Source organism: Poromitra crassiceps (genome assembly GCF_964638095.1).
Source record: "Poromitra crassiceps genome assembly, chromosome: 8".
NCBI lineage: Eukaryota > Metazoa > Chordata > Actinopteri > Beryciformes > Melamphaidae > Poromitra > Poromitra crassiceps.
Window position 1 is genome coordinate 3,070,848 of NC_139629.1, and position 72,089 is coordinate 3,142,936.

General features: G+C 43.7%; 3 protein-coding genes across 5 annotated transcripts; 2 read left to right on the plus strand and 1 right to left on the minus strand.

Moving 5' to 3' along the window:
* Positions 1–15,870: 15,870 nt before the first annotated feature.
* On the plus strand, positions 15,871–42,119 carry acvr1c (activin A receptor type 1C; the record flags this gene model as incomplete). The annotated part of the gene is made up of 9 exons (XM_083642239.1): positions 15,871–15,940; positions 26,533–26,796; positions 29,062–29,304; positions 31,913–32,143; positions 33,137–33,304; positions 34,390–34,546; positions 38,577–38,701; positions 39,914–40,044; positions 41,994–42,119. The coding sequence occupies 9 exons, from the start codon at positions 15,871–15,873 to the stop codon at positions 42,117–42,119; spliced, it is 1,515 nt and encodes a 504-aa protein (XP_083498365.1).
* A 5,464-nt stretch (positions 42,120–47,583) lies between these two features.
* cytip (cytohesin 1 interacting protein) lies at positions 47,584–53,174 on the plus strand. Of its 2 annotated transcripts, XM_083641357.1 has the most exons (9): positions 47,584–47,693; positions 47,785–48,035; positions 48,430–48,479; positions 48,618–48,672; positions 48,858–48,960; positions 49,380–49,473; positions 49,597–49,663; positions 50,437–50,503; positions 51,612–53,174. In XM_083641357.1, the coding sequence occupies exons 2-9, from the start codon at positions 47,877–47,879 to the stop codon at positions 52,127–52,129; spliced, it is 1,113 nt and encodes a 370-aa protein (XP_083497483.1). In that variant the 5' UTR covers positions 47,584–47,693; positions 47,785–47,876; the 3' UTR covers positions 52,130–53,174. The 2 variants fall into 2 exon arrangements, with proteins under 2 accessions (XP_083497483.1, XP_083497484.1); XM_083641358.1 differs by lacking the exon at positions 47,584–47,693 and having other exon boundaries at positions 47,771–48,035.
* A 3,313-nt stretch (positions 53,175–56,487) lies between these two features.
* Positions 56,488–67,126, minus strand: galnt5 (polypeptide N-acetylgalactosaminyltransferase 5). Of its 2 annotated transcripts, XM_083641770.1 has the most exons (11): positions 66,911–67,126; positions 65,548–66,768; positions 64,793–64,959; positions 64,070–64,189; positions 63,171–63,306; positions 62,918–63,037; positions 62,368–62,485; positions 61,872–62,201; positions 61,103–61,183; positions 57,695–57,847; positions 56,488–57,435 (listed from the first exon to the last, which is right to left on the minus strand). In XM_083641770.1, the coding sequence occupies exons 2-11, from the start codon at positions 66,726–66,728 to the stop codon at positions 57,295–57,297; spliced, it is 2,547 nt and encodes an 848-aa protein (XP_083497896.1). In that variant the 5' UTR covers positions 66,729–66,768; positions 66,911–67,126; the 3' UTR covers positions 56,488–57,294. The 2 variants fall into 2 exon arrangements, with proteins under 2 accessions (XP_083497896.1, XP_083497895.1); XM_083641769.1 differs by having other exon boundaries at positions 65,548–67,126.
* Positions 67,127–72,089: the final 4,963 nt, after the last annotated feature.

A 72,089-nucleotide genomic window follows, 5' to 3' on the forward strand; every position in this document is an offset into this window, starting at 1 on the left:
TGCTTGCCATTGAAAAAAGAAAAAAAAGTTTGTTATATATATCATATTTCCAATTAAAAATGTGTTACGGTAATGAATTTATTCCCTCAGTGTCTGGAAATACATCAAAAATGTGCATAATCTATCTGGGAGCTAGGGCTCTGTTTGTTTGTCTGTCCGTCTGTCGCACTGATGACATCATCAGTGATGTCATGAATCCACTCACTCTCACACACACACACACACACACACACACACACACACACAAAGTCTCAGTGATGATGTCATCAGTGATGTCATACAGTGTGACATCAGTGATGTCAGAGGCATTGTGATATCATCAGTGATGTCATAAGAGGTTGTGATGTCATCAGTGATGTCATAAAAGCAGTTTTGACATAATCAGTGATGTCATAAGGGCAAAATCAAGTCCCAGGGGCAGACACTGAAAGAAGTGGAAGTCTGGCTTCAGTCTTCAGCCATGGACAGCTGTATGTTACCAGCTCCAGGACAGGTGATCCAACATCCCTGAAGTATGCCATCAAGGAGCAGCCAGGGCGAGGCCACGTAGCGTCCGAGCTGTGTATGCGAGATGCAGGGCCAGCTCGGCGAGCTGCAAGGCAGGCAGGCGAGCCCGCGTAGCAAGCGAGAGGCCTGGCCCTAGTGGATTATAATTTCAAATTGAATGGTGAAATTAGTTCCTTGATATAAATGGGGGGGGGGGGGGGATTGTATGTCTGATCTTTGAGTTTTGCTATGAGTTGTACCATGTTCATGAGAATCACCCACCTGTGGTATTCTCAATCCTCCCATAGGACATGGATGAAAGGTCAAGGGTCTCTGATTTCCCCATGTGGATATTGATGTGTCCAACTGCTGCTATGATGTCACAGCTATCAGAGGTACTGGTTTGGCTCTCTGGTGTAACTCCAGCTATAAGGCCCATACCATGTAATGTGTTGTGGCCATCAATGGTTCTGATGTTATGGTCAACATTATCAGAATCAGAATCAGAATCACTTTTATTGCCACAGTATGCAAATTACATACGAGGAATTTGTCTTAGTGTCTGTATGCAGCGTAGCGGTCACATCAATATACAGAGATAAGAAGTAGGAAGATAACTAAAGACAATCACAAAGTTGCAAGTGCAATCAAATCAAGTAAATATATACAATATGTACATGAGTGGTGAAGTGTTCTGTGGATGATGAATATAAATTTACGTTGAATTTACATGATAGATAGATAGATATGCTTTATTCCAGACTCAAGGTCCATACAAGAATACAATCAAATACACACAATACAAAAAAGATTAAAATAAAAACACAAAATAAAAAATAGTCTAGTGACTCATTTTAAAAGACACCTATACCAGTGCTCCCAAAGCTGAGACGTGCAGTGTGTGGCACTGTACGCGCAATGTTCACCAGCACCACAACAAGTTGATTTTCAGAATCATTTAACCGACAGATAAACCTGTACATTACATTTCTCAAGACAGCTTGCAGTGTGTTCACTCCAGCACTCACAAACATCTCACTCGCACTAGTCCATCTGGGCCTTTTTAGCAGTATTCTCAGAGCATCATTATATGCCACTTGCAGTCTCTGAAGGCTGTCTTTTTTATAGTTCAACCACAGATGTGCAGTGTACAAAGGTGAACAGTACGCTGTAAACAGAGTCAGCTTCACTCCATCAGTGCAACAACCAAATTTACGTGACAATACATTTGCTCGCACATACAACATACGACACTGACGATAAATGTCCTCGTCATCTGTCAGTTGGTCTGTGATCACGTGACCAAGATATTTCACTTCACTGCAGACATTCAGAACATTACCAGACAGTTTAAAGTCAAGAAAGGTCATACGTCTATCTTCCACGGTTCTGCAAATCATAATAGCACTTTTTGAATCGTTATATTTTACATCCTGTTGTTCCCCAAACACAGAGCACACATTAAGGAGCTGCTGCAGACCGGCTGAGCTCGGGCTAAAAATGACTCAATCATCCTCGTACATAAGATGGTTCATCACTGTACTGCCGACCATACAGCCAGTTTTACATAGGCTTCATTTACATGATAGATCGTTCATGTAGAAATTGAATAAAACAGGAGACAAAATGCTCCCCTGTCTCACCCCATTACTGACATGAAGAGGAGCAGACATACAGTTGTCCCATTTAACCTGCATGGTCTGTTGGGCATACCAATAGGACAGGATGCTGACTATATATTTAGGGACACCAGCTGCACTCAATTTTTTAAATAATTTCCCATGATTCACCCGATCAAATGCCTTAGACGCATCTAAAAAACACATAAAAACAGATGAATTTTTTCTCTTATAGTTACTCAGCAATTATATGCACATATCCGTACCATGTCTCGGTTTAAACCCAAATTGATTATCTGTAGAAATCATCAATTCTTCGATCCTGTCCAGGAGAATTCGTTCAACCACTTTCGATAATATATTCGCAAGAGCGATAGGTCTATAGTGATCTGAGCAACCCACTTTTCCTGCTTTATCCTTAACCACAGGAACCAGCAGCACAGTCATCATAGAAGTGGAGCTAACCTTGGGCTTGCAAATTTAAGATGTTCAGCGGAGACAGAATCCATACCTGTTGTTTTATTAACTGATAGGTTTTTAATAGCTTGAAAAACCTCATGAGTCTTGATAGTATCTACACTTTCGACATTAGCTACTTGAGAGCCTTTAGTCTGGACACAGTTAAACAATTTACTATAATGCTGTCGCCAGAGCTCAGCAATAGCATTTGCTCCAGAAACTCCATCTACATGGTAAGGAAGGTTTGCAGTTATTAATGTTTCACCTCTTTCCAGAAAACTTTACTATCATTATTTAAAAGTTTCTTGGCCATAGAGTTAGCTCTCAAACATTGCTCGTTTTTACTAATGAAACGTATTGCATATTTATATTTTGCGTTTGTACTCTTCTTATATTCAAAAATGGGCCCCTGTCTAGGTTTACCAGCCATTGCGCAGGATTTAGTAGCTTCACGAGCTTCAGCATAGAATTCAGCCACATAAGTATTCCAACCAGGCCGGACTTTACCTCTCTTTTTACACTTAAGGTGAGGCTTACTGGCTTCAAGTAAAGCTGAGACAATATCTGTATACATTGCAGAAATATCTGCTCTATGTTTGGTGTTAGTACAATTACTGTTTTTACACATGAGTGCCTCTCTAGACAGATACAGTATATATTGCTCAATAATTGATCAATGTATTCACAATAAGAAACAATGTCTTCACATGAGAGGACCAGTCCAATTGATCAAGATTAGAATTGTTTGCACATGTTGCAGTTGCAGGTATGTACTCAAATCTAATAACCATCTTTACAGGAATGGATACATCACATAACATTTCCATGTGTGCCACAGATGTGTGAGCATCAGCTGTAGAGAGGCAATGGTCTAACCAACATGTGGTATGCCAGGCCTCACTCATACTGTATGTGTGTAGCTTTCGGCTGACAATAACTCTCTGCTAGAGAGTATTCAATTACTATCTCTACAGAGATTTACAGACTGAGTTAAATAGACGTTAAATAGGCAGTGGATTTACATGAATTTACAGTCGGAGTTAAATAAGAGTTTACATTGAATGTACATGAAATGTACAGGCTAAGTTAAATAGGCATTAAATGTGCAGGGAATTTACATGAATTTACAGTCCCAGTTAAACAGGCATTACATTAGATATGAGTTACAGTTTTATGGAGGGGGGGAAGTGCAGTTGAATTTAAGAGGAGGTAGTGAGTTTGTGTGTGTGTGTGTGGGGGGTGGGGGGGGGGGGGGGGGTTGTTGGTGAGGTCCTTGGCGGAAGGGGTTTCCGGGCCTTGTTGGTGAGGCTGATGGCGGTTGGGAAGAAGCTGGTCTTGTGGCGGGTGGTTCTGGTCTTGGCAGACCTCAGTCTCTTGCCGTGGGGGAGTGTCTTAAAGAGTTTGTGGCCAGGGTGGGAGGGGTCAGCCATGATCTTGCGAGACCGCTTCAGTGTCCTGGCTGCATGCAGGTCCTGGAGGGATGGCAGGTTGCAGGTTATCAGCAAATGTACTGAATGAAGTGGCCTTGAACATGGCCAGGGAGGTATGTTCCTTGAGAAACAGCTGCACTTGACTCAGCTGGGGGGGGATTGTATGTCTGATCTTTGAGTTTTGCTATGAGTTGTACCATGTTCATGAGAATCACCCACCTGTGGCATTCTCAATGCCACAGGTGGAACATAGGACATGGTGCAACATAGGTGCAACATAGGACATGGATGAAAGGTCAGGGGTCTCTGATTTCCCCATGTGAATATTGATGTGTCCAACTGCTGCTATGATGTCACAGCTATCAGAGGTACTGGTTTGGCTCTCTGGTGTAACTCCAGCTATAAGGCCCATACCATGTAATGTGTTGTGGCCATCAATGATTCTGATGTTATGGTCAACATTATCAGCAATGTACTGAATGAAGTGGCCTTGAACATTGCCAAGGAGGTATGTTCCTTGAGAAACAGTTGCACTTGACTCAAACCTTTTCACCTCCTGATATGAGGAACAGAATCCAAGGTTACCAAGTGTTTCCACCAAAAATCTAGATCCAAATTGGTGATGCATTTGTCAGTCCTATCTGTAATGGCGTGATGAGAACCCTTGCTGCCCGCATGGCCTGTCCTATTGCAGATATGTTTAACTCACAGTTCTTGCCAGCAAACAGTTCTTTGAGGAGAAGCTGAAGGGTTTCCACGTTTCCTTTGGCAGATGATATATTTTCACATGAGGGATATGCATCTCTGGGATTTTTTATGTTGGTCTTTACCAGTCTGGCAGCAGTTTTCACAAGACACACTTTTTCTTCATCAACATCACTATTGTCCTTCCTAGATGCATGCAAAAATGCACTCAAAATATTTGAGGCCTCCGGCTTGAATGTAACCATTTCTGGTTTGCCATTGATTTCTGGTAAATGGTAAATGGTGACTGCATTTATATAGCGCTTTTATCCAAAGCGCTTTACAATGTGCCTACATTCACCCATTCACAGACACCGAGGGCAGCCAGCTGCCACGCAGGGTGCTGGCACAGCCATCAGGAGCAATTTGGGGTTCAGTGTCTTGCCCAAGGACACTACGACATGCCATGACATGGAGGAGCTGGGGATCGAACCACCGACCTTCTGATTAGTGGACGACCTGCTCTACCTCCTGAGCCACAGCCGCCCGATACATTTCTGTACCCATCACCCATTACATTTCTGTAATGATTATTTGATCACCACTTCAAGGTATTGTTCAATTTTCACAGTTAGGTCTCCAAGTGGAATTTGCTCATCATCATTCTGTTCTAAATCGCTGTCTGCTCTTTTTCTTTGGACAACCATGTTCTTCATCAAAGGTCTGAGGTATTTGTCTTTTGGTACAGATAGATGGCATCTGCAGCATGAAGATCTTGGGCAAATGAATCCTGAAGGTCTTCTTCCTCTGTGGAGTTTTATGGCAGTTGGCATCCTTTATGTTGCATTACCACCTCCTTCTGAATTTATCCATCCAATGTTTCCCTACATTCTGTAAAACCCGATCCCCTCTCCTCTTCTCTTGGTCTTTCCTGAAAGTTCTTCTTCTAATGGCTTTCCGGCAGACTGATTTGCGGTGGTCCTAACAGGAAACATAAGTGGGCAGGCGGCGTGTGTGCCACGATTGTGATGTCACGATTGTCATGTATCAGTGATGTCACTTGAGCAATTGTGATGTCATCAGTGATGTCACTTGAGCAATTGTGATGTCATCAGTGATAAATCCTTCTGTGGTGTTTTATGGCAGTTGGCATCCTTTATGTTGCATTACCGCCTGGCTGAGGCTTTATAAGTGGTGGGAGTATAAGTAGGGAGAAGAGGAGAACTGGTGCATCATCTCCAGTCTCCATCTTAGGAATCGAGCATGTGAGATTCCTAGTATCATAAAACATTTTTAGTGCTTAGTTGCTAATAAGTATTAGTAAGTGCTAGGAATTAGCTAGTAAGCTATTATTAAGCTATACCTATTGGTAAGCTATAAGCTAACTAGTAAGTGCTTATTAAGCTAGCCACTTTGAATGGTAACAGACAATGACTGTCATTGGTAACAGACGATAAATGGCGGTCAACTTATGCATAACCTTCGGATATGGAGAATACTTAGCCTACCTGTCCACTCGCCTGCATGTTTGAGCTACACTTGCCCTGTGCCTTGCTTGTGAATGACATGACTATGAAGTTATGGTTTGCGATGGCTGTCTGAGGGAACAAGATGTGCATGAAAACTCACCCTTTTCCACTAACTGTAACATTAGGACATATTAGCCACACTTACATTTTTTATGTTTGTTTTGTTGGTTATGTTACAGTATGTTTGGTAGGGCTTTTCCCTAGCCCCGCCCCTTTCCTGACCACACCCCCTCCCACCTCCCACATACACTCCCCCCGATACACCTGTCCATGCCCCCTACCCACCTCTCGAATCCAGACTCTCTACGACCTTCCTATCCCTAGCAACAGACTCTTTTCCCTAGCCCCGCCCCCTCCATTAACCCGCTCCAAAATGTAATGGGTTCTTCCTTGGCCCATGCTACACCCTTCCACCAAGTTTCATGAAAATCGGCCCAGTAGTTTTGCCGTAATCCTCCTGCTAACAGACAAACGGCACCGAAAACATCACCTCCTTTGTGGAGACAATGCCAATTTTGACAATGTTCCACTACTGGGATTTTCTGGGATTTTTAGTATGTTAAATCGGAAGGTTTCAAGAGCTGAATTCAACAAAAATCATTTCTGTTGCAATTCGTTTAAGCTTGGGTCATTGTTTCTCACAGAACGACACTAGACTAATAGAGCCTTTCCCTTATGAACACACTTCCTCTGGATCTTCAAAACATTCCTGGGGAAGATAGAATTTAAGAGACGAGTAAAATCACTTTTTTAGTCTGCACCTCTTTTACCAACATTACTATTTGGTTATCTAAGGTTTCGTTCACACAGGGCACCTACGCCTCGCCTTGCCTCAACCCACGCCTACGCCTACATACCTTGAGCTGGGCGTGAACCTATCACATGCTTTTGCGATCACACTGCACGCCTATTCCACGTTCACCTGAGCCGAGTCACAAGCGCCTCTCCTCTCTCCCGAGTGTTTTTTTTTCACGTGTGGTCCCGAATTATCATGGGTAGGTAAAATAAATCTGATATATTTAATGTGCTATTGATGCTGGATATGTATAACTGTAGTACTAAGTGGATTAACTTTTCATTGTCCATCTTGCTTCTTCGGTCGCTATTCTCTCTCCTGAAGATTTGTTTACCGACGGGGAGAAAGCCCCATGTGATAGCCACCCGTCAATCACTCTCTCTCTCTCTCTCTGCTCAACACTGTTGTAGTAACACCATTTTATTTTGAAATTCAGTTGACTTTGCCATTTCCCACGGATATTGTCACGTTTTTCCTTCATGGCTTGACAGAAGAAGTCTGCCTTCACGCGCCTAGTCGGCTTGAAAATAGAACTCACGCCTAAATGATAAAATCGGCGCAGCTCAGGCGAGGCGTCTGTACACGCAACATTCACTTTGAGGCGCCCTGTGTACAGAGCCTCATTGACTAAAAAGGACGCCTATTTAAAAGCGTGGGTAAAGGTCCTTACACATCAAGAGCGATGCGAATATAGGCACGAAATTGTGATGCAAGTTTTTACCCACCTGTCAATCACAGCCACAGATGTGTACACGTCGGAAGCGAATTTCTGAAAAATCGACCATGGTTCGAAAAAATAAACACCGCAATAACGCTCAGCGAAACTTCGCCATTGGTATGCACGGTTGCATTGACTGATATAGGTTCGGAAAATATTATTGACGTGCGAATTAATCGCACGAAAAAAACGCTCCCGATGTGTAAGGACCTTTAAGGCAAGGCGTAGGCAAGGCTTGGGTGCCCTGTGTGAACGTAGCCCTAAGCAGCCGCTTAGTTTGCTTATAGGGAGGGCCGGCTCTGTGTACACAGCACGATTGCTGCAGCAAGTAACGCAACAAATTAATTTGTATTCCTCTGGAAATGTCAGAGGCTCCTGTGTGTGCCCTGTGTGTGCCCTGTGTGTGCCCTGTGTGTGCCCTGTCAGCTGTAAACTGAAACTGCCTGATTGAGCTGAGACAAGCCACTTTCATGCATCAACAGCTGTCAGACTCACTCTACTGAGTGACTTCATATTCAGTGATATTCTATCCATCCTCCACCTCCACACACACCATACAGATTTAACTCCAACCATTTTAAACTCCCTTCTTGTTTCCTCGTGGCTGGTGTACACGTATAACTGAGAATTGAAGAACTGGCAAGCTGTTTTTCCCTTCTAAAAATAGTTATCCATAATCAATAAATTATATGAAGATGATACATAAGGATGAGAGCCCAACTCCAGTGCATGACTGTATATTATTGGCTGATACTGGCCTTTTGATTCTGCGTCAGCATCTATAGCAGTGAGTAAAATGCGTTAACTTATGGTAATTAATACACATTTACATAAGAAAAAGAACATCAGTCAGTAATGTGCCCTAAAATCCTGACTGATTAAGCTTCAGCGAGGTTTTAGTTCTGAGAAAGTGACTCAATTAAATGAGAGAGGAGCTATGTGAGGGAGGAGCTATGAGAGAGGAGCTATGTGAGGGAGGAGCTATGTGAGGGAGGAGCTATGAGAGAGGAGCTATGTGAGAGAGGAGCTATGTGAGAGAGGAGCTATGTGAGGGAGGAGCTATGTGAGGGAGGAGCTATGTGAGGGAGGAGCTATGAGAGAGAGGAGCTATGTGAGGGAGGAGCTATGAGAGAAAGGAGCTATGTGAGGGAGGAGCTATGAGAGAGAGGAGCTATGTGTGAGAGGAGCTATGTGAGGGAGGAGCTATGAGAGAGGAGCTATGTGAGGGAGGAGCTATGAGAGAAAGGAGCTATGTGAGGGAGGAGCTATGAGAGAGAGGAGCTATGAGAGAGGAGCTATGTGAGGGAGGAGCTATGTGAGAGAGGAGCTATGTGAGAGAAGAGCTATGTGAGAGAGGAGCTATGTGAGGGAGGAGCTATGTGAGGGAGGAGCTATGTGAGAGAGGAGCTATGTGAGAGAGGAGCTATGTGAGGGAGGAGCTATGTGAGGGAGGAGCTATGTGAGGGAGGAGCTATGTGAGAGAGGAGCTATGTGAGAGAGGAGCTATGTGAGAGAGGAGCTATGTGAGGGAGGAGCTATGTGAGGGAGGAGCTATGTGAGGGAGGAGCTATGTGAGAGAGCAGCTATGTGAGAGGAGCTATGTGAGGGAGGAGCTATGTGAGAGAGGAGCTATGTGAGAGAAGAGCTATGTGAGAGAGGAGCTATGTGAGGGAGGAGCTATGTGAGGGAGGAGCTATGTGAGAGAGCAGCTATGTGAGGGAGGAGCTATGTGAGAGAGGAGCTATGTGAGGGAGGAGCTATGTGAGGGAGGAGCTATGTGAGGGAGGAGCTATGTGAAGGAGGAGCTATGTGAGGGAGGAGCTATGTGAGAGAGGAGCTATGTGTGAGAGGAGCTATGTGAGGGAGGAGCTATGTGAGGGAGGAGCTATGTGAGGGAGGAGCTATGTGAGGGAGGAGCTATGTGAAGGAGGAGCTATGTGAGGGAGGAGCTATGTGAGAGAGGAGCTATGTGTGAGAGGAGCTATGTGAGGGAGGAGCTATGTGAGGGAGGAGCTATGTGAGGGAGGAGCTATGTGAGGGAGGAGCTATGTGAGGGAGGAGCTATGTGAGAGAGGAGCTATGTGAGGGAGGAGCTATGTGAGAGAGGAGCTATGTGAGGGAGGAGCTATGTGAGAGAAGAGCTATGTGAGAGAGGAGCTATGTGAGGGAGGAGCTATGTGAGGGAGGAGCTATGTGAGAGAGGAGCTATGTGAGGGAGGAGCTATGTGAGGGAGGAGCTATGAGAGAGGAGCTATGTGAGGGAGGAGCTATGTGAGGGAGGAGCTATGTGAGGGAGGAGCTATGTGAGGGAGGAGCTATGTGAGGGAGGAGCTATGTGAGGGAGGAGCTATGTGAAGGAGGAGCTATGTGAGGGAGGAGCTATGTGAGAGAGGAGCTATGTGAGGGAGGAGCTATGTGAGGGAGGAGCTATGTGAGGGAGGAGCTATGTGAGAGAGGAGCTATGTGAGAGAGGAGCTATGTGAGGGAGGAGCTATGTGAGGGAGGAGCTATGTGAGGGAGGAGCTATGTGAGAGAGCAGCTATGTGAGAGGAGCTATGTGAGGGAGGAGCTATGTGAGAGAGGAGCTATGTGAGAGAAGAGCTATGTGAGAGAAGAGCTATGTGTGAGAGGAGCTATGTGAGGGAGGAGCTATGTGAGGGAGGAGCTATGTGAGAGAGCAGCTATGTGAGGGAGGAGCTATGTGAGAGAGGAGCTATGTGAGGGAGGAGCTATGTGAGGGAGGAGCTATGTGAGGGAGGAGCTATGTGAAGGAGGAGCTATGTGAGGGAGGAGCTATGTGAGAGAGGAGCTATGTGTGAGAGGAGCTATGTGAGGGAGGAGCTATGTGAGGGAGGAGCTATGTGAGGGAGGAGCTATGTGAAGGAGGAGCTATGTGAGGGAGGAGCTATGTGAGAGAGGAGCTATGTGAGGGAGGAGCTATGTGAGGGAGGAGCTATGTGAGGGAGGAGCTATGTGAGGGAGGAGCTATGTGAGAGAGGAGCTATGTGAGGGAGGAGCTATGTGAGGGAGGAGCTATGTGAGGGAGGAGCTATGTGAGGGAGGAGCTATGTGAGAGAGGAGCTATGTGAGGGAGGAGCTATGTGAGAGAAGAGCTATGTGAGAGAGGAGCTATGTGAGGGAGGAGCTATGTGAGGGAGGAGCTATGTGAGGGAGGAGCTATGTGAGGGAGGAGCTATGTGAGAGAGGAGCTATGTGAGGGAGGAGCTATGTGAGAGAGGAGCTATGTGAGGGAGGAGCTATGTGAGAGAGGAGCTATGTGAGGGAGGAGCTATGTGAGAGAAGAGCTATATGAGAGAGGAGCTATGTGAGGGAGGAGCTATGTGAGGGAGGAGCTATGTGAGGGAGGAGCTATGTGAGGGAGGAGCTATGTGAGGGAGGAGCTATGTGAGGGAGGAGCTATGTGAGGGAGGAGCTATGTGAGGGAGGAGCTATGTGAGGGAGGAGCTATGTGAGGGAGGAGCTAGGGAAAATGGGCTATTCATAGCTTTCAAGGGGCGTTACGTGCTGCCGGGAACGTCCACCTGGCGGTCAAAAAAAACTTGTTCATTCCACTGCCGCCGAGTCACTAGTTTCTCACGCTGTGTTTGTTCAGCCAAAATGCCGATTACCTGTTGTGCTATCGGTTGCACTAACCGACGAGGAGACACGCCTGGCTTGTGCTTTTACAGAATGCCGTCGGAGAAAGAAAACTCAGACAGGAGGAGGTTGTGGATTTGTGCGATTAGACGTGGTTCAGTCGCTGGGGAGGGCAAATGGCTACCATCAAAGTACACACGTCTTTGCGGCCAACATTTCCTCAAAGGTAAGCTCAAGTAACGTTAACGGGGTATTTTAATCATTATTGTAACGTTACTTGAGCTTACCTTTGAGGAAATGTTGGCCGCAAAGACGTGTGTACAAACGGCTGAACAAACACTGCGTGAGAAACTAGTCGACTTGGCTGGCAGCGAATGAACAAGTTTGTTTTTTGACCGCCAGGTGGGCGTTCCCGGCAGCACGTAACGCCCCTTGAAAGCTATGAATAGCTCAGGAGAGAAAGGTTGTAAAGAGTCAGTATTCGAGGCGTGGGGGCATGTAGGGGGAATGGCTAAGGGGTGTGGGTGGTGGGAAGAGGTGTGGTGAGGGAAAGGGGCGGGGCTAGGGAAAAGGGACCACAGCTAGGGATAAGAAGGTCTTAGAGGGTCAGGGTTCGTGGGGTGGCTAGAGAGAGTGGCTAGGGGGATGTGGTCGGAGGGTGTGTGGGCGTCAAGGAAGGAGGCGGGGCTTGGGAAAAGGTGATGTAGCTATAGACCCCTTATACGCCTACGTCACAATGACAACAAAGCAAGCTGCGCGCGCAACGTGTAGGCAGAAAGCAGTAAGCTTTGCATAGACAGACAGCGAAAACTCTGTCAAAGCCCCGCTGTCAGGACTGCTCTATGCCCATCTGCAACACACAGTTATATTTTAGTTTTAAAATGCAGTTCTCGGCTTACTACCACAGCTTATCGCCTGGTGATAAACAATGTTATGCATCGAAATTAACGTTGTTTAATGGGACATGTCTTACAGACCCATACGCACTGGCGCTGTCAATTGGCCAAGCCTAGTGGCCGGCAATACATATCGTGCATTCCTTTATAACTGGGGATAGCGTAGATACTTATTCTGTAACTTGCAAAGATATATTGTTATGTTGATAATGCACACAATTCAATGACATTATGTAACGTTACTTGGTCGTTAACTAACCGAGCGATGTGGCTGAGCAGCCAGCTACAGGCAGCTTACCTGATTATGAGAGCACAAAGTCGGGCATTTTTAATGATGTCCTCGTTCCAATCAGTTCAACTTAATAATGACATTATTTAACGTTACTTGGTCGTTAACTAACCTAGCGATGTGGCTGAGCAGCCTAGTTTCAGTTTGGGCAGCTTACCTGATTATGAAGAGCACTGCAAAGTCGGGCATTTTTAACGATTTCCTCTTTCGGCTTGCAACCAAAGACACCTACGGTTAGCCTCGCACACACGCAATAGAACACAACACAACACAGTCTGTTACACTATCAACAAAGCAAGGAGTAAAGTTTTACCGAATCCCGTCAACTCATACTGCTTTTAATGCTAACCGTAGGTGTCTTTGGTTGCAAGCCGAAAGAGGAAATCGTTAAAAATGCCCGACTTTGCAGTGCTCTTCATAATCAGGTAAGCTGCCTGAACTGAAACTGTAGGCTGCTCAGCCACATCGCTAGGTTAGTTAACGACCAAGTAACGTTAAATAATGTCATTATTAAGTTGAACTGATTGGAACGAGGACATCATTAAAAATGCCCGACTTTGTAGTGCTCTTCATAATCAGGTAAGCTGCCTGTAGCTGTAGGCTGCTCAGCCACATCGCTCGGTTAGTTAACGACCAAGTAACGTTACATAATGTCATTGAATTGTGTGCATTATCAACATAACAATATATCTTTGCAAGTTACAGAATAATTATCTACGCTATCCCCAGTTATAAAGGAATGCACGATATGTATTGCCGGCCACTAGGCTTGGCCAATTGACAGCGCCAGTGCGTATGGGTCTGTAAGACATGTCCCATTAAACAACGTTAATTTCGATGCATAACATTGCTTATCACCAGGCGATAAGCTGTGGTAGTAAGCCGAGAACTGCATTTTAAAACTAAAATATAACTGTGTGTTGCAGATGGGCATAGAGCAGTCCTGACAGCGGGGCTTTGACAGAGTTTTCGCTGTCTGTCTATGCAAAGCTTACTGCTTTCTGCCTACACGTTGCGCGCGCAGCTCAATGTTGACAAGCTGTATAAGGGGTCTATAGGGATATGAAGGTTGTAGAGAGTCTGGATTCGAGGGGTGGGTTGGGGGAATGTCTAGGGTGGAATGTCTAGGCCCTAGACATTCCGCCCTAGACTCTAGGGCAGGGATACTCAACTTGCTTTGTCCGGGGGCCACTTTTGTATAATGATAGGAGGCCAGGGGCCAGTTAACAAACAAACATTAATATATTTTTTTCTAGTATCAAATTGTAGGTTTTTGGGGTGTCAGCCGGAGTTTAGTCTGACAATTTTGTGCACACAGAATAGTTAGTTAGGTTAAGTTAGTTAGGCTAAGTTAGTTAAGTACATATAAGTGCCTGAGTGGCGAGCAGACGGCTGTATTTGACAATTTAGCTGGAGCTCAGTCAAACTTGATTTCACACCACCGCTCGTTTCATGCTCAACGCGATATCTCAGGAACGCCTTGACGGAGTTTCATCAAATTTGCCTCAAACGTCCACTGGGACTCAAGGATGAACTGATTACATTTTGGTGGTCAAAGGTCAACGTCACTGTGACCTCAGGACCGGTCCTTTCATGCTCGTTAATGCAATATCTCAGGAACGCCTTGACGGATTTTCATCAAATTAGCCTCAAACGTCCACTTGGATGAACTGATTCGATTTTGTTGGTCAAAGGTCATAGTTCAAGGTCACTGTGACCTCACAAACGGCATTTCCTACCTCTTAATGCGATATCTCAGGAACGCCTTGACTGAATTTCGTCACATTTGCCTCAAATGTCCACTTGGACTCCAGGATGAACTCATTACATTTTGATGGTCAAAGGTCAAAGTTCAAGGTCACTGTGACCTCACGAATGCTATTTTCTAGCTCGTTAATGCAATATCTCAGGAACGCCTTGACAGAATTTCTTCACATTTGGCTCAAACGTCTAAGTCTGGACAGACATGGATGTCGAGTGCTCACTTGTTGGCGGAGGCATATATCCACGGCGCAGTCGTTCTAGTTCATTTATCCTTTATTTAACCAGGTGAGTCCCATTGAGATCGAAACCTCTTTTTCAAGGGAGCCCTATGTAGTCCTTGGGATTAAGGCTAATTAATTTGATCTGCAGTCAAATTGTCAACTTTTGTTGCTATGGAAATTCAGCAGGAGAAACCCGCAGCTTGGCAACCCAATGGCCAATGCTATAAAGGATTTGTTTTGACATGCAGGTGGGCTGAGCTGAGACTCTGCTGAGAGTTGAGAGTGAGACTGTGTTGCAGGCAGACAGACAGCATGTTCATTCTGTATTCCTTCACTACTCACTTTTTTCAGTGCTTGCTGCTGGCTCGGGGTTGGGCTGTATACTGCTAGCATCTCCTTTAGCCTATTTTCATCAGCTTTTTGGCTGAGCTGGCTGCTCCTGACATCCAAGAAGAGGAAGTGCAATACGTTAGAGGTGGAACAAGGGTGCAAGACACTGTCCCTTGGAAAATCATGTTATATCACTACACCATTCTTTGGCCTATACTAGTGCCCTATCCATGTAATCACAGTCAGTGCACCTATAGCATTCTTCCCCGAAAATCACTAAAATATTAATATCTTGTGTTTGTGGTAGCTACTCAATGGTGAGTTCTTGTATTTTTTTTTTTTTTTTTTTTTTTTTATTCCCAGGGTATGGCTATACTATTCCTATAAAATACGTAGGCTAATTAAAATAATTCAAGTATTATTCAAGTGTCATCTAAACACAATGTTACATATCAATTGGTTTGCAATTTTGGTGTGATATTTGTACTAGGTATGTGTATATTATCCTTGTAAAATATATTGTATAGGATATTAGGCTACTAGTGTATTAATGAGCCCAGCGCAGTATAATGTTAACCTTTTCTATAAAGCTTTCACACAAGTATTTTTTGTGAAGTGAAGGATTGAGAAGACAGATTTGCGATTGAGAACTCAGTAGATAGCAGCCAATTAAATTACTGAATTGGCTGGTAGGGTGGGAGGGAGGTGTGTGTGTGTGTGTGGGGGGGGCGTGTGTGTGCGTGTGTGCGTGCGTGCGTGTGCGCTGTCTCCCTGGACCTGCAACAGTTAAAGGGACGTCCAAGGCGCACTTTCCCTAGCTCACATGTCTTTATCAGTGGTCTCTGGAGCGTTTTAATCCTCTTAAATTCCAGTCAACATAGCAGGCGGGCGGAGCAAATCTCTCCCTCCGCGGGTGATTTAGTGTGTGAGGCAATGTGCAGCAGGGTGCATGGGAGATGGACTGTACCTCAAAAGTGTCATGTAGTTTTTTCTTTCTTTCCCTTGTAGCATATAGTGTGTAAACAGAGCAGGGCAGATGCGCGGCTCCGGCCATGGCTCGTCCCAGGAAGCACGGCATTGAAGCGGCGTTGATCTTCCTGTCTGTCGCCCAGCTGACTGCAGGTAGCGTACCTGTTCGCTTCTAAAGCTATTCATGTGAAAAGTTATTATGGGGTGTTGTTGTATGAAGCTTGATTTCCAGATATATTTGATCTGGAGAGGAAGGACGAAAAAAATGAATGACAATCATTTCACACATATGACACGTTTCCCTATTCATTTCGTAGGCTAATTAAATGTTACAAATTGTATCAGAGAAATTTTTACTATAGCCTAGGCTAGGCGGCATGCAATGCTGTAAATAAGTAGGCTACCGGTAGTTGATTCATCTGCTGTTTTTGATCGTCCATATTCCTGAGCAAGCTGAGAATGCATGAATAGGCTTAACTCTCTTTTCAAATATTAACTTATAGGCTAACGTTATGCTACATGTGAACACACGCCTTGAACCCACGTTTATTCTCGCGTAGCTAACTCACGTTACTTTAAAGACACGTTTCCACTCCAGCAAAAGTCTGATAAAAAGGGACTTGTTTTATTCAATAATTAAGCACAACAATTATAAGTAATGTGTTGTCTTAAAACACTGAATACAAAGATGTCTCAGTAATCTATGAAAACAACAACAACTATCTGCCACAAATAATGGACTTGTTTTTCCCCATGATGAGTCACCAATGTACAAAAAGTAAATCTGTTAAAGGAGAACTTCACCGGAAAAAAACTGCTGATTTATTTTGTGTCACAATATCTGAAAATTGTAAACAGTTAGCCTATGTGATGTCATTTAATTTGTGCATCACTGGTCTACACAACTTAAATCAACTCTCTATACGAGGGATCAGCCGAGCAGCATTTTGGTAAACAAACCGTGTCACTGGGTGGCAACGGCAATGGAGCCCAAGTGGCGCGAGGCGTAAGTGTCTGACTCTAGCCATCTAACTCTGTTTACATTTTAAAAACTGCGACAGTTCACACAACTGTAACACGACATGTATATATTATACATCAAACTCTTGAGCTACTTCTGCTCTCACTGAGAATGTCAAAATATAAGCGATGTGATGTATAGTTTTTGAGATATTAATGTTTGTTTGGCACAACTCATACTATTAACTGCCGTGGGGGTTGCGCATTTCTGGGTGTCAAGTGACGTCACGCTGATTCGTACGGTGGCCCTGAAGTGCAAAACAACGACATTAACCAAAACACAACCACATTAACCAAAACACAACACATTAACCAAAGCACAACCACATTAACCACAACACAACACATTAACCACAACACAACACATTAACCACAACACAACACATTAACCACAACACAACACATTAACCACAACACAACACATTAAGCACAACACAACACATTAACCAAAACACAACACATTAACCAAAGCACAACCACATTAACCACAACACAACACATTAACCACAACACAACACATTAACCACAACACAACACATTAACCACAACACAACACATTAACCACAACACAACACATTAACCACAACACAACACATTAACCAAAACACAACCACATTAACCAAAACACAACCACATTAACCAAAACACAACGACATTAACCAAACCACAACGACATTAACCAAACTTTTTTTTTTTTTCTTAAACCAATTTCTTTTTTTTCTTTTTTTTTTACCAAACTTTTTTTTTAACCCAACTTTTTTTTTTTTTTTTTTACAATTTTTTTAGACTTTTCATTTACAACTGTAAGGCAATCATCACAAGTGTATACAACTTCGACAAGCATGAACAGACACATGGCAGCACATTCACACATAATACAGGACAGACAGGGGGAAACACAAAAATAAATAAATAAAAATACAATTTAAAATAAAAAAAACATAAGATGGCTAGAGACTTATTAAAGATAAATAGAGGTCTTTGGCAAAATTCGATTTAATTAATTTCAGGGACTTCAAGTAGAGTTGGGTTTCATTAAAGTAGCAGGTAAAGATGGGTGGAGTTTTGATAAATTTGGCCTTATGAATAAAGAATTTAGCTAAGAGTAGTAACACATTGATCATTAGGTCCAATTTTTGTCTTGTTTATTTGCTTATTCGTTTCCTACTGCTCATGTCGTCCTAGCAGGAGCTCATTTAGAGGCAACGCTGGTAGCTAGAGGGGCTCTCTGGCTCCCATTATTAGTGAACGTGGGTTAGTGCCGGCCCATAGTTTGGAGTGGTCCTGTTTAAATTGTGTGCAGTGGTTTGCTGTGCTCCTTGTTGATGGCCCTACATTTTTATACTGTTCTATAGAGTGCAGTGGGTTGCCGTGCTTTTTACTGTGTGCAGTGTTCTGATAGGCTGTGCCATCCTGATCCACGTGCAGTACTGGCTATTGGGAGGAAGGGGGGCCGCTGGGCTTACTGGGAGTTGACCTCTGGGTGGGGACTTTTGCTGGGGTGTTTTAATGAATTAGTGTCTTAATAAAATCTATATGATTGTACCGTTATCTGTTTCCAGTTGCATTCTCTTCATCTGACACCGGACCAGACCGGGGAAAAAAAGGTGGTGGCAGCATTACGCTATCTTTACAAACTTAACAAACCAGGTTTATTACAATAGTATTGTTTTTGGTGTAATATTAGAAGACAAAAAATTGGACCTAATGATCAATGTGTTACTAATCTTAGCTAAATTCTTTATTCATAAGGCCAAATTTATCAAAACTCCACCCATCTTTACCTGCTACTTTAATGAAACCCAACTCTACATGAAGTCCCTGAAATTAATTAAATCGAATTTTAGCCAAATACCTCTATTTATCTTTAATAAGTCTCTAGCCATCTTATGTTTTTTTTATTTTAAATTGTATTTTTATTTTTTTATTTTTGTGTTTCCCCCTGTCTGTCCTGTATTATGTGTGAATGTGCTGCCATGTGTCTGTTCATGCTTGTCGAAGTTGTATACACTTGTGATGATTGCCTTACAGTTGTAAATGAAAAGTCTAAATAAATTGTAAAAAAAAAAAAAAAAAAAAAAGTAAAAAAAAAAAAAGTTTGGTTAAAAAAAAAAAAAAAAAAAAAAGTTTGGTTAATGTCGTTGTGGTTTGGTTAATGTCGTTGTGTTTTGGTTAATGTGGTTGTGTTTTGGTTAATGTGGTTGTGTTTTGGTTAATGTGTTGTGTTGTGGTTAATGTGTTGTGTTGTGGTTAATGTGTTGTGTTGTGGTTAATGTGTTGTGTTGTGGTTAATGTGTTGTGTTGTGGTTAATGTGTTGTGTTGTGGTTAATGTGTTGTGTTGTGGTTAATGTGTTGTGTTGTGGTTAATGTGTTGTGTTGTGGTTAATGTGTTGTGTTGTGGTTAATGTGTTGTGTTTTGGTTAATGTGTTGTGTTGTGGTTAATGTGTTGTGTTGTGGTTAATGTGTTGTGTTGTGGTTAATGTGTTGTGTTGTGGTTAATGTGTTGTGTTGTGGTTAATGTGGTTGTGCTTTGGTTAATGTGTTGTGTTTTGGTTAATGTGTTGTGTTGTGGTTAATGTGTTGTGTTGTGGTTAATGTGTTGTGTTGTGCTTAATGTGTTGTGTTGTGGTTAATGTGTTGTGTTGTGGTTAATGTGGTTGTGCTTTGGTTAATGTTTTGTGTTTTGGTTAATGTGGTTGTGTTTTGGTTAATGTCGTTGTTTTGCACTTCAGGGCCACCGTAGATTCGTCCTATAACTGTCAAACTAAATGAATGCCTGCAAAACTGTTTACAGTTTTCAGATATGTGTGAGATCATGTGCAAAACAAATCAGCATTATTTCCCTCCCCGGTGAAGTTCTCCTTTAGTCAATGAAAGAGCTATTCAATGAAATTTGCCTTAATGTGTTTCTTATAGGTTTGACAGATAGTGATTTAGGCTAAAACAAATCTTCAGAAAAAGAAAAAAAAGAAAATCACACAACAATTATTCTTGTTTCCCATTTGCCTTAAACTCCACGCTGCCAGTCAGCCCATTGCCCACATTATTATTTCATTGTCAATCATGGACAAACCACAACCCAATAGTTTCAAGAGGTTGCAGCTGGATGTTTTCCCATTTACAAATCTACTTAGGATCTAAAAAGGTCTTTCCTGAGAAACTGTAAAACGGTCATTTAATCCATGTCTGCATTCACAATCCGCACATTTGTATTGTTCATTTAGTCAATGTTTTGCTGTCTAAGTTGTGTACCAACTTATCTCCTATTTCACTAGTATATGAATAGCTACTGAACTACTGTAATAGCATGGCTGATGGTCTCAAAGCAGTTGGAAATGTTGCCTTTAATATGATGATAGGCATCATATAAAATTATTCCAAGGAGAGTCAGGGTGCAAAACAGACGCATTTAAAATGGGTCAATGTCAATGTTTTATTCTAGCCTGAATAATCAAATCAATCAAGAATCAAAAGCAGAGTGAAAAGAGTTACCAAGTGTGACTGTTCGGTGGGAAGCTATTTGGGAGCTGTTACAGTGTGTTTCCACTGGGACAAGCAAACAGGTGTGATCATTAGCGTTTAGGAGGCACATTTTGTGTCATATAATGCAAACTAATGCTGACTTAGTGTGCAGCTACTGTGTACTCACTGTATAAGATAGGCTAGTACAATGTGTCGCACAGTTTCGACAGAACTGTGAATGGCAGGCGTTTTTGAAGTTTCGAACCTCTGGAGTTTGCATGTTCTCCCTGTGTTTGTCTGGGTTTCTGCCCACCATCAAAGACATGTATGTTACGGTTAACACTCCTGTCAGTGCCCCTGAGCAAGGCACTGGCAAAAAGAACTGGAGTTAGTCCCCGGGCGCTGCACTGTGGCTGCCCACTGCTCCTAGTTCTAGGAAGGTTCCTACTAGTAGAGGATGGGTCAAATCCAGAGGATTCATTTCCCCACGCCAATAAAGGATAACTTACCGGTAACTTAAAGTCATGTTCTAAGATCCATATAAAATACTCAACTAATAATCTGTGTCTGATATGGTTTTTCCATTAAAAAAAAAGTTAAATTGTCATTTTAAAATCCTTAAAATAACTTCCCCTCCTTCTACGTCATAAAAAATTCCAGAATCTGCAAATATGAAAATATTGTTTATTTTTAAAGTTTAACTGCTGAATACAAAAAAAGAAAGAAAGAAAAAAGCTGAATACTGGACAGGGATTGGCTCCAAGTATTTGTGATGTCACAAAACATGCTTGTAAAAAAATGCCTTTTCAGTGAGCACAGAGAAACTCTCCACTTTCAGCAGACTATTGTGGATGCAGCCTTTCTAGTGTCAAACTCTGCACATCATTCTGCACAGTGAAGCTCAAACGTTCAACTGAAGGAACAAGAAGAAAAATACTTTTTTGAGTGTGTCTTGAAGGTATTTTGATTTTTTTTTTTTTTTTTTATCAAATTTTTAATTTATTTCCATACTAGAGGACAAATTCAGTTTGACAAGACAAGATCATTTGTTGTTACATCCATTTACAGGAGCATGAGTCATTTTAACATAAGCATACAAAGAATGTAATACTCTTTCTCCTGCCCAATAAAGGCGGTCTTGTTTAGTCCACCAGTCTTAAAGGTTCCCCTCCTCCCTACCCCGGATGGTACAGTATATGACATGCATACACACACACAAAAAGAAAACAACAAAACTATCAAAACAAAACGGGTACATTTACGTGAATGAGCGCATGTACACACACACACACACACACACACACACACACACACACACACACACACACACACACACACACACACACACGTGCTGTATATACACACAAGCACATACACATAACCATACAAAAATAAGTAAAGAAATACACTTTTTTTCTTTTCTTTTCTTTTCCTTCTCCTTTTTTTTCTTACTACAAGAAAAATAAGTGGGCCTAATCATAGAACTTGGGTGTACATCAGTATACAATCACAGAAGATGAATGTATTTTGAGTGTGTTTTGAAGGTGTTTTGAGTGTGTCTTGAAGGTGTTTTGTGCAACAATAGCAAATGACCGAAGTGCAAAGACACTCATTCGGCTGATCGGCAGAGTGGTTATAAAGGTAGACGAACAATATAGACATGAAAAATATTCCTTCTCGGTTGGTGAATGCTTACATTACAGTCGAACAAAGAACTCCCTCACATTGTATTTTTGATGAGAAAAGATTGATTGGGAACAATGAATGTCTTCGGTACAGACAGAGACCTTTAGGTTATGTTCTGCTTTAATAACAAAATCATTGTAATGCTTTCCTTAACAAGAGATTCTTGCAGGAGAAAGAAACCACATAGTGAAACGTATCTGCAAATGTACGAACCAGTAGGCTACATTCTTGAAATGGTATTGTATAGAACAGGGTCACTTCACAGCTGGATGATTATACATTGAAATGTAATTGTATAGAACAGTATCACTTTACAGCCGGATGATTATACATGTACAGTAACTGTAGATTAGTATCACTTTACAGCTGCTGAATTATACCTTATCTAATTGCTGTTTTTCTGCATGGTTTGTTGTTCATACAGCACGAGGACACTGCAGATTTAAACAACACCGCTCGATAACATCTTACTGCATTGCTACAGCTACATTCTTAGCATTGAGAAATTCCTTCGCTTGAGGGACGGACGTCACATAGCAGTCCCAACTCACAATGACATGTTGAAAATTGGTCAATATATTATTTTGCCAAGTGGGCTCTACATCCTATGGCACAGAACACAAAATCAATTCTGAACAGATCTGCTTCTTAATCTTCCTAATCAGAGGTAGCAAAGAGAATGTGACAGATTTGTGTTGGGCTGGGAGAAAACACAGTCCCCCTCAAACACATGTCAGGGATATAACCACATTCCCTGGTTTCATATCAAACATTTAAATGGTTACTGTTGTATCTCTCTGTCCATGTTGATCAGATGAGATATCTTCTCCTTTAGTAGAAGCTAGCTGGTTAGCTATGAAAATATTTAACATCTAACTGAATGTAATGCATTTGAATGGATTCAGAAGTTCTGCAAAAAAAAAGCACATAGGACATACAAAGAGCAGCTACTTCAGACTCATAAATTCACTCAATTAGACTTTGGGTTTTTGTTGTTGGAGTATACTGAACTACACTTGATATATATCAGTGGCGGCTGGTGAGCTTGGCAATAGGGGAGGACGCTTCGGTGGCGACCGAAGTTCGCTGGCGGAAAAGATTTGGGCGTTTTTTTCTTCTTCTCTTTTGCAGTTTGAAGACAGATTTTAACAACATACAAACAAAACAAAACAAACAAGCTCAGACACAGCTGGAAAACAAAGCAAAGCATACTATTGATTGACAATTATAATATGGTGCTACCACCCATATAAGGGTGCTTACATGCTTATAAAAGCATATGGGTTCCCATACAAGGGGCCAAGACAAACCAGCTGAGCAAGTCACCCACCGCCCCTAACCTCATCAAGGTAGGCCAGAAACAGGTCCCAAATATGTCACTCCTATACCCTAATCTAATGTAATCTCAATAGCAGCACCAGTCTCCTTCAAGGAAACAAGATCAATAGAAATCATTAGGCTACAGACCGCTTTATAGATCCACACTGTTACAGCAGGAAACATCAAACTTGGGGACCCCACTTTGAAAACCACTATCTTAGGCTACAACTGTTGCAAGAAGGTGAATTTTCACACATTTTCTATACAGATTGAGGACAAATAAGATGGATTGTCATCTGGTGCATTTTAACGTTAGGCGCACCCAGTCCCCAGGAGAAAGGGAGTTGAAGTGGGAATAATTTCTGGCTGAGCAATGTAATGCACCTCAAAATAAAGTAAGATATTTAGGCTACAGTTAGTCTGTCAGTAAAAGGTTTGATGGATGAACAAATCAATCAAAAACACTTCACCACTTCCAACATAGGCTACAAGTTTCATTTCATTCCATTGCATGGAAGGGGCGAGTTGCGCGCTGCCAAATTCAGTTGAAAAATGTGCAAGTTTAAGATCGCCATTTTATTAGGAAATGGCGGGCTATTCAGCATAAAACAATATAATACGAAAAAGTAGCACTGCTTGGTGGACACCGAATTTAGTAGAAGACCCGGATAACTCGAACTTAATTGACTTACTTGCATATCCATGCTGTCTGTAGCCGGTGCGAGTGCAGCCGATGAGGTTAAAGTATCCCAGTGTTTGCTTCTGAGCCTCCGTGTACCACGCTGCCCTCTCTAAACTCGTTGTATAAAGTCGTGTTGAGTAATACGATGCAACGACTGTCTGGCTTGTGAGCTAACTTACTGCTTGATAATATAAAACATAGGAAAAGAGAAAGGGGAAAATATAGGTGCTACTGTCTGTAAATCTATCTATTAGCCTGTCAGGTTGTCACAGCAAAGGGGAGGTCTTCATTTCCTACTGACAATGGAGCGGATTCAACAAGATTTTCAGACGTATTCAGCATTGGACAATACAATGTCAATCTTAGCAATCTATCCAATCAACAACCAATTTGGTTGAATAAATTAATTGATTGGTATTGATTGGTAAGGGCGGGTCCCTGTCCAGCTCAATCTGATTGGTTGAAAAACACATCACTCTCACATTGTTCTCTGTGAATTGCAAGTGTTTTTCAACCAATCATATTTTGCATTAGATAAATTACCAAGTACGGTAAATAAACGCCCACAGGGGTAATGTTTTTTTACCTACCCCCTGCAGGCTGGGGCTAGACTCCTGTCTGCATGGAGCTCTCCTTTCCATCAGTGCCATACAGGTCACTGTTATTGAAGCATTTTAAGAATATAATGGATGAAAAAATGAGCATCTGCACATCAGAAAAAACACATTTGATTGATATTTTATTATAAAAAATATGAAAAATGAAAAATAAAAAATATAAATATAAAAAATTATAAAAAAAAATATTATTATATAAAATCCCCAATCTAATAGAGGAGGACCATCCTCCTATGCCTCACTGGAAAAACCTCCTCTGATATATATCCATTTTGCAATAAGATTGTTTCCTGATATTTATTCCTTGACATTTCAAAAATACAACTGCTTATATTATCAACATAGTATTTGCTCAGTAAAGGCCTTATGATGGGTAATAATAACGTAATAACATACAGGGTGGGTCATGGAAAACCTGGAAAATTCATGGAATTTCAAAATCTCATTTTCCAGGCCTGGAAAAGTCATGGTATTGGTAAAATCCTTGAAAGTTTTGGAGATGTCATTGAATTTTGTGTCTAATGAAATTGTTACAGTAATCTTCTGTGGATAACCTTGTAAGTAATGTAACATAACAGCAATTTTATTCTCTGTAGCTGTTGACGTCACGTAGCTCCAGTGCTTCTTGTATTTTATAATTTTATAATGTTTTTATGGAAAATTCCCGTTTTATTTAAATAGCTTCCTGTAATGTGATGCAGTGACTGTAAAGCACTAAAATCCAATATAAAGAGGTGTGTCCTATTTGTCGAGTGTAGTAATAATTTCTGGTATTGATTCAGAGTCACCGACTTCACGTTACATGGAAATCCTATTATGGATCCTCGAAATGTCATGGAAAAGTTGTGAAATTCTATCCATGAAAAGGTGTGGGAACCCTGAACATAGATAATAGTGAGTTTTAGTTCCATGCCAACTATCCTTTTGTTTGGTTAGAACCGTTAGATGTCACATTTTCCAAACTGTAGATATCTCAGTTTGGAGTTTGAACCCTGTCCGCCTGGCATGTTGTAGACGTCAGTATGGTTAAACATTGAATGGTATATTTTCAGGGTTTTGCAGTCAGGACAGGAGGCAGGGTCTCCATGCTTGTCTGTCACTCACAGTCTTACCAAATAACGTTAAAGAAGGACAGTGGCTCCAAGAAGAGCAGACGATTATCTGGGTGTTAAACTAACTAACTAACTAAGAGGCATTACTCTGGTTCCTCCACCTCCAGGCATTTAAGAGCATGGACCTCCTTGCATAACAGGACACTCCTGCTTCAAAAGAGTAAAAAGCCATTAGCCAATGAAGTCCAGAGAGGATATTGGTTGGTAGTGTACCATTACGTGTCCTCAGTGAATTAACAAATTAATGAATTAATTGGTGTCTATTGGAAAGTGTCTATGGGTTATATAATGGATATATAATGTATAGTATAATGGAAAGTTTCATAGTTGTTGTTGTTTTTATTGTCCCCACCCAGGATTTTTCTCCCATTTTCTCTCCAATTATACTGCTGCTGTCCCGGTTGTTGCTCCGCCCCCTCTGCTGATCTGGTTGTTGCTCCGCCCCCTCTGCTGATCTGGTGAGAGCCGTTTGGGGGGAGAGCCCCTCCCCCCAAACAGGCGCCCCGACCGACCAGAGGAGGCACTAGTGCAGTGACCAGGACACATACCCCCACCGGCTTCCCACCCACAGACACGGCCAATTGTGTCTGTAGGAACGTCTGACCACCAAGTACCGCTGCCGGGAATTGAACCCGAGTCTCCGCGGTGGTAGGCGAGTGCTTTTACCTCTTACACTACCCTGATGTCCCCAAGAAAGTTTCATAGTTGATTAGTTCCAAAGCGAACATGACTGATGAGCTGTCCGCTTCACCAGCAGATGTTTCTTCAATATGGGCCAGTTCTGTACATGGATTCAAAAAGGAAAATCGAGAGTCTAATAATAACGTGACGTAACGTGTTTCAGCTCTGAAATGTGTGTGCCAGCTGTGTACCAACCACACCTGTGAGACGAGCGCGGACGGGGCCTGCTGGAACTCTGTGGTGCTGGTGGCCGGGAAGGAGGAGACGATGAAGTCCTGCGTGTCTCCTTCCCAGATGAAGGGCCACATCTACTGCCCTGTAGACATGGCTCTTCTGAAGGGCCACGTCTACAGCTCCCGCAACGTCTCCAAGAGGAACTGCTGCTACACCGACTTCTGCAACAACCAGACTCTGCACCTCCATCCAGGTACCTTCTGCACGAATGTCAAAACATGTCACTTGAATACGAGAAAGACGAGACAATTGGTGGTTTTTCTGAACTGGTGTTAGTTCGTGAACTAAACCATCGTTGGCTGTGCTTTCAGTTTGCATGTAAAGAAGTTGAAAAATATCTGTGCTAAATTCGATTATACAACAGTTAGTTCCGGCCGAGCAATTTGATTGGACAAGAGGGATCCTACTGATATTTCACGATAACAGCACTGGCGCTTCACTGTGTGTAGGGTAGGCTATATCACTCCGCTTCACAGCTGCTCTAATCAACAAAACGCTTCACAGCTGCTCTAATCAACAAAACGCTTCACAGCTGCTCTAATCAACAAAACAAACACCAGCCACGTTACATTGAACGTCATTCACAAAGCGTAACACAGCTACCGACAGCGCAAAGATGGATTTATTTCCTAACATAACAAACTAACAAACTTGCAAATCAATGTGTATCATAAAAAGTAGGCAGCCTGCAGTTAATTAGGCTACATTTTCAGCAACTGGTAGCGGAAAGCTGAGGGGACTATTTTTGTTGGCGGAGGAATAAATAGAGAAATCATATATTTTCTCAGCTTTTTGTCATTTTTTTAATCAGCTTTCTTTAATAGAACTGTTGTATAAAATCAATATCACACTCGAGGTCGTGCTGTTGTTGGCTAATATCGTCACTGCTGTGATTCGGTCGTAGGGCCGAGTGCCCAAGATTCAGTAGGTCTGAACAAGGGCCTGCATAGCTGTGATGCTTTGATATTCTTTATTTTATTTTATTTATCCTTTATTTAACCAGGTTAAAAACCCATTGAGATCAATGATCTCTTTCACAAAACTCCATCCATTCGATCTCCTTCATTCCAGCACAAGGTTGGAAGAAACTCTCACAATGAAGCTGCTGAGACATGTTTGCAGTATTTCATGACTGTCCTGCCGTCGGCTCAGAGTCAAGGCGTCACTCTTGTTTTGCACCACAACACACTTTGCTCTAGTTGGCCGTGTGCTAGAAGAAGCTTTTAGGCTAAAGGCTCGAGACATCTTAGGAAATACAGCTGACTGTGGTTTAGTTCATATCTCTTCACACTCTTGGTCATCCACAGATGTTGCAATGTCTACAACGGTTTTGAGGAGGACATTTTTGCTCGTTCAGGGATTTGAAAAGATCAAAAGGTGAAAAAACAAACATGAAATCACTTTTTTTTGGCACTAAAATGTTATCGTTGATACCATTGACACGGATTGATTTAGCAAAAGTTGTGTTGTGCTGTCAGCATCTGGAAATGCCATACTGACCTAAAGCTATACAGTCACCCTGGCCACAAGCAGCGCCGCCTCCTCTCCTCTGTCCACCCACAGAGAGAACCAAGGACAGAGGTGGAAATGTCACAGCTGATTGTTTTTCCCAAACTGTTATCAAGTCTCACAGCGAGTGGCGTGCACATGTGTGTGTCAGTTATATTAAAAGGCAGATACATACATACAGTACTAATCACAATCAGCTTTATGTGTATGTACACAACACATACAAGGAATTTGACTCCAAAATACATAAAAAAAATGGGGGGGGCTGTAGGGAAAACAAACTACAATTTATTGGCAGTAGAAATTCAGCTTCTGTATCTTTCTTATCGATTTGGACTGCGACTCTGACTGCCTATTGACATTCATGGGGAGCGATGAAAATGAAAGCAAATTGAATTCGCCAATTTGCTGTTTAATGGCAGACATAACGTTTGCATTTGCCAAATCCACAATTTTCCTCTCCCTAAATCTTACAGACTGTAGAATAGCCGGCTTTGCTCAGCCTGTGTTAAGGATTTATTCTGCTTTCCATCTGGCAGGGCTGCCTGCCTGCTTCAGTCATATTAGTGAGCACAAATGGTGGACATTTTCTATTTGGAAAAGAAAAGATCAGAATGTTAGCATTGATTTATTGCTTCGCAATAACATCTGCTGTCTTGCCTGAGTGCTGGTTCACAGGTAAACTAGTACCAATGCACAAGAATATTATGGCATAATTGGCATTGACCACTAGAGGGTGTAGCAATCATAGGGAGTGCAGTTACACTCCCCCCCCCCCCCCCTCCCACCACCCCGCATCAGTAAGGTGTGTGTGTGTGTGTGTGTGTGTGTGTGTGTGTGTGTGTGTGTGTGTGTGTGTGTGTGTGTGTGTGTGTGTGTGTGTGTGTGTGTGTGTGTGTGTGTGTGTGTGTGTGTGTGTGTGTGTGTGTGTGTGCGTGCGTGGTTACAGAGAGGCCTATGGAGGAGCCAGGCTGGGGCAGACTGGACCTCACGCTGGTGATCGCAGTGCCGTCCTGCCTGCTGTGCGTGGGCATGGTGCTGGGGGTGTGTGCCGTGCAGGTTCAGCGCTGTGTCTACTGCAGAGCCCGCATGCAGGATGTAGAGCAGCCTCTGGACGACCAGATGCTGATGTCACCTGACACATGTCTCAAAGATCTCATCTATGACATGAGCACCTCGGGCTCTGGCTCAGGTAAGACAAACATCACTAGCTATTTGAACTCATAGGACACGCTGGGCCGTGATCATTTGCTACTTGGTTTTACCCTGGGTTGAAATTTCACAAGACTGTCAGATGAGGGTAGCAAGTACCATGGAATCATTTCAAATGAAGATCAGTTTTTGTTTCAGTTGTTGTATGGAAAGCAGAATTCTTTTAAAGCTGGAGTGTGTAACTTTTGTAGTTTGTCGCCCCCTTCTGGCAGTGAAGGAACGTGTGCTGCATTCATGTGGCGTCGGGAAAATTAGTTTCTGATCGTTTCCTTTGCTCTTTGTTGTCACGCAAAAAACTGGAAACAGCTGTCAACGTGTTTAAACGCTCTGAGCAATAAAAATACAACACATCTTTGTTACGTCCATGTTGTTTCCACATAACGACTTCAAAGCTCATGAACACACTGAGGAACAATGACTTCCCAACTCTGGAAATGGGACAATCCAAGCAGCACATGAATGCTAAGGTGACCAGATTTGTCAAATGAAAATCGGGGACATTTCCAGTGCGGAAATCAATATATCATTAAAATATCCAATGTTATTACCTATTAAATAAAAGGGGGAGGATTCCGGTTTCATTTATTTTGCCCATGGCTGTTGTACTGTGTAACAGTGTCGCCTTCCCACACACACACACACACACACACACACACACACACACACACACACACACACACACACACACACACATTCACATTCATTCACTGTGCCCCTTTACAAAAAATGTCAGTGTGTTCTCCAGCAGCATGAGGCCTGGCCGTCCAAACCGAATGTTTTATGAAAAGCCTTAGATCTCAAAAAGTCTTTTCGGTGTCGTCCTGAGTGCTTTTTCATTGTTCAAGATTTGCTGAAAGAGCTGCAGCAGAACATGTAAACACTTGTTGGATGTCTGGATCAACGGGCTACATAGAGGTGATGCTGTGATATGCTTTTAACCAGTCCGTAAGCCTCCCGCAACCTTTCTGCGTGAGTGGTTGACCAGTGGGCACGTCTGTAAATGGGAGACTCGTGGGTACTCATAGAATCGATCCAGGGTCCCCTTTGAAATTGACCATGCCGGTTTTTCTAAATTCATTATTTAGCCGCATGGCATTGTTGGTCCCAATGGATGCTGTAGATCTTACAGTTTCATACCCTATAACAGGGGTGCCCAACCTTTTTTGACCCAAGATCTACTTTTAAAGTAGCCAGCCTCCTGAGATCTACCAGTCCAGTTTCAACATCGCAAACGCACACACATCGTTTCCAGCCTGCAGTAACTAACCTCACAAATCCACCAATGAGAGACCTGTTTTATTCTGTGGTGGCAGTACTTAAACCAGTCATTTGCACTACACCCTGTTTGACTCTGAAGAAGACACCTGTGTGTGTCGAAACGTCAGTCTTTGTTTGCACCTATTAAATTGCCTAACTTTGAGCGTGTGCTCCAGATCCTTTTGTTTCACTAGTATAACTCAGTCCCCTTGTCTGAGAGGCACCGGTCTGGCATTATCAGCTGAAGCACGTTTTTTCTCTCTTTGTTTTAACCTCACAACACTTTCTCGTTGTCCCACAACCACTTGACATTAGGGCTGTGAATCTTCACTGGCCTCACGATTCGATTCGATTACGATTACGATTCAGAGGGCTACGATTCGATTCGATTACGATTATCGATGCATCTTAAATCGATGCATCACTTTTTTCCCCCAATACATGATTTATTTTTTCTCACTTTCTTTTTTCTCACTGTGTGGCTACTTTTAAAATAAAAGTGCATTTAGAATTGCATTGTATTATGATCCATAATTAAAATAAACAACTGCATGTACTTCCATTATATTTTATTTGATCATTTTTATTTTTATTTATTTTTATTTTTTAAATAATTGATTTTTGACACCCCTCGTGATCGACCTGGGGTCAGTCCGTGGTCGACCAGTAGACCGCGATCGACTGGTTGGGCACCCCTGCCCTATAAGTATCTTCACTCTATATTTAAGAATGAGCCCACTAGAGCTCAAGTCATATCGACCGCAGACACCAGTAGAAAATCTGGGACATTTTCGGGGGCAGCTCCAGCCGGGGACAGGTCACCAAAAACGGGGACTGACGTCTGGTCACCTTAATTGAATGCAGCATTTGGCATAGCTCCACGTTAGCTTACTCTGTCTGGGCTGTAAAACAGTGGATAAATAGTTTTGAATGTCACACAACCCCATGAAATGACTAGTTTAGTTTCACTTCAGAATTTGATCCATTCGGTCCAATAACATTGGACTGCACGACTGAATTATTTACGCCCATTCAAGTTAGCAGAAGGCTAACCGGAAATTAGCCAGCTATGTTGGGCGGAAGTCTCTGGTACGCAGCTCGTGACTGTCACCGGATGACAACAGATTGAAAACTCTGCTCCTACTGTAGAATACAGAGAGAGTTATCTGCTCCTACTGTAGAATACAGATAGAGTTAATACATTCATGTGTAAAAGTTACATATTCTAGCTTTAACATGAACATAGTTGCTATTTTCAGATTAGCTCAGTAAGCCTTGACTCCTTTACTTCGTCATAGTCAAGTCAGTGGTATTTGTTTTGTGTCGTGCAGGGCTGCCGCTGCTGGTCCAGCGGACCATAGCGCGGACCATCGTCCTGCAGGAGAGCATTGGGAAGGGTCGGTTCGGGGAGGTGTGGCGGGGCAATTGGCGAGGAGAGGAGGTGGCGGTGAAGATCTTCTCGTCCAGAGACGAGAGGTCCTGGTTCCGTGAGGCCGAGATCTATCAGACCGTCATGCTCAGGCATGACAACATCTTGGGCTTCATTGCAGCTGACAACAGAGGTCGGCCTCCTGCTACGGAAAACCCCCCGGGATCAATAATATGACCTCTATCGTAACATATTGATGGAGACAGACTCATGTCTATAATAATATGACCTCTATCGTAACATATTGATGGAGACAGACTCATGTCTATAATAATATGACCTCTATAGTAACATATTGATGGAGACAGACTCATAATAATATGACCTCTATCGTAACATATTGATGGAGACAGACTCATGTCTATAATAATATGACCTCTATCGTAACATTGATGGAGACAGACTCATGTCTATAATAATATGACCTCTATAGTAACATATTGATGGAGACAGACTCATGTCTATAATAATATGACCTCTATAGTAACATATTGATGGAGACAGACTCATGTCTATAATAATATGACCTCTATCGTAACATATTGATGGAGACAGACTCATGTCTATAATAATATGACCTCTATCGTAACATATTGATGGAGACAGACTCATGTCTATAATAATATGACCTCTATCGTAACATATTGATGGAGACAGACTCATGTCTATAATAATATGACCTCTATCGTAACATATTGATGGAGACAGACTCATGTCTATAATAATATGACCTCTATAGTAACATATTGATGGAGACAGACTCATAATAATATGAGCTCTATCGTAACATATTGATGGAGACAGACTCATAATAATATGACCTCTATCGTAACATATTGATGGAGACAGACTCATAATAATATGACCTCTATCGTAACATATTGATGGAGACAGACTCATGTCTATAATAATATGACCTCTATAGTAACATATTGATGGAGACAGACTCATGTCTATAATAATATGACCTCTATCGTAACATATTGATGGAGACAGACTCATGTCTATAATAATATGACCTCTATAGTAACATATTGATGGAGACAGACTCATGTCTATAATAATATGACCTCTATAGTAACATATTGATGGAGACAGACTCATGTCTATTTGCTGTGTGCTGCAGATAACGGCTCGTGGACTCAGCTGTGGCTGGTGTCAGAGTACCATGAGCACGGCTCCCTGTTCGACTACCTGAACAGGTACACTGTGTCTGTGGAAGGCACGATCGTCCTGGCTCTGTCCATAGCCAGCGGCCTGGCACACCTCCACATGGAGATCATTGGCACTCAAGGTAAGACTGTGCTGCCGAATGAAACAGGAGTTCTAGCCACTGACCTTTTATAATTCAAGAGGATTACGCTACTTTATGCTACTGTGCAGTAAAACTATTGTGCACCAAAACCTCTTTAGGCATAGTGGCAGACTTTTCTTAATCCAGATCCCTATTATGGTCACCTTATATATCCAAGAGAAAAAGGGGAGCTTCTTGGAATATTTAGGAGCACAATTTAATACAGAAGTCATGTACATGTGTACTGAGAAAGTTGACCAACAGTGTACATCTGCAATCAAATGATTGGTTGATCACTTTATCCAACATTCACACAGTGACAGTGATCTAATCATACCATATCACCTGAGAGGCGGAGACTTTGACAGAGCGCTCCTGCGGCGTGAAGCGCGCTGGACACACGCGCTCAACACGGTCGCTCCACACGGACTTAATGAGGAGTTTGACTTAACGTGTTTTCTATAAAGTGTTGCATTATCGTATCTCGCCATGTTACGCTGTTTATCATGCCTGTCCCTTGTACATAGTAGGCTAACTTTTTCTTTTCCTTGTTGCATTTCTAAGTATGTCTTCTCTATGCTCTTGTTGATCATATGTTTCTAGTACACTTTGACGTCACCACTGCGTCAGACCCTTCTTCCGTGTGCCACGTCACCTCACCTGTGCCACGTATGCTTTCTATACAGGTGCGGCAGCCCTCACCCAGCTAGCCTAGCATAGCCTGACGAAGACCAGCGAGGTTGAAACACGTTGCGTTTTGTTGCCCGTGTTTATTTTATTGCAGATGTACACTTTTGGTAAACGTTTTCAGTACACAATGTACATGACTTCTGTATTAAATTGTGCTCCTAAATATTCCAAGAAGCTCCCTTTTTTTCTCTTGATTATTCTACTTTAGCCCGTTGAGCTTTCTTGTCCCGCTTTTTGTATTCTTCCAGCTTATATATGCAGAATATGATTACAAACGCTGAAACGCACTTTCATTTATTACTGAAAGATCAAAAACATTTTCTTATTAAGCAGCTGTATTCATATAAAGTAGGTATTTTGGGTCTATAACATGCATTTGAACTGCTTGGTTTTAGGGAAGCCTCCCATTGCCCACAGAGACATCAAGTCTAAAAATGTCCTGGTGAAGAAGAACGGCACAGCGGTCATCGCAGATCTGGGTCTAGCTGTGAAACACGACTCCAACACCGACACCATCGACATCTCGTCCAACCACAGAGTGGGAACCAAGAGGTAGAATGACACTATAGCACATAGTAGGCTACTTACAGTCAGTTAATTTGCTGATGATAGAACATTCACTCTCAATTATTATTTTCAGTCATTGAATTTCAATGAAAATCCACCTGAAACTGGTTCGCTGCATTAGTTGTGCTAGATTATCCCACCAGTAATTAATTAGTTAATCAGATTCTCTGACTGAATTACTCTGAAAGCAACATGCGTCAAACAGATTTGGCCAGTACTAAGAGCTTGGAGCAGTTTCAAAAAGCACAGATGAACAGACTGTTTGAGAGTCGCCCCGCTTCTTTTGCACTGTTTTGTTGATTTGGAACCCATCACCCAGAACACAGGTTTCCACTTTCACGTGCCCTCTCACTGCAGGGGGTATTCCCAGAACAGCAAACTGTGTTTGTTAAGCGAGCGATGGAACTGTGCCAGCTACAAAGGCCAGGATGTGTACATTGGCTGGACACAAACAAACTCACGGGGGACTGGTGAGGGTGGAGGGTGACTGGTGAGGGTGAGGGTGGAGGGTGACTGGTAAGGGTGGAGGGTGACTGGTGAGGGTGGAGGGTGACTGGTGAGGGTGGAGGGTGACTGGTGAGGGTGGAGGCTGACTGGTGAGGGTGGAGGGTGACTGGTGAGGGTGACTGGTGAGGGTCGAGGGAGCATGAATTCTTCCAAAGAAATCATTATATTAAAACACCTGCAAACTTGTGCAATCAGTTAAGCCTTGTAATAGGATGCCTCCTCAAATAGTCTCAAACCTGAAACATGAGAAATGCTGCAAAAAGTAACAAAATACTTATTTAGCATGGTAAAGCAAGTATATAGCATTTCATATACTGTATAGTATATGTATAAAAATGAACTTGCTTATGTTTTAAGGCAAATGTCAAAAGGAAATTCATAAATGAATTAATAACTGGAAATGAAGCTCTCTCACAAGGTGAGGTGGCATCACAATGATCAATAAAAGCAATAACAAATCAAGAATATAATGCAGGGATTCCCAAACCTTTCCGTCCAAGTAGCCTACCACTACGTACCAAACCACATTTCCCAGGGACCACTTCCACTGCGTATACCACCCCCAATAAAATGTTTTTTGTTTGTTTTTTGTTTTGCAATTCACTTAGAGTTGCAATCTGCAGTACTTCCATCTGATGAGCAATAAGAAAGAAAAAGTCACTGCTAAACTACTCTAATGGATCACATGCAAAAAGTGTATATATAAACCAGATTTGTACTTTTTATCTAAAATAGAGTTAAAAGCTTTACGGCGGGTTCACACACACGCCTAGAGCGACGCTTAAAGCTACGCTTTAAGCGACGCCTAGGCATATAGGCATTACTTCATGCACGCTAGGCGCCTATTTGCGTTCACACAGGACGCCACACTGAAGCCCCGCTCTGCGCTACGCTGATCACATGAGCAGTGGTTTTTTACACTTTTCAGATCTGATTTATAGCATGGTATAAACCTCTTTTTTTATTGTAATGTGCAAGTGACGATGTCTGTCTATTTCCTGGCCGGCTGTAATTGTTATTTTCCCTCGGGTAATCATGTGACTATGAGTCATCAACACCATGAGTGATACATGCATTGAGACAGGGGGGGTATATATACATCTGACAGAAAAGACGTTAATAGAGGAACACATGAAAGACAGCTCTCCTACTATGCACTCGTTAATTCGCGCTCCACCCTCCCTTTTGGGCAAACTCGGTAGAAAATATGGCCCAAGTCTGCCAGAAACAACAGCCAGCTTGACAGTTCAGCGCGCCTAGACGCTGAAAAATAGAACAGACGCCTAAACGATAAATGCAGCGCAGCGTAGGCGCAGCGCGAGCGTGGCTTCAGCGCAGCGTGGCAGCGGTATGTGTGAACGCTCTCTTCTGTTAACAAGGACGCCTAAATTTTATGCGTTGCTTAGGCGTTGCTTAAAGCGTCGCTCTAGGCGTGTGTGTGAACCCGCCGTTAGGATTAAAACAGTCAATCAATGCCTTTGCTAAAATAAATCATTTGTAATAATGCATTTTGAGACGTACATTGTCAACTCTTTGACCATAAGAGAAGTGTGAGGTTATACATCTGAAATTTAAGAACAAATATAAGAACAAATCACCAAGTGTGAGCACATCTTCAGTTAAGAGACCTCGGCCCACAGGAAGTAGTCTATGAGTGAGGTAAAATTCTAAGTGAGATGAGACGTCCCAGTGGCTCACCTGGTAGAATGCATACAGTACCACAAAGGCTTTTAGTCCTTCACACGGACCACCTGGCTTTGAATCTGAATCGTGGTCCTTTGCCACATGTCAGCCCTCTTTCCTGTTTGGCTACTGTCCTATTTAATCAAGGCAAAATGCCCCCCTCCCCAAAATCAATCTAAGTGAGAGCAAGTAAATATTCCAACAAGTGATCACATTTGCTATTTTGCTTTCATTAGGTCTTCATGATCTTGTCCTCTGCAGGTACATTAGTTCTTCATGATCTTGTCCTCTGCAGGTACATTATGTCTTCATGATCTTGTCCTCTGCAGGTACATTATGTCTTCATGGTCTTGTCCTCTGCAGGTACATTATGTCTTCATGATCTTGTCCTCTACAGGTACATTATGTCTTCATGATCTTGTCCTCTGCAGGTACATTATGTCTTCATGATCTTGTCCTCTGCAGGTACATTAGGTCTTCATGATCTTGTCCTCTGCAGGTACATTAGGTCTTCATGATCTTGTCCTCTGCAGGTACATTAGGTCTTCATGATCTTGTCCTCTGCAGGTACATTAGGTCTTCATGGTCTTGTCCTCTGCAGGTACATTAGGTCTTCATGATCTTGTCCTCTGCAGGTACATTAGTTCTTCATGATCTTGTCCTCTACAGGTACATTAGGTCTTCATGATCTTGTCCTCTGCAGGTACATTAGGTCTTCATGATCTTGTCCTCTGCAGGTACATTATGTCTTCATGATCTTGTCCTCTGCAGGTACATTATGTCTTCATGATCTTGTCCTCTGCAGGTACATTATGTCTTCATGATCTTGTCCTCTACAGGTACATTATGTCTTCATGATCTTGTCCTCTGCAGGTACATTATGTCTTCATGATCTTGTCCTCTGCAGGTACATTAGGTCTTCATGATCTTGTCCTCTGCAGGTACATTAGGTCTTCATGATCTTGTCCTCTGCAGGTACATTAGGTCTTCATGGTCTTGTCCTCTGCAGGTACATTAGGTCTTCATGATCTTGTCCTCTGCAGGTACATTAGTTCTTCATGATCTTGTCCTCTACAGGTACATTAGGTCTTCATGATCTTGTCCTCTGCAGGTACATTAGGTCTTCATGATCTTGTCCTCTGCAGGTACATTATGTCTTCATGATCTTGTCCTCTGCAGGTACATTAGGTCTTCATCATCTTGTCCTCTGCAGGTACATTATGTCTTCATGATCTTGTCCTCTGCAGGTACATTAGGTCTTCATGATCTTGTCCTCTGCAGGTACATTAGGTCTTCATGATCTTGTCCTCTGCAGGTACATTAGGTCTTCATGATCTTGTCCTCTGCAGGTACATTATGTCTTCATGATCTTGTCCTCTGCAGGTACATTAGGTCTTCATGATCTTGTCCTCTGCAGGTACATTAGGTCTTCATGATCTTGTCCTCTGCAGGTACATTATGTCTTCATGATCTTGTCCTCTGCAGGTACATTAGGTCTTCATCATCTTGTCCTCTGCAGGTACATTAGGTCTTCATGATCTTGTCCTCTGCAGGTACATTAGGTCTTCATGATCTTGTCCTCTGCAGGTACATTATGTCTTCATGATCTTGTCCTCTGCAGGTACATTAGGTCTTCATGATCTTGTCCTCTGCAGGTACATTAGGTCTTCATGATCTTGTCCTCTGCAGGTACATTAGGTCTTCATGATCTTGTCCTCTACAGGTACATTAGGTCTTCATCATCTTGTCCTCTACAGGTACATTAGGTCTTCATGATCTTGTCCTCTGCAGGTACATTAGGTCTTCATGATCTTGTCCTCTGCAGGTACATGGCCCCAGAAATCCTGGATGAAAAAATCACCACGCACAGCATTGAGTTATTCAAGCGGGCGGATATCTACTCCCTGGGTCTGGTGTTCTGGGAACTGGCCCGGAGATGCTCCATCGGGGGTAACTTAATGCACGCACACGCACACGCACAGGCGCACACACACACACACACACACACACACACACACACACACACGCACAGGCGCACACACACACACACACGCACAGGCGCACACACACACACACACAGACACACAGACACACACACACAGACACACACACAGATTCAATAATCAAATTAGTTAATGCAACAGTCATTAGCAAAGCCACAATACAGCACTAACGGTGGGTCGCACACACCTTCTTCAATCTTGTTTATCTCCTGACCATTTCTCAGTACACATGTACTGAGAAATGTACTAATGTGCTAATGAAGAAACCCGCCTTTACTCACGGGGGAGATCACTGAAATGTGTTTACTTGTTGGCCGTCTGGCTAGTGCATCGCTAGATTCCCTGTCTACCAACACGAGGGTCGCAGGTTTGAGGCCCCGTGTTGCCTCTGGCTTGGTCGGGTGTCCATACATGCACAATTGGCCGTGTCTGTGGGTGGGAAACCAGTGGGGAACGAGTCCTGGTCGCTGCACTAGCGCCTCCTCTGGTCGGTCGGAGCGCCTGTTTGGGGGGGCTCCCACGCGCTACATCCTGGCGATGAAGCTCCTTGCTGTCAGGCATGTGCTACTCTCCCCAGATCAGCAGAGGGGGTGAAGCAACGACCGAGACAGCAGGGGGAATTGGCCAAGCAAAATTAGGGAGAAAATAGTAGGGGGAAATCAGATAAAAAAAAATGAAATAAAATCCTTCCTTATTATAAAAGGGAGCATGTGGGCAATGTTTCTGTTTACATTTTTGTGCCAGCCACAGCTATGCTGTTTTACGTGCGATCGGGCTGAAACTTTCAGTGGGTGTAAAGAGCTTGTAAAAGATTGTTAAATTAGGGCAGATTAATTGCCCTAATTGCCCTAATGCTGATTGCCCTAAGGCTGAGGCTATAGTTCAGTGATGATGTCATCAGTGATGACGTCATCAGTGATGATCTCATCAGTGATGTCATAGAGCAGGAGAGGCCGTGACACACAGTGGTCATCAGTGATGTCATAAGAGCAGGTGAGCCCGCACGGCGGGCGAGCTGCAGGGCGGGCGAGGGAGCAAGTGAGCCCACAGAGCGGTTGAGCTGCATACGCAAGCTGCAGGGCCAGCTCGGCGAGCTGCAGAGGAATCGAGCGCGCGACATTCCCAGTCAAATCAATCTGTTTACTTGTTGTTTTGACAGGACTTCATGAAGATTTCCAGCTGCCTTATTATGACCTGGTGCCTTCAGATCCGTCCATGGAGGACATGAGAAAGGTGGTCTGTGAGCAGAAACTGAGACCCAACATTCCTAACCAGTGGCATAGCTGTGAGGTAGTGTGCGGTTATGATTCCTTCCTTACTGTATAATGATAGAGTATATGTGTATGACATACTGTAACAGATGTAACACGCTACTGCATGTTTAGGATGCAGCATATAGAGACATTTCATTCATTTTGAGCAATGCCCAAAGGGAGATATAATGTATATTTTTGTGTTACTTAACACATTGAGTGCCAGCGACGCCATATGGCGTCATTAGAAATTTACCGTAGAGTGCCAGCGACGCCAAATGGCGTCAGTAACTCCAAATTGTTTTTTTGACGGGGGGGTGTCAATCTAAGCTTCTTACGTCGCCTCTAACAATATTGTAGCTATTGGAGGTCGATAACCTATTTTACAAACCCATTAGGTGGCGACAGCACTCTCCTGATCAGAGAAAAAGGAGCCAAACACACAGAAGAAGTCGCTGGGGAAAAGGAGGAAATCGCATCGCATCCGTCCGTATGCATCGACGTGCATGAAGCACAACGAGCACAACGCCAGCTGTGCCCGCACGCAGCAGCATCCGCTGTCACAACTGAGCACCTCCGTGTACGCTGCCACAGCACATCCGCATAATCTGTCTTATTATTCTCAACTGGAAGCATAGGAGCCCGTGACAAACACGCGGAACGCTGTAAAAATGCTGGATGTCGCGGACCCTTCACTGTGCAGAGCAAACTCAGTAGAGAGCCACTAGACACACCCAGGAGGAGGCGTGTGCAGTTGGGGGGGGGGGGGGGGGGCACGTAGAGCACGCAGAGCACCATACAACACTTCACCCAGACAGACCCAGACAGCAGGACAGGATTACAGGAGGAAGGGTCGGTTACATGGCATTTGACACAGGAGGAAGCTGTAACCAGCAGCGCACGCAGGGGCCAGTGCTGCTGGTTACAGCTCAAAAATATTATTCTGCCAAACAAAATTCCCTGGCCTTCACTGTTTTATTGAAGGAAATTATTTTTGAGGTGTGACTACATCAGAAAATTAGCTTCAGAGTCAGTGATGTGCTTGAAATGTTTAATTTCACAAAAGGCTCATTATCTCAGCTCGTAGAAAAAAAGGTCTGTTTTTCGTTCAATCAAGCTATCTTCTCCGGCTCATAACTAAAGAACGGAAAATGGGATCAATAAACTTTTTTTTGCAGGTGATAGAAGAGAGTATCATCGTTATTTGTGCGTGTTCAGTGTTTACATAGTAATTATTAAAGAAATTATATGACTGTTTTAAAATGCATTGCGGCCTATGTGGCACAGCAAGCAACCTTTTGCCCAAGGGCCGTGGCACTCAAAGTGTTAAGTGAAGCTCTTCTCAGGAAAGTTGTTCTACGCAAGAAGCTGATTATGCCTATTGTCTCCGTCTAAATTAAGTGACTTTTCGCCTTTATCTAAATCAGTGGTTCCCAATGTGTGGTCCGGGGGCCCACGAGGGATCCTCAATGTGTGGTCCGGGGGCCCACGAGGGATCCTCAATGTGTGGTCCGGGGGCCCACGAGGGATCCTCAATGTGTGGTCCGGGGGCCCATGAGGGATCCTGGATTCCAGGAGGTCCCCCCAACAAATTTATGAATTGTCAAACTTCACCATTATTTCATTGACAAGAAGGGAACACAATTGGAGGATGTAGAACAATAATTATTCAACACAGATAGTCATGGAAATTTGGACCAAACCATAATATAGTTTGGTCCAGAATTCCATGGCTATCTGTGTTAGATTTTTTTAACGATTTTTTTTTAAACGATTTTTAAACGATTTTTTTTTAAACGATAGCCAGAATTCCATGGCTATCTGTGTTAGATTAGATATTATCTAACAACAAAAATATTCTCTGGTCAAAATCTCATCAAATGGGTGTTTGTGGGTCTAATGGGGACCAAAGGAGGAGTCCTTGATATGAAGAAGGTTGTGAATCACTGATGTAAAATGATCCTCTCTCCTTGTTGGTCTGTCCAGGCCCTGCGTGTGATGGGCAAACTGATGAGAGAGTGCTGCTACGCCAACCCTGCTGCTCGCCTCACTGCGCTGCGGGTCAAGAAAACGCTCTCTCAGGTGACCGTCATGAAGGAAGTCAAAGATTAGCTGGATCTGCTCCCCGGCAGATCGGCACTAGTGCCAACAGACTGACTGAGAGGGTTGCCTCTCTCGCTGCCTGAGACTGCCCCCCTCAGGACAGGACCACACAGTACACCCTCGGTGAGGACGACCAGGTTGTGGGTGCCAAAGGATTGCAGGATGTGTCTGGAAAGGCCTGCCTTATAATTATATTTGAACCGAAGCTGAACTTTTGTTCAGAAGAGCCATGTGAAGATTACTATTGTACAAAGTATATACAGATTGTTTTGCTACCTCAGACATGTAAGTGCCCAAAGCTTGAAGTTGCACACCGAGGTGTTTTTGTGCCATATCTTGTAGCATGTAGCGCCGCTAGGTAATGTGCTAACTGACTGTCACAAAGGATAACGATGCCCTTACTGCTCTAACTGCTTACAGATTGTCCACAATGATCCTTACTTTACACTTCACACACTCCCTTGCTATTTTGGACGAACCTTTTGTGGTACAAAAGCCCAACGGAACGTTTACTCCACATTCACCTGGAATACAGCCTCCCATTTTCCAAATGGAAAAGATCCCTTTGCTGAATACATCTAAATGGTTACTGTGATCTCATCCCACGTATAGATTTTTCTAAGCACAGTTAGCACACATAGGTTAGGCTACATGTTGCACATTTAAAGCCTTCAGTCAATTAAATGAGCACCTTTTTCACTGACCATTGAATGCTAATGTGGTGACACGCAGCAGTTTATTTATGAACATATATGTTAATATGTTTTGCATATTTCTGCATACTCTTGATATTTATTCACACTGGAAGCATGTTATTGATTGACATTGTGAATTCCATACGACCATCATGCACGTCAAAAGTACAAATGACAACTCATTTAATCTAAATAACATAATTGGAGTTCACACTTCAATGGCTAAAAGTGCTGTTTGTGTCATGAATATACAGTCGCATGATGTTGTTGTTTTTTAACATTGGTATTAGTAGTAAATCAGTATAATTGTTTTCTTGAATGTCTTTCAAGAGGGATTTCACGAGGAGAGCTCAGTCTCCAGTGTGAGCAGAGACGGGTGCACACAGACAGTTTGCTCACTCTAATACCATTGTAAGATGTAGTGGCGTGTAAAGCCTTGTCATAACAGGCACAAGAAAAGGGGGCACCAACGTGTGTGTGTGTGTGTGTGTGTGTGTGTGTGTGTGTGTGTGTGTGTGTGTGTGTGTGTGTGTGTGTGTGTGTGTGTGTGTGTGTGTGTGTGTGTGTGTGTGTGTGTGTGTGTGTGTGTAATTTTTAGTTCTCATTACTGTCTTTTAAATGGGTGCTGCAGAGAAAACGTTTCCATGATTCACATCCAATAAACAGCTTTGTATCATTACAAAATCAGTATACCTAAAAATTGTTAACAGTTTTGCAGACATTCATTTAGTTTAAGTTATTGAGAGTTGATTTGAGTTAAGTTGTGGACCAGTGATGTCATTCATGCATTTTTTTTTTTTTTTTTTTTTTTTTTTTACAATTTTCATATATACTACTGATTTTAGCTGGTTGAAAATCAGAAAGGTGTTCCTTTAAAGCAAGTAAGTAACTTCCATAGCCTACTACATTAGTTGCATCAGTGCTGATGCATAACTATTCTCTCATTATGACTGGATAACACAGTGAGTATGCACAAGTCAATTCACCATAAGCATTGTTGCATGTTGAAAATAAGCCAACATAGCCTGCTGTTAACTTGTCAACTACTGTTTCAGGATCTAACAGTTGTATCGTTCATGCTCCAATGTTTTTGTGTCAGAGAAATTATTGGTTCACTTCATATATAGAATTATTTTACACTGTGTTACTAGAACATATTGAAAATGCAGTATTGTGGCATCTAGTTCCGCCTATATGTTAATTTAACATGTAAGTTGGTGTTATTTGTCTTGAGTTGTGCCTGTGCCAGAGCCAAGCTCATGTTATGTGCTTTATCTGTATCAGTGGAAATGTCTAGTTGCTTATCTTATCAAAAAGATGTATCAGTCATTCCAAAGAGAGGTGATCACCATGTGCACTTTCTGACTGGGGACTTGTTTTATATTGTGTATGACACAGCTGAACATTCTCCCATTAGTAATGTGATATTATTTTCATAAAATAAGATCTACATAGGTTTTCTTTTAATCTTCCAATTGATTAGATTCATACTTTTGGGGTGATTATGTGGGGTTTTGTGTTGTTAGCTCAAATGTGGCTCTCATCACATGCCATAGTATTGTATCTCTGCACTATTTATTGTATATAGAAATATGTGATATCAGTCGGTCAATAAACTATTTTGCCTGAACATACTTTTTTTACGTCGTTTTTTTTTTTACATGAAATTCTGACCTATTTTATTGTCAAATGTCCCATGGACACATTATGAAAGTGATTATGATAACAATATTGATCATGTAGAGAGAGTGCACATTAACTTCTGCACGTACGCCAGGATTCCCCACTGGGTGCTACTTACCTGAAATAACTAATGTCATCATCATTTACCTATCTCCTCTGATATGACTCATCACTGCTCTCTGGTCTACTGTTGCATTTGTATTCATTGATGCTTCTAATGTGGGTTGTGTCCGTTAGACAGAGGAACTAACGCTGTGCCGCCGAGGCCATCATGACTACACAGATGAGTCAGGACCTGAAGAATGTGCTGCCTCTGGAGATCATATCGTGTCAGTTACAGGACGTTTAGCACTCATGAAAAACTTTCCCATAGTGGTGAAACTGAGGAAACCGATTGCATAGAACTAACATCATTTTTACAGAGAAAACCCAGTGTTACATTGCCGGTGTTGCTGAGTGCTGGAGTATAATGGGGCACTGTTGAATCAGATCCTGTGTACTGTAATGGCAGCCACTTAAGACTTAAGCAGATTGACGTTGTGTTGAAGCCCATTTGTCATATATGACAGAAGCATAACACTGTCTTAGTGTGTGGAAAAGTGAATTTGAGCATATTCCACTGAAAAATACAAAGCTTTACTTCACATATTATTACATACATACTTTACATGCATACATACTTATAATTATAAAATATGGAGAAATGTACAATAATCTGCCTTTATTGATAAAAGAAAAACATGCAGAAATTCAGGGGCTTGACAGTCTAGTCTGCTAATATTTGCAATGTCCTGAATATCTGTGTTCCAGACAGTCACGTGGTAGCTTGAAAACTAGGGCTGCTCTAGGGGTCACACACGTTCAGTGGGGCAGAGGGGAGTGTTGTGAGGCTGCTCTAGGGGTCACACATGTTCAGTGGGGCAGAGGGGAGTGTTGTGAGGCAACGTGCTAAGTAGGGTGCACAGCCAATTATTCTGATGTCCTGCTCACAGTTGTAAATGTAAAGAAGTGCCTTTCTCAGATAAGGTCAGTTTAGCAATCTGATGTGCATTGTGAAAGATGGTATTCACAGACATTTTCAACCCTCCCTTTCCCTCCAGACTGTCCCCTCCTGCTTCAAATCTGCCACCATCATCCCCATTCCCAAACAGCAGAAGGTGACCAGCGGCACCAGCCTCAATGACTGGCGCCCCATAGCGTTCACTCCCATAGCCAGCAAGTGCCTAGAGAAGCTGGTCATATCACACATCTGCCCTGCTACACTCCCCCCCCAACCACGACCCTCTACAATTTGCATACCGGCCCAACAGGAGCACAGCAGATACCATCACCCACGTGCTCCACACCGCCCCCTCCCACCTGGAGGTGAGGGACACCTACGTGAGAATGCTGTTCGTGGACTACAGCTCTGAGCTCAGCGTTCAACACCATAGCAACCTCCAGGTTAGTCAGCAAGCTCAAGGATCTGGGCCTGAACACAGCACTGTGTGACTGGATCCAGGACTTTCTGACAGACCGCCACCAGGTGGTCAAAGTGGACAACCGCACCTCCTCCCCACTGACCATCAGCATAGGAGCGCCGCAGGGCTGCGTCTCCAGCCCCTTCTGGTAGACCTTTACACCCACGACTGCGTGGCGACACAGACTTCAAACACCATCGTGAAGTTTTCAGATGACACAGCGGTTGTGGGGCTGATCTCCAATGGCGACGAGACAGCCTACAGGAAAGAGGTAGATGCCCTGGAACAGTGGTGCCAGGACAACCACCTCTCCCTGAACGTCTCTAAGACCAAGGAGGTCATTGGAGATTACAGGAAGGGGAGGGAGACTTACCCCCCAGTCACCATCAACGGCACAGTGGTGGAAAGGGTGGACAGCTTCAAGTACCTGGGAGTCAACATCCACCAGGACCTGACGTGACGTGGGCCAGCCACACCACCGCTGCCGTCAAAAAGGCCCAACAGCGACTACACGGACTCAGATGACTAAAGAAATTTGGCCTGAGCCCCAAAATTCTCAGGGACTTCTACAGAGGCACCATTGAGAGCCTGCTGACCGGCTGCTTCACTACCTGGTATGGGAACTGTACCACCGTGGACCGCAAGGCGCTAAGAAGGGTGAGGCGCGCAGCGGCCCAGCGCGTGACAGGATGTGAGCTGCCAAAACTGCAGGATCTGTACACTCAGCGCCTCAGTGCCTCAGGAAGTCCCGGAAGATCATCAAGGAAACGACCCACCCGCACAACAGCCTGTTCACTCTGCTGCCCTCAGGGAGAAGATACAGGGGCCAGAAGGCACGCACAAACCGTCTGCGGAATAGTTTCTTCCCGCAGGCCAATAAACCTGTGTTATTGTCATTTGCACACTCTTGGACACTCGTGGACACTGTGAACACTTTCATCTTATTCTACTTTATCACTTCGACTTTATTACCTCTCCTATTTAACTGTTGCCTTAATTGCCTTCACATACACCGTTTACATTGTTGCCCTATTTAACTGTTGCCTCACTGTCTATTTGTTGTTTGCTGTGATTTTGCACTGTTTACCTCCTGCACCTTGTCTGTAACGGAGCCCACAGCATAAGAATTTCACACGTGTGTATTTATACAACGGAGTGACAATAAAAATCTTGAATCTCGATATACATTTTTTTTACCATTGAAAGGCATGGGTGTGGAAGGTTAGGGTTTTGTGGCATGTGGTTGTGTTGTCTTTAACTCATCAGCCATGTGTTTTTGTCTGGCTGCCTGCATGGCCTGTGTGTGTGTGTGTGATTTCCCTTTTGATCCAACCATGTCTGATGCCTTCGGCCCAATGACCCATGCTGTCTGTTTGGAGAGCGTGCTACCGGCCCCGAGCTAAATCTGCCTTTTGTCTGCCCTCATAAGATGAGTCTCTCTGCTTGGCAGAACACAGGGCTCAGGCTCAGGTTGAGGCCGAGCCCATTGAGAAACTGAGAGTAGAGAGGCTGGATGCAGGTGCTGGTGGAGGCGTGGACCACAGAAGGTGGCAGTTTCTCATGCATTGCTGATTTCTGACAGACCATAAATCGAATTGCAAAGACTGCAAGAAGAAAAGGGACTCTTTGAGGGGGAGCAAAAAAGGCTTAAGCAGATTCCTGTCCCATTCACAGCAGCAAACTAGCTATTCTCGAGAAAGAGAAGGAGAGAAAAAAAAGATAAAAGGAGCGAACAAGGAAAGGAGGTACGTGAGTCTATGATCTGCAGATGCAGGTCCAACCACAATCATCACATGATGTGAATTTCCGCTTTGACACATTTTGCTTGTACTGTAGCTGCACAGCAGGGCAGGGCCACTCAGTTCACCAGCAGCTACTGAAGCAGGAGGTGATGGTGCTTTGAGGAAGACTCGACCATCCAGTCCACCATGAATTCCAATGGACTTCATCGCCAGGGCAGCCAGGAGAACGACATACTGGACAATTCTCAGAGGAAGAAAAGTTCTCTTTGGTACCGACGTTCTCTGAAGGGACATAATGACAGACACCACCAGAATACAGGCTCTCTGCCTAGAGGATGGAAACAGGTGAGACGAACGTAATTGACTGTATATCGTAAACACTCAAACTTCTGTATTTCAAATCAATTGATGCGCATCAAATTAAAGTTGGCCTTTTTCTTATGCTTGTGAGTTTGTAGCATAGAAAACACATTTCTCACATTGTTGGATACGGAGAAGCAATTCACCGATTTACACTGACTGTGTAACTGCAACACACCACTTTGCAGCAGCAAAAGAGCCTTTTAACAATGTTAATCTTTGCAGTTATGTAACAGACTATAGGATCAGAATGTTCTCAACAACAAATACAACACGTAGGCTACTGATGCATTTCTGTAGTTGCCTAACAGGTATGAAACTAATATGCGTTATTGATAGTATTGTTGTGAAGAGGAACTTTGCATTTCTCTTTTTGCAGACCAAAAGAACTCGCTCCAACTCACTGGTTGATTACTCCGACCCCCAGAGGTAAATAGTGGATTTGATATTTGACTTGCTGTTCAACATGCAATAGTTCTATAGTTCAATAACTAAATAGTGTCATTAATGTGTCATTAAGTACAAGCCTACTTTGGCATGATAACAGCATTGTTCCTTTTTGCACAGGACCAGTATTGTATTGGAGAAACAAGACAATGAAACGTTTGGATTTGAAATGCAGGTAAGGCACATCCAATTGAACACAATCTTTGTCATGCTATATTTCATCTCTAATTCTGCAATTATATAAATAATAAGGTTTTTGTCCATAGTTCAACTTGGTTTATGCTTATAAAATCAACCTTTATGGAATGCACTGTTCTGCCTGGTGTTGTGACAGCAGTGTGTGTCTGTCTTCTGTTGCAGACCTATGGGCTGCAGCTGAAGAACAGCCCTGCAGTGGAGATGTGCACGTTTGTGTGCAGAGTGCAGGAGGACAGCGCTGCTGAGAGCGCAGGCCTGACCACAGGTGAGCCTCCCACACACAGGCTAGACGAACTCAGGTTACCTTTCGGTAACCAACAGACACACCAACAGACCAACAGACACACACAGGCACGCACAAGCATGCACGCACGCACACACACACACGCACACACACACACGCACACGCACACGCACACGCACACGCACACACACACACACATACACACACACACACACACACACACGCACGCACGCACGCACGCACGCACACACACACACACACACACACACACACACACACACACACACGCACGCACACACGCACGCACGCACGCACGCACGCACACACACACACACACACACACACATACACACACACATACACACACACACACACGGTGCAGTGCAACTCATTACTTCCTTTCGCTCTTTGCTCCCTCTTCACTCCCTCTTTAATCTTAGGCGATATTATCGTCACCATCAACGGGGCGAGCATTGAAGGATCGTCTCATCAGCACATCGTTGACCTGATTCGAGAATCCACCAACTTACTGAAGTGAGTAACAGCAATGATTACAATCATGCTGACACACATCACATGCACCACATAGAAGATCTAGATCTTGATCCATGAAAATGGAAAGTTCACTAATGTTCTTTGATCTGTGTGCGGTTCCAGGATGGAGACTGTATGTGGGACTATTGTGAAGCGGATTGAGCTGGAGAAGAAGATGAGCTTGCTGAAGGTACGTGTGTCTCTGTCACACGGCCCTGGTTTGTTGTTGACATAGCTCTGTGGTTGTATAGAGCAGCCTATAAACTGTTGCTATGAAACCACATGAACCACCATGTAAAGAGCAAAAGTAGGACATAGTGGTACTGTGGGTAATCAGTGGTTGACCTGCTACCATGTGCACAATAGGCTCAACTCAGCCGTTCCATAACTAATCCTATACAAAGTAGTCGATCAGAACACTCTCAGAACTACTTTTTTGTTCTTTTTTATGAAGACTGACTGATTTGTTTATGGTTACATTTTGGTCTTTACTGTGGTTTTATATGTTTGATCTGTTCAAGATAAATAAAGATCACATCAAATACTATTGTGCACTCTCATATTGACCACTAGACTAGACTAGACCAGACCAGACCACTGAGCTAAATAAATATTGACTAGACTAGACTGACTATAGACCAGTGATTCTCAACCCCTTTCATCAAGTACAGTGGAGCGCTAATTTAGTCCATAGTATGGAGTCCACAGATCCCCATTTGAATTTGGGTCTCTTTATCGGTAGAGACTGAGGACTGAGTCTACTTTATCGGTATCAAATCTGAGAATTCTTTTATTGGCAGATATGATTTTGTCCAGAATCCCATGACTTTCTGTAGCTACTGTAGGTAGAGATAACAGTGAAACTATGATGAAAATAGTAATTATTTTACTTGATAAATCTTACTTAATTAAACAAGATTGATTTACTGTAAGTATATAACCAATTAATTTCCCCCCATACAGCAAACACTACGAGAGAAATGGGTGGAGTTGCAAGCGCTTACATTACAAGAGAAACGTCTTATGCGAGGTGAGATGTTTTGTCCGTACAGTAGCTGTCAAACCACAGCACTTCCTGTCTGACAGTCAGTGTCATCTTTCTTTAGCCAGAATGTTTCTGACGCCAGTTAAAGTGTGAAACTCCAAGAGAAAGTACATGAAAAAAAGCACCAGAAGAAGAAGTCCCCCAGAGAGATGAAGTGAGAAGCTGTTGACGCACATCCTGTCACTTTGGATGAAGCAGTTCACGGATCTGAATGAGATTAAAGGAGAACTTCACAAAAAAAACAATGCCAATTTATTTTGCAAATGATCTCACACATATCCAAAAACTGTCAACAGTTTTGCAGGCATTCATTTAGTTTGACAGCTATTGAGAGTTGATTGGAGTTTAGCTGTGGACCAGTGATGTCACTCATGATGCACATGCAATTACATCACTGGGCCAAATCAACTCTCAATAACTGTCAAAATTAATTGAAACTTTGTGAGATCATGTGCAAAATAAATCAGCATTGTTTTTCTGTGAAGTTCTCCTTTAATGCTAGCTTTATGTCAAGCTGCATCAATGAATTCAGATGGCCACAGTTCAATAGCCACTGTGATTAGCCAACCTATTTCACAATAAACCACATGCTGCATCTAAGGCCATGTTCAGACTAGGAGGCTACATCTGATTTGTGAACTTTAGTGACCTATTAATGACTTTATCCAGATTGGTTTTATGAGTCTGGACGCTCCAAGTCTGATTTGTGTCACTTGTCACAAACCACATATGGAGGTAGTTTCCAATCTGCTTTTGACTGATGTGTCTTCAGTGCGGACGTGCAGATACACCAAATCTGATTTGAACGTCACTCCCAACTCGTCATCAAATGCTTCTGCGCAGGAACACCACGTCACCAACGTACATATTTACTGACGCCCACGTCATTACCATAGCAACCCATGCAGATAGGCTGTTTAGGTCTGGACACACAGATCCGACTTGAAAATCCGATTTGTGGCAGTGCGGACACACTCCCAAATCAGATTTGGGAAACCAATCAAGATAATGATGATTAATGACTTTAGCAGCAAATCGGATTTGCCTGTAATGTGAACATGGCCTAAGACCGGCTCTTTTCTCGTGTTTTCAGGTAACTTGAACGACAGCATCGACTCCCTGGCGTTCCTCGACTCCCCCACGGGCCGGTGTGGTGGTCAGCAGCGTATTTCTAGTGACAGCAGCTACAGGAGCGTGATGACGGAGGACAGTGACCAGGCCAGCGTGTTTGGGGACCTGTGCCCTGTCAGCCCCTGCAGCACAGCCAGCACCACAGACGACAGCTGCTTCTTCTCCAAAGACTTCCTCCCGCCACAGGAGGGCGCCCCCCGCAGGATGTCGTCGTCAGGCCCCGGCCAGCATAGCCTCCTCGGCCGCAGCAGCAGCTCCAGTTTGCCCAGCAGCAGCAGCAGCTCCCTCTCCCCTGGCTGGGACGAGGTCAGGGCCTCTTCCCTGTTCGGGACCCTCCCCAGGAAGAGCCGGCGAGGCAGCGTCCGCAAACACATCCTCAAGTTACTTCCTGGACTCTACCGACTCTCCGTTGAAGAAGAGGACCTGGGACCTGCAGCTCCGCCGGCAGCTCCGCCTTCTTTGACAGCGATGAACTGTTGAGTCAGTTGGTGTGAACAGCTCGTGTCTGCTCTCTACTTGATACTGCTTCGTCAGCTGTGCTCAGAACAAGGAAAATGAACATATGAACATAATGAAGTGTTTGGCCTCCCCCCCCCCACACTTTAAAGAGACGGTGTCATTTCTTTTTGCAAGAGTTCCTTCAGGGGAGCACAGACAAGACAGACATTTTTGGCAAAAAGGCCATGTTAATGTCAGAGTTGACCCAAGAGGGTTCTGAGGTTTGAATGTGCGCTCGGCTCGCTGCAGGGCTCCGTCGCTCAGAGTCTCATGGTGGCAAACAAAAAGCATTATCAAAATGACAAATACTCTTCCTCGGAACATGCCTTTCAGTGAATGTACAGTATGTAGACCATACTGTGGTGAATGACGGACGGATTGATGTACCTACTACTTTAAATAAAAGAACTGAATGTTTTTGCTTTGCCATAATCACAATGACATTAATCATCATAATTGTAAGAACTACAGTACTTCAGATGCTGCGCTCATGTAGCATCTTGACTTCAGATGCTGTGCTCATGTAGCATCTGGAAGGTGAATGTGACCCGTGTGAACCAATATGTGAGGAGGACATGACACTTCAGTGTTCCAGTCAGTTCACGATAATTCAGGTTATCAACTGAACAGCATCTCTGTCACGTTCAGAGCCGCAGCTTGAAACCAGCATCTCTCCACCACAGAGGGCTGCTCAGCTCAAAACAGGATGTGGGTGAGATAGGTGCTACAATGTTAACTATTTTCATTTTTTCCAAAAATCATTTTCAGGTTGTATGCAACATAGTTTGATTGTTTAAAAGCTTTTAAACTGTGCTGCAAAGCAGTTTCCTGAATGTCATTCATGCGTTAAGTGAAGTTGTATGTTTTACTTTCAGTGCCGAAAGGGTGCAGTTAAACATTTTAAAGATTGTTTTTGACTTTGGCTTTATCTTTTGCAATTTGGTGGATGTTGCTAATAAGGCCATTACATCAAAATTCTCTGTATAACAAGAGACTGTGATTTTGTACATAAATAAAAATGAATATGATTGAATTGTTTTATAAACTCAGTCTTTTTAAGGTTAAGTCCATCTAATGGTGATCTGCACACTGAATTCCAACAAGAAATTGGTAATATATGCTGCAGGATGAGCTATATAGGCTATTGAAGATGTCTTCGTCTGATCATATTTACATTTACAACACCTTTAACCGTTTATAAACAGAAATACAGATTTTCCAGGAAACAAAACTCAGATAGCTTTTAAAACGGAAGCCAAAGAATTTTCACAAGTAGCCTGCAGCAGTTACAGGAAGGTTCACGTATTTCCTGTGAGTCGTCTCTCACCTCAATGACCTCATTGACTCTCACTACCTCTTTACTGATAAGACCTAACACATATCTCAAAGGGTGGGCCAGGAAGACACACACACGCGCACGCACACACACACGCACACACAAATTATTTTGAAGCACCACCGCAACATATTTTCAGTTCCACAGAATACCATACCACCTAAGAACCTTTCCCCCCCACACACATAACAGAACAACAGCAAGGTACCTGCACAATACATGATCTGACATACACAAAAAACAATTTTCTTAGTGTGTCCAGTGTCCACCATATTGGAGGATTTCAAAATATTACATATCTGCTACTTTTGTGTGCCTTAAGGCAGTGGTTCTCAAATGGGGGTCCGTGGCACTTTGTCAGGGGGTCCGCAAAAAGTTTTCAGGAAAATAAAAATAAAAACTTTTTTCTTTTAAAGCTTCATAGTTAAATGAAAATATTTTATGCTTTAAATCTAAAATGGTTCATGGATTACATTCTAATCTAACAAACCTATCAATTTAAAAGTCGAGCACGTTACCGTGGGAAACAAGCTTATCACAAAATCACAAATCATAATGAGGGGTCCCCGGTATATTTTCTATTTTGTAAGGGGTCCTTGGCTGAAAAACATTTGAGAACCCCTGCCTTAAGGAATAGTTCACCCAAAAATGTAAATGTTGTGCTACTTGCTGTGTAATGTGGATATAGAAACTTCAACAATGTTTCAACTCTGACATGAGGGAAGAGATAATGACAAAATTAAAAATGTTTGGACAACTATTCTTTTACATTTGAAGGTCTCTATTAAGCACATTTAAATTAGGCTCAAGACATAACACGGGTCAAACTTAGAACACGTGAAAAACCTTCCTGGGTTCATTAGCTTACGTTGCGGGTAAACCTATATAGGAGAATGTTAATCTAGGCCCATAATGTTACTGGAAGGAGGTGGTCACCCAGGGAAGATTAAAGAATCAGTACAATCCCTCCATTTGTGAAGGCCAAACTCACAAAGAGCCTTTGTTGACCACACAACAAAACCCTCGTTCTTCAGGGGTTCAACATGCACATCGTACACGAGCACTAAAAGACAGCCTGCGCTTGCACCATTGATGAAAATGCTGGATGGTTTCTCTCTTCACGAAGACAATGTAGGAGAAGAATATCTTGATGGCACACTTGGAAGGGTCATCCACAACAGCAAGCTGACAATGCAAAGCTGGTTGGCTTTGGATTCAGCCAAGGATCTGCAAAGAGCAACCGAGAACATCGGAGCAGTTTGAATCTCTTCAACGGCGTAGAAGAAAAACAGACAAAGACGGAGACTGAGAAGAGCATGGCTCATCCAATGGCCCAGGATGTAACTCTAGATGAAGATGCACTGGCGTCCCAGGTAGAGCCTGAGGAAATGGATGTTTCCTCAATGGAGGAGGGCGATGACTCTGTGTTCTACAACGATGAGGAGCAAGCTCTTCAGGACATGAGAGAAGCTGTGTCTTGTGCTTTTGGTGCTAGAGAGTGCAGGGCTGGGAGACTTGGCAGTTTAGTCAGCAACGAGGCAGCTGAAGCACCTATCCCACAGAAGAACCATGATACAGAGCCCATCACTGACAAAGACGATTCAAAGACGGAGAAGAAGCTAACTGAGACTGGGAAGGATGTTCAGACAGACCAAGAAGAGGAGAGCCAAAAGCTCCAGACTCCAAAAACAGGACCCATGAAAGAGTCTCAGTCAAATCCAGTCACAGAGCACAATCGAACCCCAGAAGAGTCAATGAGAATCTGTGGAGAATCTCTTGACAGTTCACTCACAGAGCTAGAAAAACCGCCTGTGCAAAGAACAGCATCAGCGAAAGGTAAGAGATTTAATTGCACAGTGAAATTGGCCGGGTTAATTTCTTGCTGAATTAAGCAGTATTGATGCCATTTTATCCAGTATATAAAACTGTTTTTTTTTGTACTTGCACCCGTGCACCAGGTGAGAAGCAAGATGTGGTGCTATCACCTCAGGAGCTGATGGAGGCACAGACAGCACAGACTGATGTCTCAGATGTATCTAAAGAGAGGAGGGACAGCGAGCTGAGTGGGGAGGCAGAGGCCCCAGAGCAGACGTCTAGTGATGAAGTTCAGATATCTGGTGAGAGCCAGGATGAGCTGGACCTGGAGCAGCACGCCCCTCAGGACTCCGGCTCAGGCTACTCCACTCTGCCTCTGCCAAAGAAGTCTGGTCGCACTGCAAGCCACAAGAAGTCCTTCAACCACCACATCTCCTCCAAATACAACACTGTTTCCTACCGCAAGATTCGCAGAGGCAACACCCGCCAGAAGATAGAGGACTTTGAGTCCATGATGATATGAATTTGTAAGAGGATGGTTTGAATGGGAGTTTCAGGTACCTGTGCTGCGTAACAAGCATATGGACATAATCCATTCAGGTACATGTTCTGCATAACAAGCATAATGGACATAATCCACAAAACGGTATTAATGATCATTTTTGTTGTGTATCTCTGTCATATGGAACACAATATTCGACACACTTTATTTGTTAGCTAAAAGTACTTATCGATGGGGTCTAAATACCCCATCTAATCTCAAGGTATTTTATATTTCTCTCCATTTGAGTTTTACAGCAGGAACCATGTTATGTAACAGATTAAATTATAAGAAGCTTGAGGCTTTATAATCCTACTAGCTAATATTATTACCAAGATGTTAGTTGGTATTAGACCCTCAGTCTCTTAGAGCCCCCTGGATAGCATAACTATGAAGGTAAGTATCTTAAGGAACTATTTTAAGTGACTAATACTACTAAAGCTGTGCTTTTCATTGCAATTGCATTTTCAGAGGTATATGTATAATTCATGAAATGTAATCTTCATATTTCTGTCTGTGCACAATTCTTACATTTCCTGGTGGCTAGTTGATTAGAAGAGATTAATGTGTAATAAACTGACAAATGGTACAAACGCCTTTATTTTAAATTATCTTTATTTCCATTTTTGTTAGAAAATTGTTGTGGGTAAGAGTGTGATAATCAGTCAGAAAATGACTAAATCACAGCATCATTTATTAGGCATCATGATGAACCAACACTGCCCTCTAGTGACGGCAACAGAAATCCACACCAAGAGAAGAAACACACAACAAAACCTAAACCTACATAATGCAGCAATTAAAACCCAGACAAGTATAAATGTTCCCCAAGTGTCATGAAACTTAACAGCATAAAGTAGATAACATCTAAGATGTGATATGTATTACACATGAACAAATAAGCTTATGACACATTGCATGCACTTCAATGTTTTACATCAAATTCATTATCAACAGTCATGACAAGAAAATACTTTTCTCAAATTAAATCTACGAGGCACTGTTTGATTTTTTTATTTTAATAATCTTTGGCAGCCAAACTACAGTATAGCCTAAGGAAGTAATATAAACTGTTATCAGATGGAGTGTTCTTCCATGGACATCATCTGAAAGCCAGTTTTATACATTCATCTCAGTCACATCTGTAGTCCATTTCAAATGCCTGTGTAGACAATATTCTTCTAAAAATAGCAACCTCCAGTCCAGACCAAGTTTGTCGAGGCCGATACTGAAAAAGGGCAACGGAAACATTGCATCTCCTTCACAGCAACACAGCTTCAGCACCGCACATTCACTGCCAACAAAACGCCTCCGGGGTTCTTTTTTGGACAGTTCTACGCCGATGCAGTAGGCTTCCACAGACCTACTGTAGTGTTTTGGCCACTGACAGTCTGTAGTGTTGAAGCCACTGACAGTCTGCAGTGCAGGTTAACACTTTGAACTCCGTCAGTCCCGTCACTGAGCATAATAGTGTGTGAACTGCCACTTTTGGAAGGCATTGCCCGAATCACAGTCCTTGAGGTGGATGGCGTCACCCTGGCGCCCCGCCTCCAGACACCTACGCTGGGGAACTAACTCTGCTAGCAGGTGCTCCCCCTTGGCAACGACAAAAACAGAAGACATATAATTATGAACACAGCTTTTACCCTCACATTATAAACAATGAAACTCATACTTTAATACCTTCAAAGACTCAACTCAACTGCCATCAGTTTTTTTTGCTTGGATTTCTGAGACCAATCCTGCTGCTTCAAATAGTTCTTATACAGACCAAGAATTTCTGGATGGTAGTTGTGAAATGAAAAGAAAACAAATATGAGCGACGAAACAATGGCCGCACCCAAAGCTGACCTACCAGTGCGGAGTTGGATGCCTTGTGGAACCAGCGGAGGTTGGGCTTGGCACTGTCACATAATTCTAGAGACAGGCCAGTTTCTTTGCCCTCGGGAACGATGCATAAATCTTGCTGGCGAATATGCCTCATCCAGGTGTAATTAAAGTGCTGACTCTAAATATCAGGGAGAAAGAGAGAGAGAGGGGAAGAGTGACAGGCATATAATTATGTTTCATGGAAACTAGAAGTTTTTCAACGGTGGCTCAGTGGGGCGGACAGCTTTTGAAAGTCTGGGTCTTGTCTTGGAATCTGCACTCATTTATGTTGGCTGCATTTGTTGTGGTCTAGTGTTGGATATTTCTGTTACAGGGCGTCTGGGTAGTGTTACTGTTACAGGGCGTCTGGGTAGTGTTACTGTTACAGGGCGTCTGGGTAGTGTTACTGTTACAGGGCGTCTGGGTAGTGTTACTGTTACAGGGAGTCTGGGTAGTGTTACTGTTACAGGGAGTCTGGGTAGTGTTTCTGTTACAGGGCGTCTGGGTAGTGTTTCTGTTACAGGGCGTCTGGGTAGTGTTACTGTTACAGGGCGTCTGGGTAGTGTTACTGTTACAGGGCGTCTGGGTAGTGTTTCTGTTACAGGGCGTCTGGGTAGTGTTTCTGTTACAGGGCGTCTGGGTAGTGTTTCTGTTACAGGGCGTCTGGGTAGTGTTACTGTTACAGGGCGTCTGGGTAGTGTTACTGTTACAGGGCGTCTGGGTAGTGTTTCTGTTACAGGGCGTCTGGGTAGTGTTTCTGTTACAGGGCGTCTGGGTAATGTTTCTGTTACAGGGCGTCTGGGTAGTGTTTCTGTTACAGGGCGTCTGGGTAGTGTTTCTGTTACAGGGCGTCTGGGTAGTGTTACTGTTACAGGGCGTCTGGGTAGTGTTTCTGTTACAGGGCGTCTGGGTAGTGTTTCTGTTACAGGGCGTCTGGGTAGTGTTTCTGTTACAGGGCGTCTGGGTAGTGTTTCTGTTACAGGGCGTCTGGGTAGTGTTTCTGTTACAGGGCGTCTTGTAGTGTTTCTGTTACAGGGTGTCTGGGTAGTGTTTCTGTTACAGGGCGTCTGGGTAGTGTTTCTGTTACAGGGCGTCTGGGTAGTGTTTCTGTTACAGGGCGTCTGGGTAGTGTTTCTGTTACAGGGCGTCTTGTAGTGTTTCTGTTACAGGGTGTCTGGGTAGTGTTTCTGTTACAGGGCGTCTGGGTAGTGTTTCTGTTACAGGGCGTCTGGGTAGTGTTTCTGTTACAGGGCGTCTTGTAGTGTTTCTGTTACAGGGCGTCTGGGTAGTGTTACTGTTACAGGGCGTCTGGGTAGTGTTTCTGTTACAGGGCGTCTGGGTAGTGTTACTGTTACAGGGCGTCTGGGTAGTGTTTCTGTTACAGGGCGTCTGGGTAATGTTTCTGTTACAGGGCGTCTGGGTAGTGTTTCTGTTACAGGGCGTCTGGGTAGTGTTTCTGTTACAGGGCGTCTGGGTAGTGTTTCTGTTACAGGGCGTCTGGGTAGTGTTTCTGTTACAGGGCGTCTGGGTAGTGTTTCTGTTACAGGGCGTCTGGGTAGTGTTTCTGTTACAGGGCGTCTGGGTAGTGTTTCTGTTACAGGGCGTCTTGTAGTGTTTCTGTTACAGGGCGTCTGGGTAGTGTTACTGTTACAGGGCGTCTGGGTAGTGTTTCTGTTACAGGGCGTCTGGGTAGTGTTTCTGTTACAGGGCGTCTGGGTAATGTTTCTGTTACAGGGCGTCTGGGTAGTGTTTCTGTTACAGGGCGTCTGGGTAGTGTTTCTGTTACAGGGCGTCTGGGTAGTGTTTCTGTTACAGGGCGTCTGGGTAGTGTTTCTGTTACAGGGCGTCTTGTAGTGTTTCTGTTACAGGGTGTCTGGGTAGTGTTTCTGTTACAGGGTGTCTGGGTAGTGTTTCTGTTACAGGGCGTCTGGGTAGTGTTACTGTTACAGGGCGTCTGGGTAGTGTTTCTGTTACAGGGCGTCTGGGTAGTGTTTCTGTTACAGGGCGTCTGGGTAGTGTTTCTGTTACAGGGCGTCTGGGTAGTGTTACTGTTACAGGGAGTCTGGGTAGTGTTTCTGTTACAGGGCGTCTGGGTAGTGTTTCTGTTACAGGGCGTCTGGGTAGTGTTTCTGTTACAGGGAGTCTGGGTAGTGTTTCTGTTACAGGGCGTCTGGGTAGTGTTTCTGTTACAGGGCGTCTGGGTAGTGTTTCTGTTACAGGGCGTCTGGGTAGTGTTTCTGTTACAGGGAGTCTGGGTAGTGTTTCTGTTACAGGGCGTCTGGGTAGTGTTTCTGTTACAGGGAGTCTGGGTAGTGTTACTGTTACAGGGCGTCTGGGTAGTGTTTCTGTTACAGGGAGTCTGGGTAGTGTTTCTGTTACAGGGCGTCTGGGTAGTGTTTCTGTTACAGGGCGTCTGAGTAGTGTTTCTGTTACAGGGCGTCTGGGTAATGTTTCTGTTACAGGGCGTCTGGGTAGTGTTACTGTTACAGGGCGTCTGGGTAGTGTTTCTGTTACAGGGCGTCTGGGTAGTGTTTCTGTTACAGGGCGTCTGGGTAGTGTTACTGTTACAGGGCGTCTGGGTAGTGTTTCTGTTACAGGGCGTCTGGGTAGTGTTACTGTTACAGGGCGTCTGGGTAGTGTTCCTGTTACAGGGCGTCTTGTAGTGTTTCTGTTACAGGGCGTCTGGGTAGTGTTACTGTTACAGGGCGTCTGGGTAGTGTTACTGTTACAGGGCGTCTGGGTAGTGTTACTGTTACAGGGCGTCTGGGTAGTGTTACTGTTACAGGGCGTCTGGGTAGTGTTACTGTTACAGGGCGTCTGGGTAGTGTTTCTGTTACAGGGAGTCTGGGTAGTGTTTCTGTTACAGGGCGTCTGGGTAGTGTTTCTGTTACAGGGCGTCTGGGTAGTGTTTCTGTTACAGGGCGTCTGGGTAGTGTTACTGTTAGAGGGCGTCTGGGTAGTGTCGAGGGAGAAAACACTCGCATACCACCGGAGACCCGGGTTCAATTCCCGGTAGCGGTACTCTCCGGCTCGGTCAGACTTTCCTACAGACACAATTGGCCGTGTCTGCGGGTGGGAAGACGGTGCGGTATGTGTCCTGGTCGCTGCACTAGCGCCTCCTCTGGTCAGTCGCGGCGGCTTTTCGGGGGGAGGGGAATGGGGAGGAATAGTGTGATGATCCTACAACGCGCTACAGCCTGCCGGTGAAACTATACAATTGGGGAGAATATTCTGCTGGAAAAACCCTTAATTTAACAATTCTGTGATTTTACTAATATTTGGGGTATTTTGTAAAGGTGTGTTCTTGGCATGTCTGCCTTTGCCTGGTACGTGAACATCTGGTACTATGTAAATTGTTCCAGTATCCAAAAACAACAACATTTGAAATGCTTACCTGCTTGCTGAGATTACATGTCTCAAAGGACAGAGAGCCCTTCTGCAGAACAAGGCATTTTCTTAAGCCACGATTAAAGACCTAAAACAATAAGAAAAACATTTGAACTGGAAAAGCAGCAGTGAAAACATTCGTTGACTCATTCGACGTGCCACCACACGACAGACGGCCCCTTGTTTTCCGTCTCGGTTTCTTCAATAAATCCTGACAGAGCAGTCACAGCCTTTTACGGACAGCCATGCTTTGTACCACAGGAGCACAATCACAGTCTCTGTTTGGGTTGAGTTTGCTAAAAAAGGAGTTCTTAGCACTTAGCAGAGACAATAGCTTCACAGAGGGCAAACATCATTTGCCTTCATTTGCTTTAACCCATTGATACCTGATGCAGAATTTGCGTGTATATCCCTCATTTGTGTGTGTATCCCTTTAAGACCGGTCTTAAAGGGATAAGACAGGGTCACACCCATTTTCAAACTCGGCTTTAATTTTGATGTCAACTGCACACATGTGAAGTTTCGTGACTGCATCGTGCACGGTTTTGATGCTATCGCGTTCACAAAATCTGTCTACAGACACAGACATACAAACACCTGTACCTGTACAAAGTACTCAAAATGGCTGCTGTGGTAGTTGGCACTACAATAGGTATCTCCAGGAAGATATTTTGCCATGACGACACACAGAGACTTACATGGTGAAAATAATAGCAGCCACACGCTGTGGCGGATGGTAAAAACATTATTTGTAATAGAGCATCGGATGAACCTACCAGGCCCTCAGCTTTGACCAAGGGAGTATCCATATCTGGATACACGTTCTCCAGGTACCACTTGAAGCTCTTGCATTTGAGCTTCTTCCTCAGCTCAATCTGCTCAGTGAGGCTGCCGATGTCAGTGACACTTTGATCCAGCAGGTGGTGGTAGCCGTGGCCGTAGAAAATGTCTTTGTACTCATCCAGCCACACTTCGGCCACGCGGGCCAGGTTCCGCTCCACAGTCTTCTGCCGGTCCTTGGGGAACTTGTACGGGTTCTGGCCTCGGAAGATGTGCCCCACTCGAGAGCAGGGGATAATCTCTATTTCCCCTCCGCACATCCAGATCTGTCCAAATGGCAACATATAGGATAGGATAGGATTATAACAGGACTTGTAGTCATGTGACGTGAGAGATGTTCTGTGTGGTCCCTCAACAAATATATGAGCAGTTCATGTCTGCACGTGTAAGAAAATGTACATTGTAAGAAATCAAATCAAATGAGTGATATACCTTAAATGAAATCTCCATGTTTTCTCCACCCCACACATCCAGCCCAGGATCATAGGCACCGAGCTCATAGAAGTATTTCTTATCTATAGAGAAAAGCCCCCCAGCCATAACTGGACAGCTGTACGAGTGTGTGGTGGGGGGGGAGGAGTTATGAGTTTAAAGGGATAGCCAACTAAAATATGCAATTTCCCATTAAAATGTTGAGTGTAAAAAACAACAGGAAAAACTGTGAGGAACTGTAGTTGGTTCCTATGTGAGCCAGTTTGCTAGGGCAGGGTTAAAATAGATTAAAAAACCAACAAGTGAACTTTGCTTGACCTGGGTTTCTAGCGATGTGTGCTTTTAGCCACAACACCAAATCTATGCTGATAAAACATCTTTTTGCTGGCGAAATGTTTTAGTTACATCTAGGCTGAGTCAAGAAATAAAATTCCAACTGCTAAACTATATTTGCTAATGTGTATCAGTGTTCACTTTATGAACAGCAACGGCACAGCATGGGACAAATATTAGAGCCTTGTCATTTCCAAACTGACAAGTGTTTAGTTACCGGATAGGATCTGCGATGGTCATGTTATTCTTCTTAATGTATTCTTCTGGCAACGTGCTCCAGCCAAACACCAAAGGCCATTTGAAAATACCTCTTTGGAAGTTGTCAACCAGCACATAACTGAAAAGAGACCGCAGAAAAGAATCCGTCAGATCAGGATATGACCTCTTTTTTAAACATGTTCTTCTATCCAACATGAACACACCCCATGAATGACTTAGCCATGACTCAAATGGTGTTTGTGCTGAGTCACCTCATGTCCTTGTCATTGATGACTTCAATAACCGGGCAGGCCACTTTCCTCCGGTCCACATAGACTCTCTCTAACAGAGGCTCCAGCCAGCCCACGTTACATTCAATGTGGGAGTCGAGGAAGGTAAGAACCTCGCCTAAGAGCAAAGCAAACAACCGGCTTTAGTCAAACCAAAGGCCACATCTACACAACAGGATTCACACACGTCAATACTACCTGGAAGGGACACTTTTCAATGAATTATTTGATAAGGGAGGCTCTAGGCAGGTTATTTATAGCCTAGGCAGGTTGTTATTTCTAAAATGCACACGATAACACAAGGTCATTCTGAACAATGAAATTCTTAGGACAGGGCAAGCAACAACTATGTAGTAGCCTAGTAGGTATAAGAAAAAGGGGGAAAAATCTAATATTAAATGTTGACAAGCGCAAACTTTTAAGCCCACGGCACAGTGGAATGCCCCCCCATATCCCCCTACCAACCCCTCCAATCCCAACTCTCTACCACCTTCCTATCCCGAGCTACGGTCCCCTTTCCAACTAAACGTCCTTGACTGAGTGACTGAGTGAGTGAGTGTCCTGACTTTTCCATCTTCTGACCCCAGCGGGGCCTGCTGGCCCAGCGCTGTGGCAAAAATAGCAAAAAAATATGGCAAAAACAAAAAATGAAGAAATATAGCAAAAATATACATTATATAAACAACTGTAGATACAAATATTCTTAACCCATTGATACCTGATGCAGCATTTGTGTGTGTATCCCTTTAAGAAGGGATACACACACAAATGAGGGATATACACGCAAATGCTGCATCGGGTATCAATGGGTTAATATATACAGTCAGTAAAATGAACAATTTTTATGAATGAAAGTGATGAAAGTGATGATCATCGGTGACCTTTAGCGATGGCAGCTCCAGCCAGCCTGGCCCTGATCAGGCCCTGCCTCTCCTTCAGACGCACGATTCGGACTTTGGGAAACTGGGACATGTACACGTCCAGCTGCTTCTTCAGATAGTCTGCGGGACAGACAGGAGGAGAGGAGAGTGCTCAAACTACTGCCTGCCTAGAAACCACTTCATGTGATTTTGCAACACTCACATGTGCAGGCAAAAGTGCAGACAGGCTGACACGTTAACGTAAAGCACTTACTTACAAAATGTGTGTTTTTATCATTATCACCACTATTGTAAAACTTCCGATAAGAGGCTGGGTCTCAAATAATGGCCAGGGAATGCATAAATAAAGGCAGGCCCCTAATAACATCCAGGTAGAGAACAAAATTACAAAACGACCAGAAAGGAGTCTTAAGTCACACAATATCTATAGCCTAAAATATCACACAAATATAGTAAAAAGAGATGCTGCATGCATAGTATGTAATAATATCAAACAATATCTGACATGACACATTTGTGAGCAAACCTACAGTAAAACAGCATGGCACTGAAAAGTTCAGACAACTGTAACTGTCCCGACTCAGACTCGAGTCAGACTCCTGGACTCGTTTTCAAAACTCGTAACTCGACTTGGACTTTAGTACTGATGACTCGGACTCGGAGTCAAGCATTCATAATTATCTGTCTGTGAAGAAATCATCACACATGGAATCCCTTGATTACCTTTGCTGCTGAAGTCATCCACCAGGATGATCTCCTTGAGGAGGTGTGATGGAGATCTGTTGAGGACACTGTGCACAGAGCGGAGCAGCGTGGACCACACTTCGTCCACAAAGCAGAAGATCACACTGGTGTCGGGCAAGTCATCGTGGACCAGATTGTCCGCGCACCTGCAATTAACACCACAATAACAACAAAATGTAGCTGATGTATTTTGTCAATGGCAGCCATGTTTGACAGGTGAAGTAAAGAAAGATTCAGGATAAAAAAAACATCTTACATTTCAGTCAGTCAGTGTTTATATTTTCATACGTAGGGACTCTGAAAGCTGCTGCAAGTGATACTGTAGCGTTCAAATAAGTTGTTAAATAGTTCTATATCTGACAGCAATCATTGATATACGTTGAGTGTTTGGTCAGTAACATGGGTCTCCCAGTGCCTCTGCTTTGCGGGAACACAGAAGATGGTATCCCATCATACTTTATCCAATCAGGAGAGAGAACTCAATAGAGTCAACATGGTTCTCATTCCCAAGTAGTCAAATACTGACGCTTTGGGTAAGTTTGTGTTCTGGATCGGATGGATCACCAATAAGGAATGAGAACCGTGTTGACTCAATCCTTCCTCCAGAATCACTTACAGCACCTTTCATTTCATCAGCTGCAGATTCCTCCACATAAAAGCTGTGCGAGGAGGCGCGCTATAAGAGCGGATCTTGAAGAACAGATTCACGATCCTTTTTTGTGTGCAGAACTCACGTGTGAGGCCTGGTGTCCGGGATGGCACGGTCCACGGGGATCTGGTCGCTCAGGTACACGTTGAAATGCCCTTCGTCCCATCTCTTCTTCACCTCGCCCTCTTTGTCGTTGGGAACGACGACCGCCTGACCAAACTGGCCCACCGCCTGGGCATCTCGAGGGGCGCGCGTCACGTCCAGAGCAACCACCTTGTGGACACCTGGTTTCCGTACGACGACAGTGGAGTTGTCCTTGGAGCCTGTTCCTTGTTGGAGCTTTGTAGGTTTCAAGGTTCCCCTCGCTGCCTTCGCCTCACTTTTGACCTGGTTTTCCTCTTTGTTGATGTTCACCTCCTGAGCTTTCACCTCCTTGATGGGAGGTTTAGAGGATGCTTTAACACGGTGTGCCTCATCGGCCTTGAGCTGGCTCACTTCTTCACCTGTCTTGGCCTTAGGCGGCTCATCCTTGACCTTCTCGTTGATCTTTGAATCCACATTGTTGTTCACAACTTTTTCTATTGCATCTCCAACGTTGTGGGGTTTCTTCTCTGAGGTAGGTAGAGGCGGGGCACGTTTTCGTTCCTGAAGCCCAGGTGGCACTTTGGTTATGTTAGACACTGCTACAGGCAACGCCACTTTACTTAGTTCAACTTTCTTCACTGCTTCTTTTGTCTCACCCACATCCAGGTTGACTGCTTTTTTGGCAGGTGCCCTGGTTTCCACGGGAAGAGCCCCCACCTGCTGTGAAGCGATATCACTGAGGGCTGCTTGTTCAATATGCTTGGAGGCTGCAGATTTAGAGCTGTCAAGCCCGAGCTGGGCATGGCGTTGTTGCTGCAGAGGGCTCAATTTGTTCTCCCTCAACATTTGGTCCCGTGGTGTCTCCTCTCCATGTCTGTAGTACACTTGGGCTAATTTGTTCCCTGCATTGAGTGGCCCCTTGTCCGCACGGCTGATAGGCAACTGTGCCCTCTGCACCGGGTGTTTGAAGAAGCCCCTTCTCATCTGCTGCTGTGTCACCTTGGTGGACTGCTGTCTCATGAGCTCCCTCTCCTTGATCACACGCTCCTTCAGCAGATGACTGTTCACGTCGTTTATTGACAGGCGAAGTGCGGCCATGTCGAACAGGAGCCAAATGACAGAGGCTATGAAAACAAATGCGAGCACTCTCCCGCTCCCCCTGAAGTATCGCCTGATCTTCATCGTCCCTCAGGGTTTGTTTTTAATTTGAAGTAATGTGAATCTAATGCAGATTAAAAAAATAAAATAAATCATATGTCAAAATATCATAATGCGCAGCGCACTCATACTTCTCAGTTGCAGCCGAAGTTGTCTTGTGTTTGCTAAGGATAGTTGCCTGCGTGGCATACTAGGAATATGATTACATTGAGCAGCAGCGGTAGCCCCAGTGTTGTCAGTCAGAAATACAGCCTTAATGCATTCCTGATATCCATAGTGTTACCCCGTCATGCTGTGTCGCTTTCTGAGCATTTCCAGCTGCCGTAGGATGTGTTGGATTCGCTCAACTCACCAACCCGTTCTTCGGCGAAAGAAGTAAGAAGATACAAGAGTCCACGCCACAGGATAGACACACATTTCAGTGTAGGGAAGACGTAGCATACCTACTTCAACTTTGCACTTTGAGAGTACACTGTGATTGGATAGGCAAGAAGGCAAGAAGCCAAGACGGAGGTAACGTCAAGCGCGCCAGAGATCGCTAGAATATTCCCGGACATTTGTTTTTCTTCTTCAAAATAAAGCTTTAAATTCACTTTTGAGAGAGAGAGGGAGAGCGAGCGAGCGAGATAAATCAACAGGATGTATTAGAACAACATAGATCATATAAAACACGTCATGTGATACGTTCAGCAAATGGCTTGGTCCGTCCGTTGATACAACACGGACCTTCGAAGCCACGCCCACTCCACAGTTGTGGCTTTGGCTCTTCTTGAAGAGGAAATTAGTTTATGAATTGACGATGCAGTCTGAATAACAGGCTAGCGGCTAGCCACAATGTACTGAATTGAGTAAAGTCGATTTTTGAAACATTGTTGTGTATTTTATTTTGTGAGTTCTGACCGGATGTTCTATGTGGGAGGGTCTATGGGTTTGTTTGACACGGCTGACCATCATGCTGCTGACACTACAGAGGCGGGTTTAGCAAGAAGTTTTAAGTGTCGGTGTCAAACTGCAATCTCAAACAAATGGTAAGAAGTGAACGTAGTTTGAATATCATCGATATATGTTGTTAATATGGGTTTTGTCGATTTGGTTAGGTGTATTTGAGAAAGAAAAGTCTTTAAATAGCTGTTTTACGTCGGTTCTGGCGTAAAAGGTTTAACCACCTTGCGCGCGCGCACACACACACATACACACGCACAGACACACGCACGCACACACACACACACACACACACACACACACGCACACGCACACACACACACCCTTTGAAATGCAGCATTTCTTGTTTTGATACCAGTGTAACTTGTTACTATTTCAAAACCGCCATATTAATTCCACATAGCGCCAGTTACGTAGCCTAACGAGCATTAGCATTAGTTTAAAGGAGAACTAACCTCCAAAACACTTTTTTTCAGCTTTTAACCAATATATATGACTTTGGGGGTGATGTGTGAAGAATTCTGGTCAGAATTTCCACATTTGACACCAAACTGTTGCCATTTTACCATTTGTATCATTTTTCAGCAGCATATCTGGCATAAGCGCCCTCTAAGGGTCAAAGACTGCTTTTTTTTTCTTTCTCAAATGAATGGGAGATTAGGGGCACACTGACGTCACAGTGCCCCCAAAGACTATGGGATTTCAAGATAATTACTCCCCTACCCCCCCTGTACCCTTTCAGCTCCTCAGAACTCCAAGCCTATTCTTATTGAAGTTTGCTCTTAAAATACTGAACCAAACGTCGTCAAAGTTGGCACATGTCTTAATTATAGTTAGTTTCCCGCTGAATGTGTCATTACTTTATTGATATCTTACCTGGATAAGCTCGAATGATGATGTTTATATTATCAGTCCGAGTTGCAAGCACTGTCTCCAGCCCAGGCATGCGGGAGAGAGTCGTACTGTAAACCTCATGCACTAGCTCCAAGCTCCGCGGGCGCGCGCAGCAGAGCAGAGCTCTCTGTGCTCTGAGAGTAGAGAGAGCAGTCTGATATTTCCGCAAACAAATATGGTCGCAGTTTAGCGCACATGTAAAATATAACGCTATACTACGACGTGACAACGTGACAAAGCTTCTCTAAACACATCGGCTACTATCATTTCCCTGCATCCCTCCTACTGAGATTATATCGGTAATGATTTTGGACAGACTGAATGCGCGGAGGAGGAGGAGGAAAGATCTGCAGCTGTGCCCTGAGTAGAGACACTCGCCTCGCTCCGACTACTGTGCCTGTCTGTGAAAAGCGTCCTGTCCAGTCGCACCTTCGCAAACAGATGCGGGATTCCCTCAATCCTGTACCCAATCTCAGACTGTATTCTCTAAATCGCACACCAGCTATTTCTGTCTGTTTGTTTGTTGCTCCGTGAGGTTACAAGCGCCCCATGCATGCAGCAGGCTGTTTCCTCTCGCCAGCCGGGGTCTGGCAGGAGGGAGGAGGCGCAGGCAGCCTGCACTGCGCTGAGAGGAAAAAACTTTTGCACAACTTTTAACAAGAATCACGAAAAGCCCCCAAACTAAAATGAAAAAGGGACTATATGGCAACTTGGACGAGGGAATGACGTAGAGAAATCTCGCATTGTGTTACCCCAGAACGGGGGGTTTGTCGTATTGTGCGGTGTGCTGCTGTAACGAGCCCATGCCACTTTGCTCTCGTAACGTAGTTTAACACACTGCCATAGAGTTACATGCAGAAAAATAATTAAATTTCTAGTTCGCCACTGAATTACCAAATTGATATAACTTTCAACCATTTTGAGCAAAGCTCTTTCCAAACAGGCCACCAGCGTTGGCTAGTTGTTGATAATTATACAGATATGGCCCCTCTCAAATAAATTATTTTTGAGGCAATAGGCAAACTGTAATGGCGTCGATTTCCGAAAAAAAATCTGGACTTCAACACAGCCAAAGAGTCCAGTATAGACAAGAGCATATGTCATTTCTTGGTTTTTTCCATAGGTATTTTCAAATCACTGTTCTAATACATATCTAGGGGGTTAGTCCCCCTTTAAGGTGACCAGATTTCTCAAATGAAAATCGGGGACATTTTGTGGTCCGCTAGGGGGGCCCAGGGGAGGCTGTGCCCCCCCGGCTTTTAGAAAATTGTGTACATTTTACAGTAAAATGCATAAATCTGGTGCACTTTGAGAGCAAAAGTAAGAGGCTAGATCTATCAAGAACTTTGTGATTTTGAAACAATTGAAAAAGAAGCAGTACAATGGTTACTAGTTATCTGGCACAATTTACCACAAATTAGACAGCCTAGGTAATTCATGGGAAATAGGCTACTGGTGTATTGTGTAGAGTGGCAGGAAGAGAGGGACAACTTCTCTCTTTGACCTCACCAACTGGTGGATAATTTATTTACACAAAACAAAAACATTACAGTAGTGATTTATTACCTCAGTAAACACTTTCCTTGAGTTTAGGGTGTCGCTCACCAGTTTCAAGTATTCAATGGCCACATGACCATATTAACTGCTAATTTAATATTAAATGCTGACAAAATAATTTAAAAAATCATGTTAATACTAAAAGGCAATTTTAATGATTAAAATTGTAATCTAGAGATAAATATGACCTATTGTGTTTAATTTAAACCAGGGGTTATCAAAGTTTTGATGGCTGAAGGCCAATTTAGGGAACAGTAGGCTAATGACTAGATAACAATGATCCATCGCCAATCACGTTAGAAATTGTAATTTTTTTCAATGGAGTTTGGTGTACATAAAAACGTTACTGACTTCTCTGCAAAAACGTTTTGAGTTAGTTAATGCACTTACTTACCAGATAGTTTTACTGTACTTTTAACTATTCAAAACAACTGGGATGGATAACCCGCTGAATGGGGTCCGGTAAACAAGGACGGTAGGAAAAGCAGCAAGCAGACTCCGCCTCTCGTTCGCCACCTCTGGGGCTTCAGTTGCGTGCGGCTGGGTGGGAAAACCACGGCACGGGCAGAGGGAGGACATCTACTCTGTGATCTACTCTGTCACACACAGGCAGCACTTTGCACAACGTGCGCACGACAGGTTTTTGTGGTGCCGCAAATGCTCTGTTATCGAGTTTCTTGCCAGTATTATTATTTGACTTTGTGGCCAAAATCGGGGACATTTTCGGGGACAGCTCCAGCCGGGGACAGAGCACCGAAATCGGGGACTGTCCCCGAAAATCGGGGACGTCTGGTCACCCTACATTAGTTAGTTGTCAGTCACTTGCTGCCTTTCCCTAAGGGTTTTTGGGCCCAGCCCAGACTGTCATGTGCACTAACCATGGTACTAACGTTACCCTCAGGCTCTTTCTATGTTCGTCTCAGGACTTCACTGTAGTAAGAGCCCTCTCATGGATGGACCATGCGATTTTCGACAATCTGTGTTGGGCATTAAAGTCGAACTGAACCTGTTCGTCACGTGCATAATGAGTCCGTTTCAGACTGAAACCATAGTTTGTCTAAGATGACAGGTTGAGAGGCGGGTCATAGTATCATGTCGATGATTTTATTTGACAATTCTGGGGACTGGATTGGGCTTTGGCCAATCCTGGCGTGTTCCGCCTCCAAATCAAGTGGGATTCAGTGTGTTGTGGCGCTCCCCTTGGGAAGAGCCTTTTGACGGGAGGAGTGGATGTCAGCGACCCGCAGGCAGCCAGCTGCCTTCGGGTTGCCGAGCGCAGAGTGCAGCACGTCGGCCTGAAATCTCCGAAGTGCGACCCCTGACAACCAAGCTCTCGGATGCGCGCGCCATTATCGCTGCTGTAACGATACTGTAACGAATCTGCCGTCGTCAAGGAACCGGAGACTTATGGTTGGTACAGGCTTTTATTCACAGCTTTCAGCTACAACTCTGGCGGTTACCACGCTCCTAGCTAGACACAAATCTACACAGCTCCCTCGCTTATCTCGACTGGCATCACACTCAGACAGGAAGTCCCACTAACACACCGTTCCCCAGGAACAACCCCACACATCAGTTCCTAGCTAAAACCCCGGATCACCACAATACGATATCCCTGGAATGCGCGTTTTAACGAGCCAGTTACATTTCTTTGCATTCTTAGAGATTATAGTTTTTGTTTTTTGTTCATGTTTCTAACAATTGGCCAAGTTAGTAGTTAGTTTATGGGATAGGAATTCTGCCAGATGACAGGCACTAGGCGCCATTTTCTACTTCATTTGGAAGAGAAAATTATCCAGAAATGAAGATTTGATTGACAGCTGCATGTGGTGATATGATTGGTTGAAATGGGGTAGAAATTTGATAGTACTAGGTGACGTCAGCAAACTGTACATTACTGTTATCAATGAAATCTTGAAAAATGAACTTTTGATGTGAAAAAGTGTGAAAAACTAAAGAAATTAGATTGTTGTGATTTTGTTTGCATACATT

Bases quoted from the DNA above. Each gene is read 5' to 3' on its own strand.
- galnt5 (XM_083641770.1), bottom strand. From the start codon at position 66,728: ATGAAGATCAGGCGATACTTCAGGGGGAGCGGGAGAGTGCTCGCATTT. The intron at 64,960-65,547 runs GTGAGTTCTGCA...TGTTAATTGCAG, and splicing joins CCGGACACCAGGCCTCACAC to GTGCGCGGACAATCTGGTCC. The intron at 63,038-63,170 runs GTGACTCAGCAC...GTCTCTTTTCAG, and splicing joins ATCAATGACAAGGACATGAG to TTATGTGCTGGTTGACAACT.
- cytip (XM_083641357.1), top strand. From the start codon at position 47,877: ATGAATTCCAATGGACTTCATCGCCAGGGCAGCCAGGAGAACGACATA. The intron at 48,480-48,617 runs GTAAATAGTGGA...CTTTTTGCACAG, and splicing joins GATTACTCCGACCCCCAGAG to GACCAGTATTGTATTGGAGA. The intron at 49,474-49,596 runs GTGAGTAACAGC...GTGCGGTTCCAG, and splicing joins GAATCCACCAACTTACTGAA to GATGGAGACTGTATGTGGGA.